Below are 72,089 nucleotides of genomic sequence, written 5' to 3'. Positions count from 1 at the left end.
GGTTTCTGCAGAGGGTCTGAGTCTCGCTCCTGCTGCAAGGAAGGAAAAAGGAAAGGAAAACAGCAGAAACAAGCGTTTGCTGCTCCTACTGCTATGTGAGGGATGGAGAGGGCATGGAGTAGAGCTGTCTGCCTCCTGAGGAGAGGTTCTTGCCACCAGCCCTGCCACTGCATGGGGAGGGAGTGGGGCACAGCTGAAAACTTTCATTCATACATCCCTAAGAGCATCACAAGAATGAGGATTTGTCCCATATTACAAAAAGGGTTAGGGAGGAACCTGAAAGTTTTGGACACAACTTCTTCATCCACATGCACTTGAGTAAAACCGGGAGGCAAAATAGACACACTGCTGCTCAGCCTGCACTCTGTCCTATCTGCCCCAAACCTAGAGCTCAGCCCGCACCCTGTCCTACATGCTCCAAACCTAGAGATCAGCCTGCATCCTGTCCTACCTGCTCTCAAACCTAGGGCTCAGCCCACGCCCCCACTCTTTCAGCTGTCAGTTGCTCTTTACCTGCTCCACGTTGTAAGCACACACTCATCTGCATATACATACCGAACCCAATAGTAGATCAGCCACACAACCACAACACAGTCTGACTCACTTTGAATGACATGAGTGAACTGTCCCAGCCCAGCTCCATGGGGCCAGCAGTGCTTTAGGCATGGTGGCTGCCTCCACTACCCCTGGCCACAGCTGGATATCCCAAAGGCTCTCATCCAGCCACATTTTCCCCCACAGCACTGACACTTTAAAATCTCACCCTACATAAACATAAGGGGAAATTCTAAGTCTGTTTTCACTGTGTCAGCTGCCAGATTGAGAATCTGCAAAAAACCTCCTAAAAACCAGTGAATGAATGTCAGAATTGGAAGCAGGGCTCTTCAGCAACAAGTTCATCTGCTATGGGACATCAGTGCTACTCCTTGGAATCTACAGTCTGCCTTGTCCTACAGAAATAGGTCATTAACTTTCTTTTTCTCAATGCTTGCTCCATCTTTTAGAAGTATACTCTGTTAACTCTGAGACTCTTGAGTTGAGTTCCTTGGTTTTCCCCTCCTCCCTCAAAATCTTCAATTGACAGTAATCCCTAGGACAAACTAAAAGTACAACTCAAAAGGGCCCAAGATAAAGGAAAAAGTGAGGAATAGAATAAAGACTATACTTTCTTGACACTTACTCTGATATCACCTTCGATTTACACAGAAAAATAGTAAGAAATGTAACCATTCCATTCTCAAAAGAAGGCAGCAGCTTGTCTTCAGTTGGTCTGCCACACAGATCTGAACAGCCAAAAAAAGGTCTACAGAGGGACTCTCACAGCATGAAATGCAGACCTGGTTATAGTCCCCAACTCTGTCCTCAGGCATACACTAATGAGCATACTTTCTGTGTAGCCCTTATTGTTTTAACTGTCTCCTTCATAAATTACAAACTGCATTGTCCCACCTACACGATCTTGTCTTATTCTCCCTCTTGAAATGTAATCCTGAAGAACTTTGAGTCTAGGAAACACAGTTCAGTGTTTTCAAGTGGGTTTAACACTGTTCATCAAAATCCCAAAATGTTGCTTAAACAGAATACAAAAAAATGAATATCAGACTTCTCATTCAGCTATATCATTTAATTATGCACAAGAAATAAAGCTCTACAGAAAGCCAAACAAGAAGATAGTGGTGTAAATGTAACATTAGTTCCACTTTTGGGCAAAGGTGTCCTTAAAAATTTGTCCTTTTTACAGGTGTATTCTTATCTGATATTATAGTAATAGCAATTAGATCCAGAAGAAATATTTTGGCTTGTCAGCTTCAATAAAGATGACATCACAGAGACTCTCAAGACAGCACAGACTCAAGCACAGAGTTTTGGGTCAGTGAACCACACCGAGGTCAAGTTTCCATTTGCTTGGCTCTATTAGCCTAAGCAGAACAACCTGTAGCAGCAATGCTTTGTGCTCAGTCTAGGATGTCCCACATAGCCCATGACACACCAAAATCAAAGTAAAACATAGTAAACCCTTCTATTATCAGAAGTGCATCTCTTTAAAAACTTTAGAGGAAGCATTTTAAATTACACAAGGAGAGGAGATAGAATCCAGTGCCAACTAATCTCTGATCAAATGTTGAACAAGACATTAACATCATCCAAATTCCTTTTTATCCCAGGACACATTCTTCAGATTACATCAATACATTACATATACCTATATTTTGGCATGGATTATTGACAAATGACGGCCCTAAAATGCAGGATAGACCTTGTCTGCTTATGCTATAAAAATACTGTGGTACCCATGAGGGTATGGGTCTCTGGGCAGAGACATCCCCTGTCGTCCTGCTGCTATCCAGGTACCCTGCAGTCACTACAGCCTTGGTGAGCAGCTGATTCCAAGACCACCTCAGTTAAAACATGCTTGCATGGACTGTTCAATGCGCTTATGCAAAGCACTGTATGAATGCATGGTTTAATCACCACAGCTACACAGGCGTCAACCCTTTCTCCAAGCCATTTGTGGCACCTACAGCCGAAAACAGAATCATAGAATCATAGAATAGTTAGGGTTGGAAAGGACCTTAAGATCATCTAGTTCCAACCCCCTTGCCATGGGCAGGGACACCTCACACTAAACCATGCCACCCAAGGCCTCATCCAACCTGGCCTTCAACACCGCCATTCACAACCTCTCTGAGCAACCCATTCCAGTGCCTCACCACCCTCACAGTAAAGAATTCCCTCCTTATATCCAATCTAAACTTCCCCTGTTTAAGTTTTAACCCGTTACCCCTTGTCCTGTCACTACAGTCCCTGATGAATAGTCCCTCCCCAGCATCCTTGTAGGGCCCCTTCAGATACTGGAAGGCTGCTACGAGGTCTTCACGCAGCCTTCTCTTCTCCAGGCTGAACAGCCCCAACTTTCTCAGCCTGTCTTCATATGGGAGGTGCTCCAGTCCCCTGATCATCCTCGTGGCCCTCCTCTGGACTTGTTCCAACAGTTCTATGTCCTTTTTATGTTGAGGACACCAGAACTGCACACAATACTCAAGAAAAGCTGTAATGTAAATGGTGCCAATATATGCTGTTCCACAGATGTAGAAACTAAGTGGCAACTTTAAAAATGCCTTTTTCTAGCAGATACTGTTTTATCCAACCAACAGGTTTTATTCCAAATGCTGACTTGTAATCAGTGCTAAAAGCATACATTTTCCCCATTTCTTCACCAAGTCTGAGCTGAGGTACCAGAGCTACAAGAAACACCACCTCTGGTACTACAAAGCCACAGCACAAGTCTCCTCCCAGTGTCCAGTTCTGGGCTCCTCAGTTTAAGAAGGACGTGGAAATGATTGAGCGCGTCCAAAGGAGGGCAACGAGGCTGGTGAGGGGCTTGGACCACAAGCCCTACGAGGAGCGATTGAGAGAGTTGGAGTTGTTTAGCCTGGAGAAAAGGAGACTCAGAGGTGACCTTATCACTCTCTACAACCTCCTGAAAGGAGGCTGTAGACAGGTGGGGGTTGGTCTCTTTCACCAGGCAGCAACTGACAGAACGAGAGGACACAGTCTCAAACTGAGCCAAGGAAGGTACAGGTTGGATATTAGGAAGAAAATTTCCACAGAAAGAATAATAAAATATTGGAACGGTCTGCCCAGGGTGGTGGTGGAGTCACCATCCCTGGATGTGTTAAAAAGAGATTGGATGTGGCACTTGGTGACATGGTTTAATTGAGGTGTAGGGCATGGGTTGGACTCGATGATCTTGAAGGTCCCTTCCAACCTGGTAATTATGATTCTGATTCTGATTCTGACCAGAATCAACTTTATGGATCCCATGAAACAGCTAACTACAAGTGGAAGGGAGGTGTTTTTCTCAGACATTTTAAGAAACGAAAGGAAAGAGAACAATGAAAAAACAGCCCCTCCCCAACAAGTTTGTGAAGTTTATGAAGTTTTTTGGGGTCAGAAAGTCATGTAACGAATGGCACTTTAAAATAAAAAGCCATCTACATGATATTTTGAGTGCCTTGGTAGATTTAATTCCCTTTTCAAGCATCCTTAAAAAGTGAATTAGGAAATGGAGATTAGAGTGCTGTTGGCATAGAAGGAAACAAGAAAACAAAACAAAATCAACCACTCATCTGTTATTGAAACATCTAATCTAAACCTTTTTATGGTTTAAAAATAGAAACTACTTATAAAACAATGTGTGCTTTAATTAGCATGCAAGAAACAAGCCAATAATTAAAAGTTCAAAATAAGGTTTAAACTCATAGTTTTGCAACTGCAGTTATAGCCAGATTACAAAATTCCTTTCACACAATGCACATAGCATCCTTTGAGACTTAATGAAATTCTGCAGCTGGGGTAGTATGAATCTGAGTTCTTTCTGTTCTGAGTTATTTACTTCTGCAAGAAAATTCCCCATGGCAACTGGCCAAAGGCACTTGTCTCCTTAGTGTGTGAAATGTGAGCAGATACAAAGTTGACGCCATATTTCATGCCCTCACCTTCCCTTGCATCTGCATTCCTAACTGTAAATTAAGGGGTGGCACTGACTGTTCCGCAGCGGCAGGAAGCAGCTTATTCAGAAAGATGGGAAGAGGAGGAGGGGAAAAAAAATACTGCAATGCTTCAAGGCAGTTTCTGAAACTAGAGTGGGATTCTTCACACCTATAATCAAGACAAGCTGAGATCAACCAGCAACAGCTGACTCCCTTCTAAAAATGTGCCATTTATTCCTTTTACTGACCTTTTAAACATGCATTTATCATCTAAACAGAAATCAGAGGAAATGTGTCAATATTTGATTACTCATGTCTATACTTGCAGCAGTATCCTTCTTGTTTGCAGTCTCTTTTCAGGAATGCAAGTTGGTTTCTTCCTGTGTGGAGGGTCCATGAAAACACAGAATCCTTCTGTAGCACCGTCTGCCAAAGCCAATTATGAAAGAAGCAATTTGGAACATGGAGCCTCAAGCTGAGCTTCAGAAAACAAGAGGCACCTGGAAAATGACGTGCAACTCGCCGAGACTCTGTCAAAACCAAAGTTCCCCATAGGACCTCAGTCAGCCAGGGGTGAAGCAGTGACCTTGGACAGATATTTACCCTTCTTGGAGCTGATTGGCATAATGCATCTGCTATTTTAGCTAAGGGATACCATCAGTGCACTTGCTTCCTTTTGCACCCTGGTTTTCGCTCCAGTTCCTGAGTGCAGTTGTGTGTGATTGTGACACTGGCAAAACTCACAAGATGTTAAGTTTACAAGGTTCTTTTCCTGAGAAAGCCTGAAAGAGTCTCGAAATATTGCTATCAGCTTCTGAGTCCACTCTGCAACGTGCCATGGTTAGGAGGCTACATCCAGCTATTGCATCCCATACACTATTTACACAAGTTCAGGCTTCAGGTTGTCCTGGGTAGAATTCTGTGATTCCTTCTGGCATATGCTGCAGAGACACCCTTCCAATTTTATTTGTAGACCACAAAAATGTAAATTCCATGGGTGCAATAACATCTGAATTAATTTCACTTAAAATGAGGGGGTCTTACTTGAAGTTTCAAGCAATGAGACTGAAATAAAAATTCAGACAATCCAGCTACAGTTTGCTTCTTGCTATTTTTGATTAAGAAACAAGCTTTTAACAAACAAATTTGGTTTTTAACAAACAAATGCTTTTGCTCAGTCCTGTGTGCGCTCCATGGACTGCAGAGTGAAGAGGACTCTTCCTGTCAGTAGGACCTCACAGCGGTAGCTGTGCTCACACCCTTGCTCCCCTCCGGAGCTGGGGTCTTGTTCAGACTGGTTGCAAGGGGAGAGGCATTCCAGGGGCAGGGGAGCTGAGCTGGGCAAGTACACATCTGTGCACATCCACAGATCCCAACGTGCTAAACACTCCCCAGGCTAGCCCAAGCAGATGGGAACAGATTAGTCTGTACAAAAATCATGCCAGAAAAGTTATCACTGCAACCAGCTTTACTTGGAATGTTTGCAATTCAAATCCTCATTTAAATAGATGGAAAAAAAAGGCTGGAAGTTTTGAAGGGAAACTCAGGAAGCTGTTACAAACAGAAGGAATCAACAGGACAAACTGATGATTCCCCTCTGCCTGTGCTAAGGCCTGGTGCAGAAAACCTCCCTCTAACATCTGGGTGACAGCTACTGGGTCTGTGAGATGTAGCAGTCAGACATGAGTGAGATTAAAGCCTGCTTGGCCAGGCTTTGTGACAGAAACAGAAATGCAAATGTCAAATAGTGAATGGCAAATTATAGCTCCCAGAATTATTTCTGTCATTTCAACAGTTCTCTGGAAAACACAAAAAGAAGTAATGAAAGCATGTTAAGAGGATCAAACTGTAAATTCTTCTGGTATAGCCAGAGAAGATACAGTCCCTTAGGTTTCTAGGAGGATTTTGCTGAAGTGACTGCTCACCAGTGAGAAGGGTTAACTATCAGCTGACAAATGAAAGCAAGAGATTTTAAGACTCTTCAGAGAGGAAGCCTTAGGTCCAATTTCATTGTAGAGAGGAAATGGAGATGAGTGAGGGAGAAGGCTTTTATAGCACCTTCTGAAACAGGTGGGAAGGAGGAAGGAGAGATTATTTTCCCTTCTCTCTGGGAAGCCAAGCAGCAATGCAAAGGGTTGCAAGCATAGAAACAGCACAAACAGGACATTTGGTCCTGGGTATCTGAAGTTCCACCTCACCCCACACAGTAGCGCTGCAGAAGTTGTCACACACAATTTTGGTGTTACCAGTAGTACACTAAGGGTGCGCCACAAGATGTGTTTAATCTGAGGGGAGAGGAAGGACTGCTGCATTTTGTGTAGCCCGGTAGACATGCTATGCAGGGAGATGGTTGCCCATCTTGTCCTTCCTATCCTATTTCATTCAAAAGACCAGATAATTTAAGCAATTCAAATGTTGGTGTGTGCCAGCGCAGCTTATTTTGACTGAAATTGGTAAGTGTGAATAGTATCAAGAGAAGCACAGCTGGCAGCACAGAGTAGTTTGTAGCCTTCAGTATGGCTTAGTCATTACAACTGATGCAGGGTACCGAGGTGTTAAAACTCTTCAGCCACTTCAGTTGCTGCCATGAAAAGATTTGTGGGGCTATTCGGGGGTTATTTTAGCAAACGTCACCCAGCCACACTGACTTCAGAACTGCACATCAGCTGAAGCCAAGCAGAGCACTACATAACTGCTGTTGGCTCTGAAACATTTCAAACCCAGACCCTCCTGCTTCCTTGGCAGGAAAGAGACTGCAGTAGTTACTTCATCACTTTACATCTAAGAAGGCCTTAATTGGGCGGGACCTGATTCTGATCCTTTGCAATAGCAAAAATGTCAGAAGAGAGTAAAAAGAACCCGCTGGGAGGCTGGGGAATAAGAGCAGAGGGTTATGTATGCAAAGGAGTCCTGTGTCAGTGCCTAAGGAGCATCTCTTGAAGGAACAGTTCAGAAAAGGACAGGCTCATAGGAATGTACATGATCTCATAAGCTGTAATAGTGAAAGAACATTTTGAAAGAAAGAAAAAAAAAAAAGATGGAGTTAGGGACAGACAAATTGTTCATCAGTTCTAAACCAAGGATTTGGCAATACTGAGTCATCTGTTTCATGTAATTTCAAAATGGATGGTTCTGATTTACTTTCCTCTTTGCAAAGATTCTGTTTTCCTCTCCCCAAGCGCCATTACCCAGAAGAGATCCAAGAAGCTAACAAAGGCAAAAAAAAAAAAAAAAAAAAAATCACAAAAATCAGCTGAGGATCAAAAGGCAATTACTGTATCAGAAAATTATTTTGGCTTTCTGTTGAGGTACCTGCTTTTACACAAATCCTGAGATGGCACAGCTTGGTACTAATACACTTATGTCAAGAGAGCTACTTTGGCCCACAGTACCTGAAGATCTGTTCCAACTACTCTTAGGCTCAGGCTTTATGGGACCTGTGTCTCTAGCACTGAGATTAATCAGATACATTGTTTTCAGATACTGAGCTTTTGACAACCCTGATCACTAGCCAGCTTTTCCAAAACAGCTTTCCTGTTTTAAAGAGGTCTCTACTTCAGAGAAGGGGTGTGCTGGTTTTGTGTTTGTTTTTTTTAATACAGGGAATATTTTAAGGGAACGGGTAGCATGAGCTTACTGAAAAGCACCACCTGTAGATGCAGAGTCTGAAGAAGGAAGTATCGGGTACCATAGCATATATGCTCAAATTTACTTAATACACAGGTTCATTTTTCTCTCTTTACATTACAAAGGGCTTTGAAAATAACGTGCAGTGACTAGGATTTCACAACTAACTGAAACAACTCAGTGTACTGTGCATGCTTGTCCCAGCGACTTATACACAAATAAGACTTAGCCCTGCCTGAAGTTCACAACAGTGACTTTAGCGGCCCATGTAAAATCCTCCAGGTGCCACTTCCTGTCCCACACTTCACTCCCATTCACCACTTCAGTCCATCCTTTGATTTCTTAACAGCCTGTGTTTCACATTTACTGTAGTACTTAGATACATGATGATGGAGGACAAAGCTGGTAATGGTCTCTAGGACAAGGAAGCCACTGTATTTTTCCAGGCAAGGCAGGAAAATGCCATTCCAGAGTGGTGAAGACTCAAATTTAAAGCAAACTTTTACAACTTCCCATAGGCAGCAGGTGCCTGCAAAGATGTCCCCTCAGAGGCGTCCCTTGGTGGACACATCTTTCCATAACTCCACTCAGGCTCACCACACTTTTGCACTTAGACCCTACCACCTTAGCACGAGCAAAGCCCAACTGGACAAACAGGGACACTGAAGTTCTTATGACCTGCATGACAAACAAAGATAAAAATATCTATCTTCAACAAAGATAAAAAGCTAAAGATCCTTTGAGAAGACTCACCTCCATTCATTAACCACAAAGAACCTACCAAACAATGACCATTTAGGACAATGGTACCTCCCTCCACTGCTCCCCCACCCAGGTAATCCCAAAGATTGTTCTCCCTCACAAACACTTTACTGAAGTTAACAAATTTCTGAGATTTAAGAGAAAATACAGCATAACAATCTCATTCTGGGGATGTTCTTATTCTGAATAAAAGGAGTTTCATGTAGTTAAAGTCTAGCTTAAATTTCCCTTATAAGAGATGATTTCAAATGATTTATCAGAAGTTTTCTTCATTTATCAGAGTAGTAACAATAATGTTACAATCCCAATCCCACAAATAAAAAGTATCAGCTGAACCCATAAACCCAACCTTTCATCTTATTGTTCCAATACGGATTGTTTGACTGCTTCCTGAACTTGGAAGAAGTGAAGAGCTGAAAAACAGCCTGAGCATATGCAATAGACTTCATTTACCGTGTAAATACTGTGCTATGTCAGACCAGCTGGTTACAGAAGTTTAACACTATATTGGTAGACATAGCTGGATCTAGGATTTAGCTCAATGTATAGGAAGATTTTAGCAGGAAAATAAACAGGATGGGGAGATAGGTAGTTTGCAGAAATGCACTGTAAATTTCTCCCAAGTCCACAGCATCTTCTGAGTCAGGTTTTGGTATGAGCCAGTATCCACAGGAAATGGAACACATTATGATTTTTTTCACGTGACAGAGATCAGAAATTGCTGTGTTCATAGAAGCATTCATTGTCCCAATCTTCCAAGATCTCCATGATGTCCAGGAACTGACAAATCTAGGAAAATGCTCAGCCTTCCATTGGGATCCTCCAATAATGCAAATCTATACTTGCAATCTGCAAGGAGTCCACGTCTAAATGCATCAACCCACTGTACTCATGTGAGCACAAGCAACAAGTTTCCTTTGCATACTTGGCTCTTTAAATGCTAGGTTATAAAACTAAAAATCAAGGCCAACACTTGTTTTCTGTTTTCTGATGGAAACTCTTCAATAATTTGCAATCTTAACTAGTACGCAGGAGTATAGTAAAGTATAAGGAAATAAAACCCCCAGCATAACAAAAGCAGGATGTGTAAAATATATAAACAACTTGATTCAGTAAGCATGCAAGTGACTGAGGCCTGTTTGTCACCAGATCTCCCCAGACTTCCCCCCAGAGTGAAACTCAAGAAGCGTGCATGGACGAAAGCATGTCAGGACTCGGTGGGGAAGCCAACACAAGAATAGCTGCAGTAGAAAGAGTGTTCCACATTCATGAAGGTCTTGGGTTACTGAGATAAATGCAGCTATGAGACTCACCCTTGCGCATTCTTAACAGCTTCACTACAGGATGCCTTCATACAGGGCAGCATGAGGGGTGTGGAAAGAGAACACTGGGCTATTTCTTCTGGCTGACAGGATATACATGTTACTACTCAGATTTAATCTTTTCAGAGGTTTAAAAAGTCTTATTTAAGAGGTAATAGGTATGGCTATAAAGTCTTTTGCCATTAAACCATATTGATGTGATGAAGACAGCCTCATTCTCCTCAGATATTAAGGCATAAGACGTGCTCATCCCAGACTCCCCAAATGCAAAATTAAAATAAGTAAACATAAACTAGAAATGCTCAGTTATGCTGCTGAAAGGTCATTGTTGAAGGTTTACACTTCCTTCAGCTAATAAATACTATCATTTGAGATAAGGGGTTTCTTTTCCAGTTTCCAGATGTGAGACTAGCTGCAGTGCTAACAAACAGGCAGCTGTGATTTTCTTACCTTTCTGGATCATAATATTACAAAACTCTTATATCAGGGTTTCCAGTTTTACACTAACTGGAACCTCTAATCTTCCCTTTCCATAACATACTAGTGAAAACAATACTGAGGAAAGAGCATTCCCTCACCAACATGTCTCATTAGAGTTCTTATTTTAAAAAGATACTAAATTAGAACTCCTAATAAACTCTTGACTGTTTAAAAAATAAGTTCAAAAGCTATTAAAGGGTCACATTTCAGCCATGTTTCTATCAAAATGCAACAGAAGCTTTCTCCATTCTTGCTTTGCTGGAATTTTGCTTTGTGATTGCTCGGTGAATGTCAATGCCTCAGCTTCAACATGGGGATACAAGCAGAGTTCTTTCCATGACAAGAGAACTATAGGAATAAAGCCATGAATTTTGGTGTGATGAACACACATTGAAAGGGAACATCTGAGTATCAAGACAATAAAACTCACAGTAAGTACTAAGACTTGTGGTCCACTGAGTAGGCTACAGAATTAAGAGTCAGGTTCCTGCCAGGTAACTTGCAAGGAGAGCATCGAAAGCTCCTCTGTCTGAACTTGTGACTTCTTAATAAAAGGGTGGGTGCTGGTGCATCTTCCTCCTGAACAGCTTCTCTAAGGCTGCAGAGTAAAAAGCCGTGTAAATAAACTGAAAGCAGCACCATGTACATGAGCTGTGAAGACCATCTCAATCCTAGCAGCAGTCAGTCCTTCCTCACTCAGATCCAAGCACTGTGACTGAATCCCAGTCCGAACTCTTCACCTCTCCAGCACGCTTATCCTCTAAATATAAACTGCACTGCTGACATGACTGCAGCTGACATTAATCTTTTCAGATGCTTTCCATGTTGTCCTTCATTTTGTTTACTGTGTTAAATCAGGGAAAATTCTGATTTAAGCAGCAAAGAAATAGCAAAAATATATGTAGATGAAAAGACAAAATAGGTTAAAAAAATCATAGGAACAAATGGGTTGCTGTTAGGAAAGCAGAAGGCATTCATAGGAAGCAAGTGACCTGCTGAGCCTGAAGTAAACCCAGCTAGTAATGCTAATCTGAAACATTAAGTATCCAGCAAGTGTTGGAACCTATTTCATCTGTAATCCTAATAGGAACAAAACTGTACACTGCAAACAAATATCTTTGTACCAAAGGTCTTTGAACTCTATTAAACATTAAGAAACTCTTCAGAGCTGAAGTTCCCTTGGTATTTGAGCACCTAGAGAAAGAACCTGCAGGAGAACACTGTAGACAGCGATTTCTGTAGCTTGTGTCATTCAGTGGACATGTGTGAACTTCCACTCAAGTCTGTGCACACAACTGTGGGACTACATAGAGATTTCAAATCACAAAGTCTTATTAAGAACTCGCAGCAAATTGCAAGGCCAGTATGAGTAAAAGCAGGAAAGTTCTATGTACCGTAACAAAGGGACTTCATCCCATGCTGTTAGATCTCTAGCTTCTTCATGAAAACACAAGTGATAGCAGTAAAAGGCTGCTTCTTTCCCTGTTGCAGCATAGTGAACACTGTGATGGTATTCAGACAATCCAGGTGTGATACAATAATCACAGTCTTGTATGTCACTTCTGATTTTTACAAGTCAAAAAGGTGTGAGGTTTGGAGGTGAGGGTGTGAAGGTGTGAGGTGTGAGGTTTGGAGGTGAGGCAGCAGGAACAGGGTTATGAGGCAAAGACAGGGAAAACAGGGAAAAGCTGCTAAAAATCCTAAACCAAACAAACAAAAAATGTGCAAAAAGATGCCAGATGAGCAGAACAGCAAACAGACCAAGCAGAGATGGAAAATGCCAGAGACTTACTTTCCCAGTGTTATGAGCTGTCAGTAACTGCAATCCTTCAAAGAGAACAAGGGTGTGTACTTGAAAGACAGTTTAGGAGGCAGTGTGCTTGCAGTGACATCCACTGTGTGTCACAGTTCCACTCATACCTGCATGATCAAGCTGGAGGGCAGATGGATGTAAAGGCATAATCAGGTTCCCATTAAACAGCTATAGCCCAAGTACGTACATGCTCTACACGTATTTCTTATGCCCCTTCTCTTAACATTATATGCCGTTTAATTCACCTAAACACTTGCATAAACATACAAGGTTGGTGGATAAGAGGGCTATTTCTGTTCAATGAAGTGTACAGCCTAAAATATTTCAGTGTACAAAAAAACCGCATGTATCCCCGTCAAGCTGTAATAAGCATAAATATATGCATTTGTATGCTCTCATGTATTTGTTGTGTGCTCAAAAGTAACTTTAAAACTTCATCACTATGATGCCTTCTGTTTCTCTTTGATCAGATGGACATTCATCTCAAGGACTAGCTATATTCACTGGAAAGACTTGGGACAGACGCAGGGACTGTAAGAATGAAGACCCTAGGCCCACTGTAGGAGAGGATCTGGTTCGAGACTATCTTAAAAACCTGAACGTACACAAGTCCATGGGACTTGACAAAATCCATCCGCGGGTCCTGAAGGAGCTCGCGAACGAAGTTGCTAAGCCACTGGCCATCATATTTGAAAAATCATGGCAGAAGCTCCCGATGACTGGAAAAAGGGAAATATAAACCCCATTTTTAAGAAAGGGAAAATGAATGACCCGGGGAATTACAGACCAGTCAGTCTCACCTCTGTGCCTGGCAAAATCTTGGAGCAGATTCTCCTGGAAGGCATGCTAAGGCACATGAAAAACAAGGAGGTGCTTGGTGACAGCCAGCATGGCTTCACTAAGGAGAAATCCTGCCTGACCAATTTGGTGGCCTTCTATGATGGGGCTATGGAACTGATGGACAGGGGCAGAGCAGTTGACATCACTTACACATCATCTACCTGGACTTGTGCAAAATGTTCAACACTGTCTCACACAACATCCTTGTCTCTAAATTGGAGAGACATCAATTTGATGGGTGGACCACTCGGTGGATAAAGAACTGGCTGGATGGCCACACACAAAGAGTTGTGGTCAATGGCTCGATGTCCGGCTGGAGACCAGTAACGAGTGGTGTCCCTCAGTGATCGGTGTTGGGAATGGTCTTGTTCAACATCTTTGTCAGTGACATGGACAGTGGGATTGAGTGCACCTTCAGCAAGTTTGCTGATGACACCAAGCTGTGTGGTTCAGTTGATACGCCAGAGGGAAGGGATGCCATCCAGAGGGACCTTGACACGCTTGTGAGGTGGGTTGATGCCAACCTTATGAAGTTCAACCATGCCAAGTGCAAGGTCCTACACCTGGGTCGGAGCAATCCCAGGCACAGCTACAGGTTGGGCAGAGAAGAGCCCAACTGAGCAGCCCTGCAGAGAAAGACTTGGGGATGTTGGTTGATGAGAAAATGAACATGAGCCGGCAGTGTGTGCTCGCAGCCCTGAAAGCCAACCGTATCCTGGGCTGCATCAAGAGGAGCATGATCAGCAGGTCAAAGGAGGTGATCCTGCCCCTCTACTCTGCTCTTGTGAGACCTCACTTGGAGTATTGTGTGCAGTTTTGGTGTCCTCAACATAAAAAGGACATGGAACTGTTGGAACAAGTCCAGAGGAGGGCCACGAGGATGATCAGGGGACTGGAGCACCTCCCGTATGAAGATAGGCTGAGAAAGTTGGGGATGTTCAGCCTGGAGAAGAGAAGGTGGCGTGGAGACCTCATAGCAGCCTTCCAGTATCTGAAGGGGGCTATAGGGATGCTGGGGATGAACTATTCATCAGGGACTGTAGTGACAGGACAAGGGGTAATGGGTTGAAATTTAAACAGAGGAAGTTTAGATTGGATATAAGGAAGAAATTCTTTACTGTGAGGGTGGTGAGGCACTGGAATGGGTTGCCCAGGGAGGTTGTGAATGCTCAATCCTTGGTGGTGTTGAAGGCTAGGTTGGATGAGGACTTGGGTGGCATGGTTTAGTGTGAGGTGTCCCTGCCCATGGCAGGGGGGTTGGAACTAGATGATCTTAAGGTCCTTTCCAACCCTAACTATGCTATGATTGTATGATTTAGCTGTAAGGACAAGGCAGGAAGAGGGATAACAAAATAATCCTAGCAAAACAAAAGTATTTGGTTGTTACACATTGGAAAACAAGAATAATGTCCATAAATTTCTAAGGGACCTTGTTCCAATGACACATGCTTGTAAACACACACACGCATGTACATTTGGGGTTTCAGATTATGCCAAGAAGAAAAAGGAAGCTTTCATGCGTTTGCTAAAATCTTAATACACAAACCATCAGTCAACCTCTACTTGCCCAAATTACTAAATACGCCTTGCAAAATCACAGCAAACACTCTAACTAATGGCTAACATGGAGATATTACACGACAAATTAACGATAACTCTGCTGCAACATTAACATAGGAAACTTGAGAAAAATGAAAGATAAGATCATCCCAGAGAGCAGACAGCAACATGCACGGCTTTCTTGCACTGTTTGCAATGAAAACCACACAGAATTTGCCTGAGTTCAGATTTCATTGGAAACATGAAACTTAGCTCAAGGGAAAGTTTGTTAATGTTTGCATAACTATTCAGTCAGCTGTGACCCAGCCTCAAGCAGAGCTTTGTGATATAAAGAGTCATGAGAACTGTGTAGTTTCATATCAAAACTAGGTGAAATGGGGAAAAATTTGACAGTTTCATTTTGAATTGTGATGACATTTTAAATGGAACTTCAGAGGCAAATGCAATAACAACACAGATTGCACAAGCACAAGTGAAGGATGAGGATAATATACTGTGCAAAATAATACTAATTAAGAAAAGGTTTAGCCTTGTTCTAACAAGCCCTATCAGAGTAAAATCTTTTCTCACCCTCTCAATACACTTAAGAGATGTCAGGCACACTTAGTTCCATGTTGTAGGTGGGAAATTAAGGCACAGTAGTTACACGTGAGCAATAAAGCTTGACTGCGAGCTCAATTTCCCATCCAAATATCCTTCCTCTCATTCAAGATTTACTTCTGCACGCAAAGCCAGTCACATATTAGTGGTCCATTACCTCCTAAGCCAATCCATGTCCCACCAGTCTCACTTTGCACAGACTCAGAGCGTATCATTCAGTTACCATCCCTGCATCTTCCTATCAATGGCTGATGCCATTTATTTTCATGCAGTACTTCATAAAGCAGTTTGCATCCATGTTTTCTGCTTCTGTGTTATTGAGTCATTCCGGACTTTGAAATCACTGCAGTTGAATCCAGCCTGCCAGGGATCTTCAGTCATGGAAACAGTAATGGGCAATCACACTGGCCTATGAAATAATTGCCAATCCCATAAGTGCCAAAAATTGTATGTTGCTGTACTAAGCATGTCTCTTTATACTGAGCCACTCTTCCACACCCCATACAATCAAAGGCTCTCCGTTACGTAGTAAAATATATATTTTGTTAAGTCAAAATAGGATTTTATATTGTGATAAGTAACAGAGAAGAAACATTGCTTATTTTTATTTCAGTATGCATAATTACAGTCAGACATATAAGCTGTCATCACACTGCTGGGGAGGAGGGGAAGAACAGAAGGGGCCTTTTTTGGCAGAGGGAAAGGATTTTCTGGTTTGCTTTGGTTTTACAGTGAGCTGGTTATGTCTAGAGCAATATGCTTATATAGGGGAATGAAATAAATTCCCCATTTTATGGTGAAAACATAGCTTTTATCCTTTACCATATGAAGGTAATGGTGGAAACATGAACAGTCACTGTCCTTTGAGAGTAATTTATTCCTGGAATAGAATAGGCTCTGCCAGCAAGATTACATTCAAAAGTGAACAACATTAGAAAACCCCAGTGACAAGGACTATTTAGCAAACTGCACAGCTAAGAAATATTTTCTCACTCATTTATGCCCCAAGTTAAAAACATGTTAAAAGATTGAGTTCCCCAGACAGAAAGATCACTTGGCCCAGATTACAAAAATACTCCAGAGCTGCTCCTGATGGTGTTGTAAGGTCTAAACCACATAGGAAAAGAAATACTATTTTTCAAAAGCATTTTAAAAGAAACAGGGTAATAGCCACTCTGCAGCTCAGAATGTCTGACATAGCACCAGCTCAGACAGGGACTTCTGCACAGCCCAGCTGCACAGACAATTACACCTCAGAACCAGTAGAACTGCATTCGTACAGTGATTTAGCAGGTCCTGTGTGATCCACTACAGCATCACCAACCCAGCTATGTATTTTCCACCCCCAAAACCACCTCTGCTAACTGAGGCATCTTTTCACTGCCTTCTTTTACATGGTGTAGACCTGTGCTTTGCACTCAGAAGTATAAATCAGATCCAAAAGCAGACAGACTCCGGAGTCACTTGGACCTAGCAACTTGGATGCCTAAATTTCATTTAAAACTCAAGCCAGGATCACCACCTGTCCTGATTCACTTCTCTATTGTATCAACCTAACAACAGCTGGTAGATGTGCTCTGAGCAGCTTGTCTCTTGGCATCTAGTGGGTAACTTTCCTTGTACAAAGACTTGTTCATTCTTCCCTCTTTATTCTGTGCAGGGTATTAGGTGAGCCTTGCAGATATCACCTAAACTGACAGGGATGTTGTTAATATCTACAGAACAGAGAACCTGGTTCTGAAATGAGACAAAGTTCCAGTGACCTACTGTAATCCCATTTAGATCCCACCCTGAATCAAAGCCACATGATGTTGTCAATTGTGGTATGAAATACAGAGACACTGTCACCAGCCATGCTTTTCTAAACAGTTTCAATAGATCTGCAGAGTGTTTCCTTAAACTTTTAAGCATCTCAAAACCCCTGCTCCATTCCACACTCACAGTATGTCATAGACACAATTAAAATAACTAACTCTTCCTTGAGATGACCGACACTTGGCAATACCACCTAGAGTTTGTCAAAGCATGTTCAAGAGCAGACAGGCTGAGCAGACTGTTTGAGAGTCATAAGATAGAGATAAAAGTGAAGTGTCCAAAGGGAGCCAAAGCCCTGACATACAGAGTGTATCCAAATTTCAATGAACTAGTTCAATCAGCAAACCCTGAAGATTCAGGATTCACCCAATAAACCCAGATTCCATCCCCCAGGTGGGCACTCGCTTACCAGACATTTCAAAAAAAATTTAGTAAAGTCTTCTGGGGGGAACCTGGCCATCATTTTATCCTCTGTTTTATTTTGGTTTTTTTTGTAGGGAATAAGTAAATCAAAACCACTGTTGTCCAGAGTCCCATATGTCTTATATACATAAATGATCGTAAGAAACAAAACACAGAAGGCTTTGTATTTTGCATTGCTGCAATTGCAACTGATAAACTCCAAAAGAAGAGGATATATGACACATAAGATAAATGTGCAAGCTTAAACAATGCACTTGGCGTGACCATCATAACATGTGCTCTCTTGCTCTTGGTCTTGCTGACAGCTACAGCCATCAGCCAAGATCTACATAATTCTTCTAGCAACATACAGGTAAGAATAGAAAACTCATCAAAACCCATCGTCTCTTTAAGGAATGCCTTCAAGGTACTTTGGAAATGGCTCTAAGTCACCTGACTGCCATAGCCAAGTCACCTCTCAGCCCTGACTACTGCTTCCATAATACAAAGTATCTAGAATGAGCATCCCTTTTCTATAATGTTGAGCAGGCATGTCCCTAACTTCACCTTGTAAAAGGTCCTCTCTTCACCCTGTCACTCCTTCCTTACCACAATACCAAGTAATTCTATTTTTAACACAGAGGGAAGTGTCAAAAGACATTGCCAAAGGTAGTGTACCACAAAGCTGACCTACCACAATATTACATACATTTAATAAAACAATTATCCTCCAGGCTCTTTGTTTTCTCAAAATAGAAGACTACAGCCAGCAAGAGATCATTAATAAGAAACAGTGCAATGGATAAAGTGAGAGAAACGCAGTTACTGGTGAGAAAGCAGATAGTGTGTTTGCTGCTGCCAAGAGGCGGGGAGGGGAAAATGCTGAAAAGTTGAGGGGTTTCTTTCTGTTATTATTTCTATAACATCTAAGTGAGAAATCCCTGTTTGCTTTATTTTAAATGGCCTGCTGGCAGCATTTCAAAGCTGCTGGTAAATGGTTCAAACCCCATTTGAATAAAGCAATGCAGATTTAAATTTAGCCTTTTGTTGTTTCCATCCTGCCAATCTTTCTGTTGTAAATACCTCTCCAGGATCGCCCAGGTCTGCATCTGTGACCTTCCCCATTTATCTTGCTTTCAAATAAAGGAAAATCCAGTTTTGGAGAATGGGCAACCAAGATCCCCGATCTTGTAAAGAATGACACAGGCAACGCCACTGAAACAAACTGCATTAATCATGTCCATTAGTAAAATGCACAGGGACAGACTGTGACCTCACATTCAAGAACTGAATTGAAGTACAAGCAGGGTCTTACCAAAGCAAATCATCTCCACACTGCCGTAAGAGGACAAGGGCCTATATTACAGAAAGCCTCATAACCTTTTCCAGCTGTAATCCCTATTGTCAAGGTTCCCAGAAGAAAGCACAAGAACTGGGCTGAGTCCTTGGTATCCCTGGATAGGGTCATTCAGCCACCTATCATTGATGGACTTCTGTAGGCATCTTGGTGACAGCAAGTTTAAATGAACAAGTTCCACAAAAACATCTTTACTACCTTGATCTTGCTCAGGTTTTCTGAGCACATGAAATTGAGAAATACTCCATAGAGTGTTTTCACATGGATAATTCAGAGGTTCTGGGTAAAAAGCAAACTGTTTCTTCAAGAGCACAATAGTTTTCATGTTTGCCAGAGGCACAGAGGGGAAATTTATCCCCAAGCTCCCCATGTTTTGGTCTTCAATATCCATAGTTGTGCCTTCACTGTTCCAAAAGCTCTCCTGCTCCTACTTCGCACTGCACCCTCAGTGTACAGGTATTGGAGAAGAGGAAATCAGATGTAGGACTCATTTTCAACTGCTGCTGAAGAGTTGAGATTCAAGAGAGATGCACAAACCCCATATTACTATATTTTATATTAGGTAAGAGCAAACAGAGCCCATGCTTGACTGGAGCAGCAGACAGAGTAGCTGCAGTCACACCACATGGCAAAGGCTTACACCACCACCTCCAGCTGTAACACAAGAAGTTGACAGAAACCTGGTAAATTCACACCTTCACAGAGAAGTAATTACAGAGATTTACCAAAATGATTTTCATATTGTAATGTTAGCAACATACACCATGGCATGGCATGCCTCCTGCAACCTGAGAGTGGCTGAATACCATCATTATGACACTTCAGGATCTTTCAAAGACAGGGTAGGAAAGGCAGGCTTCCCACTCCAGCGAAACATTGGAACTGAAGCAGCTATGTTGTTTCTTAGTTTGGCTGTGGGCAACATTTGAAAATGAAAGGATCAGAATTATAAATCTGGATGTCACAACAAAGTGTTGACCTGTAAACAGCAACCTGACAAATCTGACAGGCTAGTCTGGTAACTGCAGCAAAGTGAGAAATGAAATCTCCATGCAGACTATTTGCAGAACTGGCTGCATGAAGCTTATCTCAGTGGTGTCTGTGTTTATGTGCACATGCATACATCACCATAGATATGAAATCATTAACCTACAAGTTTATCAACTTTATTCTCAGCCGCAAGAATCCAGTGAGTGGTGATGCATTTCGAATAAACCACTGTCAGTGCAGAGGGAAGTCACTTAAGTTTAAATAAAGTGAAGATGTTGCTGACTTTTCATTATGCTTCTCCAAATTTGGAGATAATTATTCCCAGCAAAAGCAGGATTTCTTTTTTACACTCTCCTTTTAATAAACAGAAAACCTGGATGACACTTGGCATTGAATTATCTTTATATATACTGAAATCTTTATTTTCCATGCTCTAAACCTACAGTCTGTGAACTGTGCAACCTCAGAGTTATTCCAGCTTGCTGAATTCTCAGGTGCAAGTGGTGATGCTGGTGTACTGAAGCTGCGCTGCCCTATCCTAGAGAGATAGCAGGGATAGCTTTAGTAGTAGCTGTGTCCTGCATTACATCATAGCAACATCCACTCATGACTATTGCTATTATTGAAATGTAAAAGCTTGAAGCAGTCAAAGCCCTCCCCACTGCAGACACAGCCATAGGTGCTTCAGTCTTGAACATTTACTGATTTATTCGTGAGGCTTTAGATAAAAGTCCAATTCCTCACTTTGCCAGAAAAGCCACATACAGAATAAAGCAAGCTCACCAACTCTAATCTGCAGCGTTTTAAAACCACAGTTTTCATAAGCTATTTGCAATATAGTCAGGTAGATCTCAAAATCTGCTAATCTCCATTTAGATTTCAAAAGTGCTTTATGTCAAGTACCTACTGAACAAGTTGCAAAACTGTTCTTCTCTTTTCCAATTCAATATTCAAAGTTCCTATCAGCTATGCACTACGACCATTAGAAATATGTTCCCACTTTATTTCCCCATATCACAATAGGGTACACAAACTTGCAAGAGTTTCTGGTGCATCTGCCAAGGGCTCAGAACACCACAGATCTATAAAGCAGAAAACATGTACTGTGTATTTAAAATCTTGCTCAGGTATATTTATCATTGTTAGCTTCCACCCTCTTTGTGTGTTTCATTATGTGAAGAAGGTACCCACATAAGTCTAATCATGCAGTCTATCAAGTAAGCAAAATTCAGAGGAAGGCAATAAAGGCTGATATTCATAGAACCATAGACTCATAGAACGGTTTGGATTGGAAAGGGACTTAAGATCATCCAGTTTCAACCCCCTGCCATGCTCAGAGACACCTCCTACTAGACCAGGTCGTTCCAAGTCCCGTCCAACCTAGCCTTGAACACTGCCAGGGACGGAGCATTTACCACTTCTTTGGACATGATTTGCTCTTAGTGAAGCCATGTTAGCTTTCACCAGCCACCTTCTTGTTTTTATGTGCCCTAGCATGCTTTCCAGGAAAATCTGCTTCTGCCAGATCCTGCCAGGCACAGAGGTGAGACTGACTGGTTTGTAGCTCCCTGGGTCTTCCATTTCCCTTTCTTGAAAATGGGGCTTATATTTTTCCAGTCATTGGGAACTTCACCCGACTGTCATGAGTTTTCAAATATGATGAACAGTGGTTCCTTCAGGACCTGCAGATGGATTTCATCAGATCTTGTGAACTTGTGCACATTCAGGTTCTTAAGATGATCTCAAGCCTCATCCTCTCCTATAGCAGGCAATATTAGATAATGACAACAGCATAAGAACCACAGGGAACTTCCCCCTGAATTTCACGCCCTTTTGTCAAGTGTGCTAGGACTGAAGATAAAAACAAACTGGTTCATAAAGCTTTGAAGACCAGACTTCCAAACCCTTACTCAGCTCAACAGTCATAAGCTCTAACACTCATTTCAGGAGTATCTAAAAAACACTCTCTGTTTGCAGAGATGTGTCCAAGTCTCACCCACATGCATGAGAAGGAAAAATGTAAGAATGAAGTCAATTAGTGAAGAAAGAACAGAAATGATGGAAAGATCTGTGGATCTGAGGCTGGTGGAAAAGGCTGCTCCCCCCTTCAGGCTTCCAGCAGATCATGAAAGAGGCAGCCGCAGCCTGTGGATTCCAAGCAGGAGCTCTGTGTAGGGGCAACACCTTTCTGATGCAGAAGCAGTGGTACAACCTCAGTTCCCAGCTCTCGGGAATCCAGAGTCACCGTTCCTCCAGCCATGCTGAGCTCAGTACACCTGACTCCAGTACACCTGGAACCCGGTACATGCGAGCTCACTCTGTAGAAGCTTTGTGCCCTGCTGTCTCCCACTTTTCAAGTGTTCCTGGTTCCCTGATAATGGTCTTGTTTCTTTCACCATATAGGAAATAGGCAGCTCGCAGGGTCAGGCAGATGGGTTACTCCTGAGGCAGAGCCTCTTACTGTTCTCTGTTCTCCAGGGGAGTTTTGTTCAACTCCAAGTTTTATGATATCGATTCCAGAAAAAGTTGCCTTAATCACAAGGCCTGATTCTTCTGGTTAAAGCTTTACAGTTGTTTATGATGGTGAAGGGTGTTGTCCTTTAAACCATTTGTATGGCCATTTCTGTCTTCTAGAATAAAGTCATCAGATCTAATGGCTTTGGAGGGGAGGATGGTGTAGTACAAGTTTGTGACTATCAGAAAATATCATTTCTCACCACCAGCATTACACACCATATGCCTTAACTCAGTGCAAGGCAGGAGACAGCACATAGCTTCAGATTGCACTGAGTGCACAGCCTGTTTTGCGGCACTTCTAGCACTAGTGCACTCTAAACTATAGTTTCCTGCTACAAAACACTTCTTTTTCCTAACTTGCAACAGATGGGAGCAAACAGACTCCAACACAGGGGTCAGGAGACTGTCTGAAGAAACAAGAAAAGCCTCACCATGGTTTCCTGCAGCTGTCATTGCAAGAAAAGACTCGCCTAGAACAGGCAGCATGGTAACTATCTGTTTCTTTTGAGGTCTAGGGATAGCAGTTTCTCATGTAACATTTTTGGACTCTTGCACCAGGCATATCAGGCATCTTTGCTATTTCAACAGCATCAGCACAAGCAATTTCCTATGCAGTCCTGTTCTGCTAGCTCTAAAAGATGATTTGTTTGCTCATTAAGACTCATTAAACTATCTACATGTTGGCATTGCCTTAGAAAACACCGTATAATTATTAGCCAGCCACAAAATAAATTATCATTAGGTTTGCATAAATCTGCCTGTATTCTGAAAAAGACATTGTGGTTTCCAGAGTAAGGCCAGGGGGACCTAGTGAAATGCGGCTTGCAATCTGAAGATACATACTAGGCTATGATCAGTCTATACAGTTTTGTTTTTCCTCTAAGCGTAAGGACCTAAGTCAAAGGGGAGAAAAGACATAGCGCATCTGAAAAGATTAAAACATCCTTCATTCTTCCCATAAATCTGCAGATATTTAAAAGAGATCAAGAGACGAGAAGTTTGGTGTACCTAAAACCAGTATGGGAGAGGCCATGAAGAAGCAGCTGTATTCTAGCATCTCAATATCTCTTTTGTAGTGAGGGGCTGAGAACTGAACACAGGATTTAAGGTGCAGCCTTGCCAGTGCAAAGTAAAGAGGGGCGATCACTGCTCTGGTCCTGCTGTTGATACAGACTAGGATGCTGCTGGCCTTCGTGGCCACCTGGGCACAAGTTGGCTCATATTCATAATCCCTTAAAAGTCCATTTTAGTTCTTCTACCCAGCTGATACGTACCTGCATCCAAAACTTAAATCCAGGAGGGTAATACGAGATCAAGGGGTCATTTTATGCAGCTTGCAAAGCTCTGTGACCTTTTACACCCTTCTATAGCACCTTCATTTTCCTTCTTGCAATTGCACTACACTCTTGGCTCTGGTTCAGCTACTTAACCATGAGAGCACCAGACTCTCGTCCACCAAACACCTACTTAGATTATTCCCTGTCCTTCGTCTGTACTGCTGCCTGTTCAAATCATCCCTCTACTGAACTTGCTCCTACTAAACTACATCCCATTCCTTCAGTTTTTTCAGTTTCTTTTCAAATTGTAGTAATTCCTCAGGAGGTTTAGTTTGGGCGTTAACTATAGACTTAAAATGCACTGTCCAGACTGTGTAAATTTTCATCAAAACAAAACACAAGAGAGACCTCCACAGAGCCCCACTCAGGGGTACTTATGACAAAGGATCACTAATAATGTCCTCCCAGCTACTCTCTGTCTGGAGGAATCTTATCCATTTCCCTCACTTTCTTATGTGGGTCTCATGCAAACCAGAATCATAAATCCAGCAAATTTGAAATATTTTAAGTTATACAGTAACTTTTAGCAGTTTTTAGCCTTCCTTCCCATAGCCACCAAACTAGGAGAACCAGAGCTTCTGAAACTGGACTTGCAACCAGAAGCAGCAGGAACTTGAGCTTGTGGTTGCATAAAAGTGCAACAATACTGCACAAGTCATCTTCAACCACCTCTGCTCTTGGCCACTCATTCACACCTTCATACTGCTTACAGCCAACTGTGCGCATCACACTTGTGTGTGACAAACAGTTATCTGAAAGCCTAACCACCTAAATGCCTGTGCAAGCACAGGGAAGAGGCAATATTATGGTTATTGCTGGGGGGAAGGAAGGGTTAAAAAAAAAAAAAAAAGAGTTTCTTAAATTCCACCAGTATTTTCATACCAACCTTAAAATCAAACCTAAACGTCTGAGACTGAATCTGTAGTGATCTAGCTCAGATACAGATTTCAAGGAGAAATCCAGAACTGTTTATGCTGTCACTTGCCACTGAATTAAATGGTAGATCTTTAAATATGCTGTTGCATCTAACAGCAGTGACAGAGACACTCGTTTGTCTTCTGCTACTTCGGACATAGAATCATAGAATAGTTAGGGTTGGAAAGGACCTTAAGATCATCTAGTTCCAACCCCCCTGCCATGGGCAGGGACACCTCACACTAAACCATGAAACCCAAGGCTCTGTCCAACCTGGCCTTCAACACCGCCAAGGACGGAGCATTCACAACCTCCCTGGGCAACCCATTCCAGTGCCTCACCACCCTCACAGTAAAGAACTCCTTCTGAAGTAAAGAACTCTTTACTTCTTTCTGAAGTAAAGAACTCCTGGACTTGTGGTCCACCCATCAAATTGATGTCTCTCCAATTTAGAGACAAGGATGTTGTGTGGGACAGAGTCGAATGCTTTGCACAAGTCCAGGTAGGTGACGTCAACTGCTCTGCCTCTGTCCATCAGTGCCTTAGCATGCCTTCCAAGAGAATCTGCTCCAAGATTTTGCCAGGCAGAGGTGAGACTGACTGGTCTGTAATTCCCCGGGTCATCCATTTTCCCCTTCTTGAAAATGGGGGTTATATTTCCCTTTTTCCAGTCCTAGGGAACTTCACCTGACTGCCATGATTTTTCAAATGTGATGGCCAGTGGCTTAGCAACTTCATTCACCCGCTCCTTCAGGACCCACGGATGGATTTTGTCAGGTCCCATGGACTTGTGTATGTTTAGGTTTTTAAGATTTTATAATAAAGTTTCCATTCATAATTGGGCTTCTGACATGTGAGTTCAATATTATCTATTTGATTATTTGAATGGTCCCTTCTATAAGCCAGCCAAGGCTACTATTACTTTTATTTCTCTGTGTGAAAAGGCAAAGACTTATGAAATAGCTTACATTCCTAGAGCCTGTTGTCTCTGGACAGGAGTGCTCTGGATCATCAACACTGGCAACAAGAGACTACTGTAAAAATAGCATGTACATATGCAGCACAACAGACTGGCTAGCCATCTTAGGACAAGAGAAATGCAGCTCACTCTTATGACCCCAGTAATAGTTGCCTGTGACAGTTTAAATCTCCAGTAGAGAAATTGAATGAATGTTAATAACTGCCCAAATAGATTCTACCTTCAGTATTGAGATGAATTCTTATTACTATTGGTTCTGCTTACAGTAAAGATGGAAGCTCTTTTTAGTAACATATGGAAAAACATTATAGCCACTGTCCAAAAGTAACTGCCAGTGGACAGTGTGCTGTTGACTCCTTTCAGATTGCTGCTTCATCACTTCACCTATAACCTGAAGGAATAATTTCTCTTTCCACAACACAGCAGCAGTTTAGTTTCCATGCTCAATATGTCTGGTGCCTCTTACAATTATAGTTCTCAGAAAATCTAAAAGCCATAAAACATCTTAATGTATGTGAAATTCTATGTCTACCATGACCACATGGTACTGAGTTCTCAGTTTATGTTAGATTTGCTAAATGAAATGATACAATACGTTTGGCTTTTGGAAACAAATTTGGAAAATGGGATAGTCCATTTGTCAGGAAAAAGCCCAGAGAGAAAATCATACTGTATTGGCAGAGAAAGACATAGACAATATGATTAGAAAAACCAATACACATAGTTCAACTTCACAAAAGATGATCATGATTGCACCCTCCATAAACTGGAACCAGCTTCAAAGTACACCTCCTGTGAAATATCAAATTGTAGGACATCTGAACCTGTGGGCTCAACTCAAAGCCACACTCTGAACTATTAAATCTTTCACACATGCAGCTTTTAAGATTTTACCAGGTATCAGTTAGACACAGAAGGGGACGAGGCTTAGACCTGGCCATCACCAGCCAGGCTGTTCCCCTCCTGCCTGTAGCATTCCCCAGACAGTGCTGAATGGGATGAGCAATTTCAATTTTAGAAGCTGGACCAAAATCTGGAAGATCAAGTTTTGTAAAAACCTGTGTCTGACAGATTTTATTTAGCGCTCTCCACTTGGGGAATAGCAATAAGCAGCTATCAGCAGCAGATCTGGGCAGTCAACATACACCCTTCTGAATTAACATGGTGCAGCAGTCCCTTGATCACTTGGGGTATCTAAGGAGAGGGGAAGAGCAAAAGGTGTTGAAAGGTTACCTATCCATAGCAAATGCTGTTCCTTTTAACTCTATTGTTTAGGAATCCAATTTGTTAGTGAGGCTATTATTTTAAAAGGTGGACAATCAGAGCCACCTTCAAGCACTATGGATTGGATGACTCTCAGAAACTCAACAAATCAAAACAACTTTTTTGATTTTCAATAAAGGAAATCTCTACTTAAAATCAAGACTAGAAGATTTCTGCCTCTATTGTTTTTGAAAGACTTCCTCTAGTTCCAGACAGGAATAATTAAAGGAAGTCTTATGTAAGAGACCTGATTAGGTGATCCCAGCAGTCCTCTCTGTCTTCAAATCTGCTTCCAGACACAGCATAGAAATTAAGAAACTAAGCAACATAAAACTGATATTGAGGATTCTTATAACAAATTAAAATGGGTTTACATGTTTCTAGTCAAAGGACATGCAGAAAAATGGTCGCTGTCAAACAACAGAGAAATTTTAATTAAAAGAAAATAAAAATTAGGGATAAGGAGACAAATTTAGGAGACTAGGGATAAACTTAGGAGATAAGTTCACATTCTGAAAGGACTGATGTATTGGTTTCCGGCACTTTCCAAATAATCTTGGTTACCTTTACTTCAAATCAGGCTACTGCACTCCCTTGTGCCAGCATACCCCCACTTGTACCTGTGAATTTAATATTCACTTACAGCCTAATCTCTGGTGCAGGTACTAAGAGGGTCCCCTGTGATCTGTATGCCAGTGTTCACACAGCATCTGTTATTTCAAAAGAGGAATAAATACTTTCTTCCCATTTAAATTCTCAATTCTGACCAGAACCTGTAGTTACAGCAGCCATTTTTATTGAGAGGTGTAAGGTCAGAAATAGTATGCCTTGAAACTCCAGACAATGATGCAATGATTCAGTATAGCCATACACTGTTGTGTTACATGGAAGGAAAATACGTTGTGAATGAGTATGGATGTTACTAATGCATGGAAAAACATGAGACAGGGATAAAGCTTGTCCTTAGTATGCCTACTTGAGGAAAAAACAAAAGGTACTGTAAACATAAAGCTGAAGACACCATTACAGCTGAAGGTTTAAGAATTTTTCTTGGCAGTAATTTCACATAACCCTGATATAGATGCAAGTTGTTTTTCTAATTGTTTTTCTTTGAAATTCTTCCTTGTCATGCCATTTGACCTGTTTAGAACAGGAAAAAGGCTTAAATAGCACAAGATAATTTTAGCGTTCCTGAAGAAGCTTCTTTCAAATGTTCATGCTACATGAAATCATCTCTCTGGACACTCTCCAGAACCCGGAACAGAGAGAACTTCAGCCACAGCCCACCACAGAGAAATGCTGCATTCCCTGCTCTAGCATAATGCATTCAATTCAAATTGATTTGTTCCTCAGCCAAGAAGCACAGTGACACAATTTACTATTTCCCTTTTGAATATCCAATACAGAATAAACCTGGTCTGCTAGGAGGTATTTTGACAGTCTAGCCTGAAAGCATATCAACTGTTTCCCAGAGCTTCCTTCCAAAGATTCAGCAGTTAATTTTACACTATTGAACCCATGAAGTCTTCAGAAAAGTCAGGTGGGAGGGAAGGAATTAAATGTTTTCCAAAACATGCATTAAAAAAAACCAAAAAAGTTCTGAAAATTGAGCCAAAAATTTATATTTATTACTTTTTTGTTGCAAAACACCAGCAATGTTTCACCCCAAAAGGTAAGAATGCTGCTAATTTGAAAATACCATTCTAATATTTCTTTTTTTCTTTTTATAACACCACATTCTAATCTCTCACAGCGCTTTTTGATTTTCAAACTAAATCTCCACTTGTTAGTGGAAAGAAATGCACACTGAAGAGTAATGGCTAGCATTAACACAACCCATCTTTCTCCAGCATCCTTTCTGTTTGTTTCAGGGAGGCAGTTTTTCTGTCTAGCCAATATTCTACAGGCACTGTTATGTGATGAACTGTACACAAGAGAACATAACATTTAGGTTTATATTGCCTACCTGTGGTCTTCCTCAACTCCTCCGAGACAGCTGTATGTACATTACACATACTGACATCACTTGAAAAAGCAAGAGTTTAAGTTTTCAAATGCTGCATGTAATGCATATCTGGCTAGTTCACCCCAGTGAATGCTTTTTACCATTAATAATAATTTCTTAGGGACAGACACCTATAGGGTGGGACATGTCCCTCCAGAATTAATGGCAAGGCGAACGAACTATGGCATTTGTGGGATATACAGGCAACATAGGGAGTTTCTAACTCTGAAGCCTATTCCTCTCCTCTTTCTTTGGATCCCTCTGTGACAGCCACAGGTCCCCAAGACCCATGACTGTGCAAAGGGACAGGAAAATGACAGAACTCACTTACTACTGCGCTCAGCCTTTCAAGATATTTCATGTGTAGGATGATGACAATTCATCATTCAGTGATGCTGCTTCTCCAGTCCACATTAGGGCTCTGATCCCCAGTGAAATTTATGTAAGAAGTTGGACATTTAATACCTTTTAGGATCTGCAACTAAGCTTTTAGACTACTTGTAGACTAAAGACAAGTGACTAACGACAAAAGAGTGTGATTTACAGAAAGGGATGAGTTTTCAACACAATTAAATGGGCCTAGATAGGAATCGTAGTACAAAGAAGAAAAGTTCTCACATGGGTAATGAAAACAGCCGTGATGAGGGCACTGTAACAATGGCAGGTCAACTGCACTTCGCTTTTATTCAGCATGACTCAGATACTCACGTCTGACATTCACAGCAGAGAGGTCTCATGTAACTAAGATTTAGACAGGAAAAAAAAACAACAAAAGCAAATGTTTTAATCAGAGTCATAGTAAAGATTTTGTCAGAAAACTGTATTTCACTGTTTTTCTCCTTTGAGGGAAAGGAGGAGAAAATCAAGAGAGAATTATAATACTTAACTAGCATATACCCCAGGAGGAGGGTGCAGTACACAACAAATCCCTTCATTCACTATGGACCTTCTCAGCCATCCATTTTATCTATCTTTAATATTATTCCACTTCCATTGTCATTTATCCTTCATGTTATCTGCAACTTTCTGTTTCTTCCTCAGTTCTTTTCTATAATTCCCTATTCTTCTTCTATTTGTTTTAGTTTTCACATTTTAACAGGGATGAGAAAATGGACTTAGCTTAAAAAGTCTCTCACGTCTTACGTTTTCAGTACATCCCTACATATTTGATGACAAATAAAGGAACAAGAAAGCCTGGTACAAATATTGCCATCTGCCTACAAAAATCACCTGAAGATGCAATAAATGTCAAGGAATTGACTTTTGCTCCTTTTCTGTCTTATTGTATTGCTTCTTTCAGTTGTTTTTACTTGTGGAATGTAGGAGTGTGCCCCATGTGTGTTACACTCAGCATAACACCATCATTTTGTTATTCGTAATCAAATTCTGAATGTGCACCCATAGGTAGAAAAAAAAAAAAAAAAAGAAGCCTTTCTCAATCAAGTTAGTAGACCCTTTTTGAAACTCTCCATAATCCATACTTCACATGCCTGTCCACTGTCAAATCCTGTAAGTGGTGGTAAAGCTAACACCTACTAAATGGTCTCTCTCTGCACTCCCACTGCTTGAATAAAGTAAACAGCAGTGGCAAAAGGACTTTTCAAGCACCACCTCCTAATTGAAGTTTAACCAGCACAGGTCCGGGATATTTTTATTGTTGCTTTTGTTGTTGGCAGAGTTTGCAAGCATGTAAAACTCAGTAAAACTATGGAAGAAATAGTCACGAAACGTAAACCCAGCTTAGCCCCAGAATAGAGTTAAATAGAGTTACTGTTGAGTAATTTATCATCCTGAAGCTGGGTAAGGGCTTTTTGGGTTCTTTTTGAGTAGACATGAGTTTTGCCAGTTCAAGTACATACATAGTGGAAACTACTTTTAGTCCAGTGATGGCATAATTCTCCAGGCTGCCTGACTTAAAAGTGAGTGAGCTCATCCTCAACCACGTGCTTAAAAATCCATTGGTGTCTAGTGAAACCCCAAATCCTAGAGTACATCAGAAGAAACTAGAGTCAACGATGGTGATTCAGACAAAAAGTGTGAGGCAAGAAAGCACCCAAGTTATCCAAGAGGAAACACTGAAAGGTGCTGAGCAAGATGATGATCTGTAAAGAGGTGTCACAGTACTGAAACACCTCTAGCCAGTAGGAAACTACATCTGCCTTTTGTCACAAACTACAGCTGATCCCACCATTACCACAACACAACAGAGACTGAGCTTTCTTCCTCCCTACCACAAAGGGTTAACAGTGCATGCTTAAATCTGTTAAAATACATGAAGGGAGAAGGAATTGCAGCCAGAACACCTTAAAAGTATTTGGACAGGATTAATTCTATCCAGTGCAGACTGAGTTCTCTTTAGAAAGCTTCAGCAATTTCAAATTTCTCCAAAAGCTCAAAAGATAAAGACTGCAAAGCCTGAAGGTGAGAAAATGTGGGAGAAGATCCAGGAAGCAGAAAACTAACAGTGCTGGAGGACACCACAAGCTATGACCTTTTAGTGTCTGCGTATCAAACAGGTGATGAAGCAGCTTGTAAGCAGATTTACAAGAGCCATTTCCCAAATTCTGAAAAGGCCACCAAGAATCCTCAAAGTAATATAATTGCACATGTCAAACCATTTCAGAAAGTTTCATTTTCTCAGGCAGGAGGCTAACTGTGGACTGCTCCGAAACTGTTGTGGAGCAACCAGCAGGAGCCACGTGCTTGAAAAGCACAATGGGGTAAGAAACATTGGCACAGTTTTACCAAGAAGAAATGAAGTAACATTAATCTAATTTCTTCCGTTGACTGAGTAATGTGATATATATCTACCCACTGTAGGGGAGGATCAGGTCTGAGGTCATCTAAGGAACCTGAGCGTGCACTTTGTACATCTGACGCCTCCAAGCTGAGTGTAAAGGTGGTGAGGTTCTATGCTTGGGCATTTGCAAGAAGCACAAATGAGAAGCACTCCAAGTCCTGCACAAATGCCTCTATGCTGAGCCTTTGGCCATTAGGTCCTCCTGGTCCAGGGGCTGAAGCATCCTTTTTTTTGTGGTTTTGTTGGGGTCTTTTGTAAATCCTGCTTAAATGTTCATTGGATTCATGACTACATGATTTGTGCTTTCAAATGCCTGGGACATTGCTTGTAATGGGATCAAAGCTTTGTTTTAGGAATAGATACTTGGTGATGACCCTGAAGCAGTTTCTGCAACAACTTAGGACCAACCAGTTTTATGGTGATGAAAATATCCTGCAATCAGGTACTCTTTTTACTTTATTTCAAAGAACCACAGAAAGTTTACACAGTTATTTCCAAATTAACATTTTATATCATGCTCTGGTGCTCCATGGCCTCAAAATTCTGTGTATAGGAAATAAAAAAAAAGCAGAAAATGTATTGTACTAAGAGTTATATTTAAACTTCTGCTATCCTAAGTAAAGCTACAGATTATACTTGATTGCTATGCAGTACTGTGTATGTTATTATGGCAACTCATGAGCTATGGATACAGCGTTGTTATCTATCAGCTGTCAGAGCTTCTGCAGATCCTTCTAAAATCCAGGAGTGCCTTCAGCTCCCTAGCTTTGTAAAAGAGAGCACATGCATCTGGCGTTGTATGCACTGCACAGACGAAGTTCACGGCCAAGCCCAGCATTCTTTAAACAGGAAATTCCTAGAGGCCAAATCTCAAAGCTTTGTTCAGCCCCATACTGTGCCAAGAGCCTTTTTTATTCCAGCACAGTCCTACAAACCAAAACAAGAGTTGTGTCTCACAAAATTCAGGGTTCAGCTCAATGGCTTAAGATTACTTTAAATGAGGGCTGCTGCAGGATTTCCCCCTTTACAACTAAGACAAAGATGCTTAGCTGCTTGAGGCTAATATACTGAATGAACAAGAAAGTAAGTTAAACGTGATCTTTGTCTTTCACTGTTCCACCATAAGTCTGAAGCAAACTGGTAAGCACAGACTAGTGAGAACAAAGCACAAAGCAAAGCAGAGAACTACGCTAGGAAGAAAATAGTATATATGTCTAAGATTGTATCTTGAGGAAAAATCTTTTAACCCTACTATGCCATGAAGCTGACAATCAGCTCAAACATACATTGACCAGTGACTCTTTGTGTTCACCACTGTTCAGTGTGCTATGTCTCATACCTCCTCTATTATAGGTATTCTTTCTCTATAACTATTGGACAGGTTACTCACCAAGCTGGATGTCCAAGGGAAGAGAGTTCTGATTTCAGAATAAACTTTTATCTAGAGGTAGATGAAAACTTTCCAAGAAAATTAAAAATCTTCCATTTTACAACAGATCTATTGTACTTGGAGCTGACAGACTCTTCAAAAGCACTGACAGCAATCCAAGAGATATTACAATAGGAAAGACAACATACTAATAACAGAACCAAACTTGTACTGAAGGGACATGAAACATGAATTATGATTTTCAAATCACGGAAAATGTTTCACAGACTTCAGAAAGAACCACTTCAGAAAGAACCTGTGTCAATGCTACAAAACAAATTCTGAATCAATCTTGCAGATTCTTTGCATATCCAGAAAAAAAAAAAAAAAAGGCAATTTAATGAGTCACTCATCCTTTTATTTATTAGGCTTAGAAAACAAGGGGCAGTGCCATTTCTCAAGTAGTTACAGAGAAGCTCCTAGACAGTAAAATTACAAAGCCAATATCTATTCCGATATACACTTCATAAAATTCCCTACAGATTCACAGGCCTGCATGGGGTATAGAGTGGCAAAGACATGAGCAGCCACTGAAAACCTAAAATGAGCTGTAACAAAGTAGTTGTCAAAGATTGATCATAAAGTTTATAAAAGAAATAATTCAGAAATGCTATTACTGACTCAAGAATTAGATAATGATTTTTATTCCTTCTGTCTTCTAGAATAATATTATATAGAATTTAGAGAGCATTTATTGGTGTACAAGCATGAGTAGTTTTGTATTTAGCCACTAATCTCTGAAGAACTCCAGCAAAGTGCTAAGAAACTAGGTATTAGCAGGTGTATTCAGTGCAGCAAACCTGTTCACTGCTTGTTTCAGATACCTGAAGTGACACCCAGGGTAAAACATGCACAGAGAGCAGGGTGGCAGTACGAGTAACTTTATTCCCTCTGCCTATTCCACCTTCACTTCCCCCATCCCCTTCCCAAAAAAAGAGAAATTGGGAAATCCAGTAACACACACAGAGGGGAATTTAGACCCTTTGAATGAATACAATGGACCAAGGAGATGTGGCTCAGCTGTTTGCTACATGCACATTCTCATACACCCCTTATCATAGAATCATCGAATAGTTAGGGTTGAAAAGGACCTTAAGATCATCCAGTTCCAACCCTGCAGCCATGGGCAGGGATGCCTTCCACTAGAGCAGGTTGCTCCAAGCCCCATCCAACCTGGCCTTGAACACTGCCAAGGATGCAGCAGCCACAGCTTCTCCGGGCACCCTGTGCCAGTGCCTTACCACCATCACAGGAAGGAACTTCTGCCTTATATCCAACCTGAACTTCCCTTGTCTTAGTTTGAACCCAGCTACTTCCTTTTGCAGGAAGGAGGAGCACAAATAACCTGAGGTGTATAGAAAGCACAGTAAGAGGGGAGCAAACAGATAGAAGAAGAAAATAAGAAGGCTCCAACATCCTTCCCTCAGGAAAGAGATAAGAGACAGACTGCTTGTTGGCTGAACCCAGGACACTACCTCTGCAGTTTTGATTTTCCAGTTTCAGGGTCCCTCTTCTCTGGGCCTCTTCTGCTCCACCCTGGCTTTATTCCACTCTGTTCCCTCCACCATTGTGTTTCTAAGTGAAAGGCAAACAATTTCTATTCTTTTTGTTTTCTTGCCCTGCATTCCTCTAGCAGAGAATGCTCACCTCAGTTCTTGACAGAGCTCTGATTTATTGGAGAAACAGCTGTTCTTTACTGCTTATATTAAACAGAAAACACTAAAGACTCCACTTCAAAGCACAGGGTTCAAAGAATCTATTTTTGAGTCTAATATACAAATTTTATGTATGAGGGTCTATGCTACAAATTTAACTGTACTTCTGTGCAGTTATTTCTCTTGCTATAGTCTCAAAATCCCTTTCAAATATCCCCATACAAATATAGCAGTAATAAAATCAGTTCTCATTAGAAAGGCACTTAACTGCTGGTACGCTACAGTATCCATGAATATACTTCAGTACAAACATCATTTTAGTTCCCATTTAACCAAACCTATCTAGATCTAGACCACTTTTAGATTTTATACTGAAGACAACTTCCAACTCAGAGGTCTAAATTCAAATACGTGATGTTGGTCTGCCTGACACAAAGCTATAGCCTAACAAAATGTAACAAAGTTAATTGGATTTCCAACAAGAAAGCTTTCTTATAGATGTACAGAAACATATAAAGACTCCAGCTTTTTGCTTTCTGTCAGTTCCTCTAAACTCTGCTACAATATCATCCTTGTAGTGAAATTTTTTGTGTTTCCTTATCTATAGGCTCAAATCTCAGAAAATCTCGTATGTCATAATCATAACGTTATTTCTTTTGGGAAAAGTTTTTCTTGAAGTGTAGTATAAGATTTTAATCACTGTTTTACATGCAGTTCTTGGACTTTGCAGCACATGTTAAGGGAGAGGCTTGAAGCAACATTGCATTTCGTTGCCAGGCAGATTAGAAGTGGCAGGAAGGTTTTCAATGACATGTTTGCAGAAAGAATAAGCGCCCTTAACTTAGGAAGTTCCAGTGTGCATATGTTCTAACAAAGTGTTTTATTAGTTGGCAGCATCATATTAGAAGCTACAAAGTAAGTTTTTATATTGAATTTACATTTATATTGAATTGCAGGGACAGCCAATTCATCTCAGTTTGAGTTTGTCAGACTCCTGCCTATTCAAGGACCTAATATCTTCATAGAAAAGAAACAAATCCAATAGACCCTGACACTCAAAAGGGACCTGACCCAAAAGCTGGCAGACTTAGACCCGAACATGTCTACAAAAAACCATAAACCAGATCCCTAAAAATGTAATGCTGCTCAAAGAATGTACCCTGCCTATATCCCTTCTTTTACTGTGGTTACTCTGCTGTGCTTCAGAGAAAGAACAGAGAACCTAAACAACACACATCAGATTAGAACTTATCATGGGGAATTTTTTCTTTCATGACCTCATAGATGACAAGTGAAATCCCCAGAGCATGGAATTCCTAACCAAGCATACTTTTCTCTTTTTTTTCTTCTTTAATAAGCACCATCAGGAGACATCTTTGCATTGGATGTGATAGAAAGTTGAGGTTCAAAGTCAGACCACTTTTCCATAGTGGAAAGCTATGCATGATGACTGAGATTTTCAAAGGGAGCCAAATGATTGTTGGATGTCCTTCCATGATTAATTGTAACACTGGAGTCATCATTAGTAATGCTACAAGTCAAGACTCCCAATTGTACAAGCTTGAATTCAAACTGTCTTTGTTCCAGGAACTCCACTACAAGAAACCTCATGAAACTCTGAAGAGGGTAGATTTCTGAGGTGGAAAGCAGTTGTCACCAAGTTGCAGTTTGATAAGTAAGGGTAACAAGTCATCCTCATTTCTAATAATGTCTCTTCCAAAATAGCCTGAAAGAATTGATTTTCAAATCAATTTTAACCAAGGTAAAATAGGATTTTAACAACTGTTATTGTTTGGAAATCTGTTCTCCAGACAAGATCTGATCTCTAAACAACTGTTTGGAGATCCCATATGCAAAAGACTAGTGAACAGTGACAACAACTGCAATTAAGAATTGTTTACTAAATTACCTAATGTATAACACGCTTATCTGTAGAGCCTCAAATTCATCCCATATTCAAAGAGTGGATGCAACGTTTTGGAATAAGTCTTTATAAATAAGAGTTGAATCCCTACATGAAGTACAGAATTGAAATCAGTGCTAAGCAGAGATCTGAGATCAGCTCTCAATAACATAGAGCTGCAGATTGGGGTTATCCTCATGTCTTCCAGAGTATTTTTGCAGATGCTTCATTGCATAAAACTGGAAAATCTGATTTTTTAACTGTATTTTCAATCACAGAGAATGTTCTGGAGACAAAGTAATTTCTTGCTATAATTTTACAATAACAATATAGCAGCTCAAAAACTGTCATTTCCTGCGTGTCAAACATTAGTAATTACGTGGACAAATCATATTAGCCAGACATGCAGATCTCCAGCACTCTCAAGGCTCCTGCACAACTTAATTAGCTCAAAAGACACTTAAATGTGTACTAAAGCTGACAATGCTTCAAACACTTCCTTAGCAGAAGGCAGTGTAAGTTCAGCTCTGTGAGGCCACAGCAGCTGCCTGGCACAGCAGCCCAGCAAGAAAAAGGAGACATAGAGAGACCCTCTGTCAGGAGCAGGGAGCCTGAGCTGCATCAGGGGCAGGATAACCTGGCAGCTTCAGTGACAGACTGGGGTAGAAAACAGGCAGAAAGACAGATTGAAAACCAAACCATCCCACTGAGCACTCCTGCAACACGCTCAGCCAAATGCCTTTTCACCAGGCAGGTTAACCCTGTGACTGTTGCATTAGTGGCCAGAAGCCTTAAATTGTTACCAAAAACACCCAATACCTTTAATGGGAAAAGGAACTATTTTCCCCCCTGCCATGTAGATGCACACCCCTCTTAAAGCAGAGAACCATCTGAAGAAAGAGACTAGATGCCTTACCCTCTTTTGCTGTATAGAAAACAGGTCAGAAATCAGAATTTATTTTGCAAGGGGAGGAGGGAAAGAAAGAAAAGGATAGTTTTAAGGCATAGGCTGAAGTTTTTAAGCTTTCTGGAAAGATCTGAATGAAATTAATTCATAGCCACAATAATCATAGAATCATAGAATCATAGAATAGTTAGAGTTGGAAAGGACCTTGAGATCATCTAGTTCCAACCCCCCTGCCATGGGCAGGGACACCCCACACTAAACCATGCCACCCAAGGCCTCATCCAACCTGGCCTTGAACACCGCCAAGGATAATGTTACCAGTATTAAACATTTGCATTGTACATTACAACAGTAAGGTGTTAAAAATATTCCTAGCATTTTAAATATAATGTCTGAATTAAGACATTTCAAAGGATGGAAAAGAACAAGTTTTCTCCAGTAAAAAAAAAAAAAAAAATTCTTATGACCTTTATGTTCTTACGAAATACCACAAATTCAACAAAACTGCAATTCTGAAAAAAAAAATTCTTCAAAGGAATCATCTTTGTCATCACTAGCTGCAATAATCCCTTACACAGTAACATTTCAGAAGTCCAGATGAAGGTCCTTTGCAAAGATCATTGTACAACAAAAACAGTGCTGCTCCTGAAAATACACTCTCAAGTTTCCACCTGAGTTTTGCCAAAACCCTCTGATAATCTTACATTTTACACACACAGCTACTTGAGCAGGAACATCTTCCTAGCTACAGTATTCATGTCTTATAACAAACAATATACAGTAAATGGCAACCTGCATCATTCAACTTAAACTGACCTTGGCCAAACAAGATGAGCCTGAGGCACTCAAGTGGGTGTTTGTGCTTCTATCACCCCTTTCTCCTTTGCTTTTCTGAAACAAGGAGCTTGAACATGCTGATCATGTAGCTGTTTGTGACAATAAAACTACCCTGTCCTACTGCTATACTTTGGCACAAATTATTCTTCAACTCCTGCAGCTGTAACAGGAATTATGTACCTGTAGGTTTGTGTTCATTTGATCAGAGGCCTTACTGCATCTGTTCATACAGATGCTATTTAAAACAGTCTCAGCTGAAGGACAAGGTGAGGCCCAAGCATTATGTACAAAGAATCTTGCTTGTCTTTGGCATCTGAACTAACCTGTTACTGGATTTGTTTAATTTTTGTGTTCAGTTCTATCTGCCGTCTCTATATAAGGCTCTCCAAGTCATTCAGCAGTGTTACATAGACCAAAGAATCAGTGCAGTGGCTGTCTGCACTACCATTCTCCTGGAGCACAGCCTGAGCTGGTAAAAGCATCCAAAAGGCAATAGGGACCACCTTCCTGCTCAGAAAGCTTTCATTTTAACACTATTTAAGGGTACTGGTAGTAAAGCAAAGAGGTCACTGCAGAAACAAAGAAGTTCATCATCAAATTCAAGCTTTTAAAATAGATGGATTCAAGCCCTATCACGTAAATAGTGACTCAAGCTTTTACAAAATTAAGGAGACAGATTCTGTAATGGGTTGTTTTGGGTTTTTCTCCTCATTAAAGCAAGGAGGCTAGCCAAATTTTCAGCAAGCAGAGACAAAGTAGTTTCAGTGTGGTTCTTTAATGAGAATCTCAGTTTGACACCATTTTACTGTTTCCAGTGAAATCATACCTGTGCAAGACATGGACCAAGAGAGAACCAAGCTCTGGCATTTTGCTTTGGGACATTTTAGATCTAAGAGTGAACTGCAAAGCTCAAATCCAAGAGTCATGTTTGATCAACACTCATTTTGGTTTTCTTTTATTACTTCTCAAAGCTATTAAGAAGAAAAAGGGGGCTCTAATGTGTCATAAGCAAACAAGTCACAAGCCAGACTAATTATATCACTCTTGCCCTTTGCTTAGTGCAGTTTTAACTCATCTCTAAATTCCAGTCATCTGTTTCTAATTCGAGTACACTTCAATTTCCTCACTCAATATGAGGAGCAGCCACACCAGTGCGCACCAAGGGTCCTTGCCAAGTGCAAGTAAGAGTCAGGAAAAATCCTGGTGCTCTGCAAAGCAAGCTGGCCTGGCAGTGCCCAGCATGGGCTTTCAGTCAGGACACTTGGATCCAGCACCCAGCTTTCCAAGTACAGGGCCAGTAGCCCACATAGGTACTGTTGCTAATAAATGTAGTTTTAACACTTCAGTATCAGCTACTATCTTTATCAAGAGATTGTCTTCTCAAAAGAAAATGAGCATTTAGTGCTTTATGCAGGGGGAAAAAAAGTTTTTCCCTCTCTGTTGCCACTTCCTAAAGGAAGCACAGGAATTGATAGACAGAGAATCTCTATCAGTTGTTGCCTCTCTCTGATACACCTTTACTAGTAGAAAATTATTCTGAATCTGCTAAACACGGGATGTTATGGAACTAGGGGTGGGAAGAGAAGCAGAGCTGTGTAACTATCAATTTACATTACTATAATTTACATTGCACAACAGTTCCTTTTGTTTCAGGATAATAGAATAAAATGCAATGAAATTGAAAGGGGTTTATGGGCTGGTTGGTTTGGGGTTTTTTTCGTTTTTTTTTTTTTTTCCTCCTTGGTAGGAAAAGACAAAACAAAATAAAAAAGTAAAAATCTGTATTTGTATTGGTTCTTTACAAAATAAAGCAGTGATGAACAATATTTCCCACTTCAAGAGTATGTTACTTACAACAGACCTTTGAATTTGTTTCAAGAAGAATCGATTCACAAACAAAAAACATGATGCAGGTGAGGGAAAACTAATGTTTCTCAGACTTCCTCTGCTACGGAGTTGAAAAAAGACTGTCACATATATGAGCCTGGGATGGGCTTTCCTGATAAGCTATGTAGCTGCAAGAACAAAAAGGATAATGTTCTCATTACAGTGGGAAACACTGGACAGTAGGAGATAAGGAAAGCTACTGATCTAGTTCAAATAATACTCTTTTTTATGTAAATATGGTTATTAAAAATTTCACTATTTCAAACAAATAACACCCAATTGTGATATTTTAATAAAGTTTGTCAGGAGAAGCTTTGGTTGATTTTGCTTTTACTCTCAGAACTCTCTGATTTGCTATATTGTATTCCACTGGAAATCATGAACCAATTTCCTGATTTGGGGTCCCTCTCAGATTTCTTTAATGCGATTTCTCAGAACACTTCAGAATAGAAGCATCTGCAGCAAGAAAGGCAGGGAGGAAGCAGCAGAGGAGGCAGCATTTTCTGCATACTTCATCAGCTCTGTGATTCCCTAATCACCTGCAGGAAGCGGTCACAACTTTGGCAATGAAAATCTGAAATTTAAACCAACATTTTGTTAAAACATTGCTGCAGAGTTCTAACAAGGAAAACTTGGGCAAAAATGAGCAAAGTCCAGTGCTCACATTTATTAATATCCTATAGTGTATCTAGCCAATCTCTCAATCCACTGTAAACAGCTAAATCTCAGGCATTATTATTAACCACATTTCTCACAGAGATATTGAAATCCTAAATTGATATCCATGCATTTTTTTGGTAGATTAGCAGACATTTTATGGCACGTACTTAAAATCAACTTCACACAAAATCAGAGCCACATGCAAAACCTGCCTAGCACAGAATTCTCAGCTTCACAAGTGAACAAAATTAGAGCTTTAACAGAGGAAAAAAATATTAAGACAGGGAAGAGCCTCAAAGAGAAAGAACATGCACTCTTGGACGGCAAGAGGAAAAGTGCAGCTGTGAGTAGCCAGAAAACAAGCAAGGCAAGGATCCAAGAACAAAGAGCAGTTAAAATTAGTGCAGAACAGAGAAACACCTTTGACACTTATGGAATTTGTTAATGTCCCACTATTGGGAGTGAAGCCAGAGGAATTGAACAATGCTGCTTCGTTTTGTGTCCCTCACACTGACAGCCAGCACTCACAGGTCGGGTTCACAGATCAGTCAATAGCACATGTACTGCAGACTCAGCTTGTGCTAAGTATGACTTTAACAAAGTAGTTTGGAACAATCTCAACTGCTTCAATTTCATCTCATCCTTGCACTTGAATAACTTCAGAAATGTCAGTTGCATAACTTGGAAAATTGAGAAACCCTGACAACACCTCCATTTCAGCTGGTCCAGTTAAAACAACTCGCTGCCTTGGGAAATCAGCCTGGCCTTTTGTGTCAACTAGTATTGCCACTGGCCTCCAGCTCTCCATTAGCTCCTCTCATGCATTCCAAGATTTAATCTGTTATTCTCAGTGCAGTTTGTTTCACAGTCTGTGATCACACCAGTGCTCTCACTCATATGCACACAAGCCTGGAAAGGTCAGAAGTCACAGATGTTTTGCAAAAAAAAAAAATAGAACCCATGACTTGCATGAGATCTGTCTTACTCAGAATGCAGAGAGAAGCATATACATCCTGCGTATGGAATGCATCACGTTTAACTCATTGAAAACATGATTCATATTTTTTCATTTTTGCAGAGCTCATCCCAGCTATATAGTGGCTGCTACGACACTGCTGACATCCAGCAAGCAGCACATCGCTACATCATGCTGTTCCAGATAGATGAAACCTTGAAGGCATGACCAATGAAGAATGTACTATTTCAGCATAGGAAAGACAGAACAATGCAGAACACTCATTTAGTGCTTGTATCATACATATAGCAGGTGTGCCTAGAGCTCATTTATGGCTGCCAGCCATATTGATGTTTATATAGTACAGAGTCAAAAAAAGAACTGCTGCGTCAGAAGATTTGCAGCTTAATTCTCCTATGAATCCTTAGATCAATTCAGCTATACCAAGTAACAATGACATATTCTGAAAGCAGAAATGGGCTTCTGTAAAGTAAAGCCATAAGAGAGTTTTAAAATATACACTGGTAGCCCCCACCCCAAAAAAAAAAAAAAATCTACCAATTCTGAGGAAGTCTGACCACAGATTCTGAGGAAGTCTGGCTTACTCAGCTTCTGCAAAAAGGGTGGTTTCCTATCCATGGGTTGTTTACACTGCCATCTATAGAGACAAGACACAGAGACAGTCTAGGACAGCAACAGTCTACAGAAACACCACCACAACTACCAAAATCACAACAGCTCTCAATAGCGTTTTGGTTTTTTTCTCCCTCCTGGGTGAGGATTTAGATGGAATGGGATAAGTTAGATGGAGAGGGGTGGAAACAGCCACCAAAGAGTAAAACAAACTAGGCGGAGATGAAGAGAAAGTCTTTGGGACTTAGTGAGGTGGCTGTCTTTAGACATACCATATGCCGCTTACTCAGCCACTGAGGGTGTGACCCACACCACCTTTTCTGCTCCCTACAGCTAAGTACTGTGGCCTGACTGGACAGATAATAGGGAATAGTAAGTTGCAGCTGTAGTTTCTTCCTTCTTCTGCAAGCAGCATATATAAAAAGCCCAGGAATCCATCAGGCACAACATAAGGCTATGGACCTGAGCTGCAGGAAATATGGCAGCAGAAAGGCAGAGGAAACATGCAGTTTGAAGCTAACTTCCTCCTCCCTATACAGAAGATAGCATGCAAAAGGTGATATGCAGCATCTGCAGCACACAAACTTTCCTGCTGCCCAGCATAATGCCCTCTCCATGCATCAGGCCTGCAGTGATAGCCACACTTGGGCTTCATTTTGAGGGCAAGGACACTTGAGTGATGTCCAGTGATAGGACAAGGGGTAATGGGTGTAAACTGGAGCATAGGAGGTTCCATGTGAACATCAGGAAAAACTTCTTTACTGTGAGAGTGACAGAGCACTGGAACAGGTTGCCCAGGGGGATTGTGGAGTCTCCTACGTTGGAGATATTCAAGGCCTGGCTGGACAAGTTCCTGTGTGATGTACTCTAGGTTACCCTGCTCTTGCAGGGGGGTTGGACTAGATGATCTTTTGAGGTCCCTTCCAACCCTTAGGATTCTGTGATTCTGTGTGTACTTTGCCACTGAAGTGGAGAAATCAGGAAGGAAGTAATTCAGAAAGACTCAAACACTGGACGCTGGAGGACAAGGGGGAAAGAAGGCATGGCAGACCTAAAGATAACTGGTGAGGGGTGGTAAGAGACACATGCTATAAGACTTTCAAGACCCTTACTATCTGAAGGCTAAGAAGAGCACATGGTTGGTATTTCCTTTGGTATGAGGGAGAGTGGTGTAGCTGCATCTGTAAGGAATCAGGCTACAAAATTTGCTCTCCAGGTACAATTAGCTGAAGTTTAGTTAAATTTCAGGTATGTTGCAAGAGAGATCCCAAAGACAGCTCAGTGCAGAAACTCAAGTTGTTGCCTCTATAGTGAGGTATTTGGCTGTCCCAGTAGCTGTAGCAGACATGCAAACTAGTAGTCATAGCTCAGAATTATTTCTGATATACTCCTTAATCTTAAAAAACTCATTAGAATAAGGAAATAAGAAGAACTTTACTAGGAACAGAAAAAAGAAAGGTCTGAAAACTGCATGAAGAAGGCCTCTATTAGGACAAATCTGAGATTAACAATGCACTCTTGCAAAAACATGTGCAGTATTTATATACGGGCTTTCACAGCAGTCCTGGGAACAACACAGCAAACTGAAGAGGAGAAAAAAAAAAACGTGTACCGAGTAATAGGAAACGTTTTTTTGCTTGTTAGATTCATGACTCTACAGGATGGTCTGAAATCAAGTGTGCTGAGACACTTTTAAACTGTGCCGAGACACTTTTAAACTGTGCCAGATGAACAAGTGGGGAAAAGACCGTAGAAATTCATGCCTAAAGGATGACTTCTGTAAGTCTTCCACTGCTGGATGTGAGGACAAAAGGGAGGATTCTCACAAAAGCAAGAAAAATCTGGCTTTCCCCCCCAACCCCCACTTCTGTTCAATGACCAAGAAAACCAGGAAGAAAGTCAGGGAATGCCCATGCATGTGTCTTGCAGAGACCATGCATGCCAGACGCATCACCATAACACACATGGTCTGCTTGAGCCATTTTTTTTTTCCAATTCCGGTTCCCCTAAGTTTCATAAGGCTGTGCATATTTTATAGCAAATACATCCCTAAATCAACCAGAGCAAAGACTAGAACAGCTTGTTAAGACTCATTAACCATGCTAAATGCAAGGTCCTACACCTGGGTCGGAGCAATCCCAGGCACACCTTCAGGTTGGGCAGAGAAGAGATTCAGAGCAGCCCTGCAGAGAAGGACTTGGGGGTGTTGGTCAATGAGAAAGTTAACATGAGACAGCAGCGCATGCTCGCAGCCCTGAAAGCCAACCATATCCTGGGCTGCATCAAGAGGAGCATGACCAGCAGGTCGAAGGAGGTGATACAGTCCCTCTACTCTGCTCTTGTGAGACCTCACTTGGAGTATTGTGTGCAGTTCTGGTGTCCTCAACATAAAAAGGACATGGAACTGTTGGAACAAGTCCAGAGGAGGGCCACGAGGATGATCACGGGACTGGAGCACCTCCCATATGAAGACAGGCTGAGAAAGTTGGGGCTGTTCAGCCTGGAGAAGAGAAGGTGGCGTGGAGACCTCATAGCAGCCTTCCAGTATCTGAAGGGGCCCTACAAGGATGCTGGGGAGGGACTATTCATTAGGGACTGTAGCAATAGGACAAGGGGTAATGGGTTAAAACTTAAACAGGGGAAGTTTAGACTGGATATAAGGAAGGAGTTCTTTACTGTGAGGGTGGTGAGGCACTGGAACGGGTTGCCCAGGGAGGTTGTGATTGCTCCATCCCTGGTGGTGTTGAAGGCCAGGTTGGACAGAGCCGTTGGTGACATGGTTTGGTGTGAGGTGTCCCTGCCCATGGCAGGGGGGTTGGAACTGGATGATCTTAAGGTCCTTTCCAACCCTAACTATTCTATGATTCTACGATTCAGTCAAACTCTAATTAAAAAGAAAAGAGAACTTTGCAAACAGCATGTCTCCAAGAGGTGAAAGGTCCCTGTGCTGCTTGGTGAGGAAACACCAGGGCCAACCTTAAACTCTGGAGTTTTATGAGTGTCTTTGTCAGCAGCGGGTATCTGTGAGTCATGTTTTAATCAAGGCTCTGAGCTTGTCTGTGACAGACTCAAAACAGGAAATTAACACCCTGCAGTGTGGTGGCAAAGCCTCAGAGGAAGCAGCAGTGGGGTACGTGAGGCCGAGGATGAACAAAGACCCAAAACATAATGTCACCCATAAAAGTCACACTTAAAGGCACAGGAAGGATGCTGAACAAACTTGGCTGCGTTACACGCTTGCAGTAAAAAAACAGAAAGCCTCAGGTTGAGAGTCAGAAGCTTCACAAGGCAGTTATTTAGTTATTTTTCTGACTACTTGCTACCCTTTCATATTTTGAGCAATGTCATTTAGAGCTAGGCATAGGAAATACCCAACAAGCTCTCACATGTTACATTTCCACTTGACACGTGGCTCAGGGCTAAGATACTGCTTTTTATCTACCTCCCTGTTTATTTATTTCCTATTCATAAGGGTTTCAACTTTTCTGCAGGCAGCTGGATGGATTTCTACTGTTACCATGGTATTGCTGACCCTTAACATGGGGCTGTTAATGTGACCTTTGCTTCTTTCTGTTTCTACAAGGATGTTTCAGTGTAAATAGTCTGGAAGCCAAACAGCACCAGGAGATTCCTCCTCTCAGAGATGGGAATGTAGCTAGTTCAGCAAGGAGAGGAACCCGGTAAAGAGCTGCAAGCTGGTAGCCAACAGCTAATAGCAATATAACATTGAAGAAGTATCTAGAACAGAGCTCTTTTCTGCAGCCGAGAGATATCTGGCAACTGACTTGTATAATATTTGACACTACCTGTGAGCTGTCCTATACTGAAAGGAAAGGATAGGGGAGACCACACACAGTTAGAAGGGCCCAAGGTCAGACTGTAGGGCAGAAGATCTGCCAGTTGTTCGAGTGGAGTAACAGAGCCTTAGAATGAAGAAATAGTGGCAACATTGCCTAAGACAGCTCTTGTAACTCCTAGGGTTTTGAAAGCCTGAAATGTTGTCACAAACAGGGAAGATGGTCACTTTTATGGAAAGCATACATTTTACAACATGGAAATTACAACAACAGAAACAACCTAATTTACCATTAAAATAAATAAATAAAGGCTACAAAAGTGGGTGTTCCTCTATCTAATATATTCTTCACCTCAAGCAACTGTTAATATAGTTATATAAATTCACAATATATTAACTTAAATGAAAGGCAAGTCCAGACTTCCATGGAGTAATAGGAATTGCTACTGCAGATCAGACCAGTGTGCAGCCTACTGAACTGAGAGGAACTTTAAAAGGTTTCTGCCAGACTCCTCAGGCATGAAGTGATCTTTTGAACATGGTAACAGCGGCTAGAAGCTACAGGAAAAGGTGTGCATTGGAGGAAAGGTTTTGTTCACAGTGGGAGTTTCCTCTAATCCTGCACAGATTTAGAATTAATTTTTCAAGGGAGACTGAATAATACCCTAAACTCCATTAAAATTTGATAGGATTTATGTTCCTAACATCCTAAGTCCTGCTGAAAATCTAAACACTAAGCTTTTATATTGGTCTTATGCTACAGAGCAATGAGAGGGAGGTATTTCTTACACAAAGTGAGGGAGGTATTTCTTACACAACTCGAAGAGTTCAAATTATGCACAAGTAATACAAACCACCTGTGGATCACTGCAGTCAACAATCTGTGGGTTTCCCCCTGCTTCTTTGTTTAAAGTGGGCTTTCTAATACATTTCAGCTTCGGACACAAGACAAAAAGCACAACATTGCGTGAACATCAGAACAGCCACAAAGCAACCTCAGCTCTCAAGCCTGGTGGTTGGTCCCGACAGGCTCACTATGAGCAGCTGCAGCTTGGTGCTCATAGGCAAAGACAGCTACACAGAAAGAACACCAGCTGCAGACTCCCTTGCACCTGGGGAATCCCCAGCCAGTGAAATCAGTCACCTATGAGCTCTCAGAGCAACACAGAGACGCTAGATCAGCTTTGGGTATGTTGAGATGCCCCAGACTTTCCACCCATTCTTAATGCAAAACACACTACAGAAGTAGAAAAACTGCACTGATTTTGTGCGTGTTATCTAGAAGCGATTTGAGATGATAAAAAAAGGTAAAGTCAAATTACTAATGTAAAGCAACAACATTTTCAGAGTGTACTCCTTGTGGAGTTTTACATCTGTTTTAAAAAAAGCACATAGCATTAAAACATCAGAGGTGGGGCTACTCAAAACATCATCTGGACTCCGGCAGCTTGACCATGTGGCTCCTCACATGCAGGTTTTAGAGAATACTCTGCTCTGACCAATACTAATGCAAAAAGTCAGTAAGAGGAAGACACCAAAACAAAAAAGCCTTCCACTACCAAACAGGAAGGAAAGCAGCACCAAGAAGCTATGCTGCTCACCAGGGATCTGTTCAGATCAGATGTTATTGGAGAGATTCAACCCAGCTAGGGTGCTGTGAAGTTTAAAAACCTATCACAGGCTCAAATGGAACCTAAAATTAGTACAGTGTTTTGTCTCTTCACTTTATATTCTTGTCCTACATAATGAGATCATATTGCTGTTAGAGTCAAATGCTCTCTCTCACTGCTGTTGCTGTGAGAGGCTAACAGAAGCTGCCAAGACCTCTAGCAAGGCTTTTAAATGAAAATCTTTATACATTTTATTCCCTGGCCTTTCTATCACCACACAATGTTGTACAGTGTTAACATTCTGATATGGAAATTACTTCTCTAACAAAGAATAAAGCTATGCTTGGTTTCACAACGTACAGCAACATATAGGCACATATAATGTTAGAAATACTTTGTTGACTAGAAAACCTGTGGTGGGAGTTGGCTGCTGGGGGCTTTTGAGTGGCTTATATAAAAATTGAAATTGGAATAGACTCAAAGGCTTCACTTGTCTCATTTTAACAAGTGACAATCCAAATGAAGCCCCAGATGCCAAAGGTAAAATCTAGTGTGCCAGAAGGCCAATGAAGTAACCTTCAGAAGTTCATTTTAACAGGAGCAGTAAGTTCAGAAAAAGCCATTTGCAGCAAAACAAGGCAGTTGTATGATCTGTTGCTTCAAACCCAGTAACAACAATCCTTGGATGAATGTTCCATAAATATGTTCACACAAGTAAAAAAACCCTAAACAAATTTTGATGAGAATTTACTGTGAAAATGGTATTTTTAACCAGCTGGAACTTGTCAATAGGCAGCTCAACTGTCAGAGCTCAGGCACTCTTATTCCTTAGGTATGCACAGAGACCGGAGTACGAATACAGCCACTCTGAGTGCTTACACAATTGCCACTGGCATACATTACTGTTCCTTTAGTTTCTCAGGCCGTTGTTTCTACAATGCTGTTGCTCAGATAATCCGGAATTACAGTACAGGATCTGGTGATCCAATCTATCTCCAATAAGGAGGCAGAACACAAGGTAACTGGGCACAGGCAAAGGAGGCAAGCTTAGCTGAGATCAAGGGTATAATGCAATAGAACTAGACTGCTTTTTTGGCTCAGATTATTATTGCTGGCCCTAACAAACCTAGTGATCCTGCTTCAGAGTTTTTGAGATCTTTTTAATTACTTCTCTGGACACACTGATATATACCCAGTATATACTGTAGAAATCTCAGGACAACTTTCCTTCTTCAGAGAAAAGTTGTAGCAATGCCAAGGACAATTCCTAGGCTTCATCTCAGCTTTCTAATTCTTCTGCTGATATAGTTGATTGAAAAAAAAATGAGAGGGGACAAAAGAAAAAGTAAATGGAGTTCAGATAGATATAGACTAAAATGTGTAAATCTGTGGGGAGTGAAGGCGATAAGACTTGCATGAAGAACAGTTTGGGAATGAGCTCTGAGGCCTTGGTGCTTTGACAAGCCCTGGGGCGATGAGTTGGGGCACGTAAGGCCAGAGGATGTGAGGATTATGAGAGGGTCTGCAACATTGTGATTGGACTATTTACCTGGAGAGTTTTACAGGGGCCAATGAGATTGAACATTGATGTATGTGCAGGTTGGGAAAGTACCCAAAAGGGGGATAAAAAGGGCTTGGTTGCAATAAAGTTGGATATGAGTCTGCATCAACTTGAGCCCGTGTTGTGAAATGCCACATAAATCTAGTGTTTTTTCACTTAGTTCGCAACTTTTTCTTAAAACCATTCTACTCCCTTTGGTACATCTTAATCTCAAAGACAAGACCAACAATTATAAGATAGCTAAAAGATAGGAAAGGGGAAGAGTTAAAGCTTTTTCACCCAAGATCAAAGGCACTTTCTGTCAAAGCTGCAACTATAACTCAGATCTCTACAGTCCTGGCTTTGCAGTTACATTTCTGGGACACACAGTATTCCAAATGAGCCTTTTTGACTTTCTATGAACTACAACCAGAATAGCCTTTTCCATCTACAAGGGAACCTGATCTCTTATGTCATAAAGAAAAATCAGGGTTACATTTACTGAAATCAGAGGGACACACAATTTGGAGCAGATGTTGGGAGAACCAGGTATAGTGTTAGTTTTCCCTATTGAGGAGTAATTCTGCAAGATGACAGTCTTCTCAGATTTACTCCTGAGGGTTATTTTTAATCTATTAGAGACAAAACTCATTTGGATTAATATAAAATGAACAGTAGGGGTTATTTTCTAGATTGTCTACTGAAATAGAGTAGTACCTGGGATCAGTAACTCATAAATTTAACTTAAGCATCCATGCTTGCGTAGCATGAGGCTTCATAAATTGTTTAAACAGACTTACTCCTAGATCTAGAGAAGACATTTAAGGAAAAGTTTCTCATGAATGGATTACATAACACTTTATAAACCTTTTTCTTACCTAGCACCTTTGCCAAATAGCGCATCATTGAAGTTCTTCAACTTCACATCAAAAATATGAAGAACATGTCTGGCCACAAACAGCATTCATATAAGGGGATTTTCATCTTTTTATATATAAGTGTCCTCTAAGAGGTCTAAACCACAAACTTTTACTGCAATATAAAAAGGGACTGTGCAGAACTTCCTAAAAACATTTGTGCAGAAATATGAAAAGCCACCTTGGGGAAACCCCCCCATATTAACAGAAGTTATTGCCTATGCTGTGCAAAGGCGCTAAGGGAGTCATTACAAATATTCTTGTAACTTATTCCACTTGAGTGTAGTAGCTTTCAGAAAGACACCTCAATAAGGAAGAAAGCCAAAAAGCAAGCAGATAAAAACAGCAGCAGTGTTTACTAGTACACTGGCAGTAACGACTGTCCCCCACCAACACACATGTTCCTGCCCAAGGGGCCATCAGCATTCTACTCTGTATTCCATGAGATCAAATTGCCCCCTTTTCCCTTAGGATTTGTAACTGAAGCAAGATCACTTCTCATTTTCATGGACTGTAATTAGCAAAGTATCAGCTCAGACGTTAAGGATATCTGAAAAAAATAGATTTAGGGTAAAGAGAGAAAAAAATGCAATCATCAGTGTAAACCTATGGATTCTGGTGTCATTTCTCAACTGTGATCAATTACAGCAGACTGCAACAGAAATCTTGTACTCCCCAAAGGCTTCAGCTATATTGTCTTCTCTTGCTTCCAAAGGCTTCAGTGGTAACATCTTTTCTTGTCCTATTAGTTGCTCAAAAATAAGAGAAAGGGATCATGAATGAATGACAGTCTCTTTTATGATCTGTCTCTGAAGCACCAGGTCTGAGAAGGGCAGTTTAACAGTAAGAAATACTTCAATGAGCTGTTATTTATGCTTGTGTAAAGTTACTGTTGTTACCAAATTTCCTCCTGTGTTTCCTGAACACACACTCTCAGCTTTCTAGAAATTTGGCTAAAGTTTATCAGCACCAGCAAAGGAAGCAGCGTGAGAAAGAGAAAACCTCAGAGTTTATTAAATATACTCTATTCTGTTTCATTTTTGGGAGAGCCATTCACAATCAAACTTAATGCTGAAGGCAAATTTTGTGCCATTAAATCTCTCAACAGTAGGGCCTTTTCCAGTTGTCAGGACTTCCCACATACAGCATGGGCTGCCTGAGAAAGAGAGGTCCAACTAGTTTTGACACTTCAGTTGCAGTTTATTGATGCTATCTTGCTATCTGCTTAAATCTCACACAGAACTGGGGGGGGGGGGAACCCAAACAAAGAAAGAGTGACCGGCCAAGAAGCCTCTGCTTTTTTTAATCTTGCAGTTGTTCAAAACAATAACTTCTAAAGCCACTAGGTGCTTGCTGGGTATATAAATTGCTTATGTATATAAGTATATATACATATACAAATGCCTCTCTATCCATCAAATCAGCAACCAAAAGCAAGAAACTGGGATGCAACAAGCTTTGTTTGATTTTCTTTCTTTCTAGTTTTACTTACCTTGGATGATCAGAAGAGATACAACAGTAGAGAATACAGTCCTACCTTTATTTATATCCAGGGACTTCTCTTTATAATGGATTGAAAAGAAATGTCTGATTTTGTAAGACTAACGAGGCTGAAGCTTCTTCATGTCACATGTTTGACTAAACCAAATTTGGAGGGAGAAAAAAGGGAAGAAGAAATTCAGTCAACAGCTCATCTATTTCTAAGAATGAAGAGCATCAAAAGTAACTTAGTTTTTGCAAAGCTCAAATTCTATCAAACCTGTCTTTGAGCATCCCTCAGATTTCTGGACCTTGGTGTATGAATATTACATTTTACAGCAGAAATTTTTCCGTCAAGGATGGGCCTTTGTTATTCCTGGGTACATTTACCTCAATTCTGCCACACTCTGAGCTAGCAAATGAAAAACAAAAGAAAGTTCCCACTTGTACTTAGAGATGTTCTAGTAGTTAACATTTTCTAGCCTCTCTTCATTTAGCCAGCTGCCATTTCTCATCAGTTCAAGCTCTATATACAATTCAAACCAGGAAATTTTAACATGCTCCATACATTTACAACTTCTGCCTGCAATTGCCACAGAATATCTAAATTCATTCCAGCTTGAGAAGAAACAGATGAATATAGATTTATTTTTTCAGTTTTTAATGTGCTATCTCTTTTCTTCTTTTGCTTGGGAAACTGACGGCAGGGACCTTGCCTGTTCTTGGCAAACCAATGAGTCCCTGAAAGGTTTTAATACATCTAAAAACTATTCCTTTGAACTGAAAAAGGAGGGTGCTTGGCAGAAAGACAGAGGATGACCAAAGAAGGAGGATGTTCTAATCTGGAGAAAAGATGCCTTTTGAGTTTTAGTGTAGCAGAGGAGTCCAGTGGTGAAGAGTGGGAGCGTCTGAGCACAAGCTAAAGAACAAGGAGTTGCTGCAAGGACTGACACATGAGTTTAAACTAGATTTTTCTTATCTTGCTACTGAAAAGAAATCTTGTTCATAAATAGTACAGAAGAGTTTGGGCTCCCTGAATGAAGACTACTCTTCTCCAAAGCCTGAAATAGGACTCCTGGTACCCACATTCCTCCTTGTTTCCATATTCATCAATATTGGTGGAGCTGACTAACAAGGTTTAAATTGCATTCCATACTTCTACTTGGTCAGAGTAACAACTTACATGACTATCATTTAGTCCAAGGTAGCTCCTAAGTCATGCTGGTGATTTATCCAAGCTGTCTGCACTAAAAGGGTGTTACCATTATGAGGTAAAAGTTAAGAAATGCAGGAAAAACTCTATCCACTGTGGATCTGGTGTATGGTATGAAATGGAACTCCCCTTTCAGTTTACACCATTGTTATCCTACATTGGTGGCTATACTGCAATATAGCAGATTCTTGTAGGGAAGCTCTGCATCAGCCTGCCTTTAGAGCAGGGACTGAATATCGTATGTAAAATAACAATGCTTTGAGCTTTAAGAACTATCTCATGTAGCATGGATATAATTCATCCTATGTGCATTCTCTCATTTACCAGGAACTGCATGCTTCCCCATGCAATTATGAGTGCCCCTGGGTTTATTTTATTTTGGCGAGTTTATATTAACTTATATTAATACATATATATATTAATATACGGCATCTGAATACAATCAACCTCCAGTTTCCCACTGCCTGGAAGTAGGTGACAGTTACACAAGAAACAAAACCAAAGAAACCTATGCTCACTTGGGCTGATGTCCTACATAAACTGAGAAGAATTAACCCAGCAAGTGCTGCAAGTCCTAAACATGGGACTAAACTAAGTATATTTTATATACTTAATGATTTATATTAAGGCATCCAGCATGGAGGTCAAGATCTCAACTGATGGCCAAACCCCTACATCATTATATAAGAGTTTTTTACACCGATTTTGCACTTGGTATTTTAATATGAACTCATCCAACTTGTTTTTTCTTACCAAAGTTCACCAATACTAATGAGCACAAAGCCAGAGATGGTGAAAACTACTATAGGTGAAATATGTACCATGCATTTTTGAAGCATTTAATTTCCTATTAACAAATAGTTCCAAATGAATGGTTTCTGTGTGACACAACAGACTTCTGGTGAGCACCACAAGCTTGATTCTACTTACGCAGCATGAAGGTTTTTTGGAGGAGACTTTCTGCTTTGTTTCTTTATTGCTTGGATATTGAGGTTGAGTGCTTAAGAAGATTTAAAACCCAACATATTCATCTTACAGTGTTAGAGCAGGATAATAAATTATAAATGCTTTAAATATTCATTAGAATAGAAAATGTAAATCCTTTTATTTGAACAAAACTCCTACTTGAGCTCAGTCCATTTTGCTCAGCAAAGAGTTCAAGGCTGGTCTACAGGTTTCAAGGGTGGAAACCCTTTTTACAGAGTTGCTCAAAGGAAAAAGTCTCACTTCTCTGCTGATAGTTGAATGGAGAAAGTTGCCACAGAAATACATGCTAAACAAAAGGAACAAAAGCAAAGGTCTGTTTAGACTCTAAGCTCAAGTCAGAAAACAGTAGAAAAACAGGAAGGCACATTCTGAGCCTGGTACCCATTTGGTCTCCGTATGTGGTTTCACACTTGTGAGGTAATGGACTATTGAATTACGTTCAATGGCTGTTGCACCTTGTTGCTCACGGCACAGTAGCACTTGAGAGCTGTGGAGCATGCTGTAGATGCACAGAGCAGTTTTGCACAGTCTCTACCAGAACAGTGATAAAACTTAGAACTGTTCCAGTTGGTGGCAACCATTTGATATGGATGGGGAAATATAGCAAAGGTAAAGTTCTCACTTAAATATTCACACACAGATGACAGGAAAAGAAACCAGAAGTGGTGAAAAGAGTATATATATACAATATATGAACATGATGAGAAGCTAGAAGTTGCATGTTTTTTGCTGTGCCTTAGCAGTCAAATGTACTGTAGTTCATCCAGTGCTGCTGCAAGTATCGCTTTGTCAAAAAGCTACCAGTTGCTCCAGGCTTTTAAGTATTTCTACCCCTCAAAACCCCAGAAAATCAGGCAGGTGGAGGAGGGTGACTGCTTTCCTCCAACTTATCCACTTGTCAAATGAGTGTCAAATGAGTTCTGAGCTGCCCAGGGTATCATCTGCTTTCTTGGCATTTTTACATGCACACAGCACACCAAAATCTCATCCTCTTGGGAATTTCCAGAAGTAGGTGACAAAAAATTCAGATCATTAAAACAAGGATATAATTAAGACTAATATAGTCCATTAACCAAAACAAACTTTCCATCAGCCACAGTGGAAACAGGGACAGTTCTATTAGATGAAAACAGGCTGAAGACAACACCAGGGTGCGTGGTCTCATTTTTTACTTCCTGTTCCCATTTCTCTTCAGCTGAGCTTTTGAAACATCCTAACTTTGTCTAAAAGAGTGAGAGATCATGAACTTGCAGCTGGGTGCTTATAGACAGCAAAGCAGCTGCCAGCAAGCCTAGTTATTGTTTGTATAAAAAAGGATGACAACAGCAGACTCCTTTGTCCTTCAGCACTGCCTCCCAAGGGACTCTGTCAACCCTCTCCTAAACAAGCCGAAGGGTGCTTTCCACAAGTCCAAGGCAGAAGTTCTGTTGAACCCTCTCCTTATTTCTCTGAGAATCAAAAACTCTCATTTTGTGATGGCTATGCCCAGTATGGCCTCCAGCAATCACATCACCCACACGTTCTTTTCTGTCCACAGAGAAGGTCCATGCAGGGTGCCTTCTCTAGCTGGCTCACTCACCAGCTGTGTTAGGAAGTTATCTTCCACATAATCTAGGAACCCCCCAGACAATTTCCTCTCTGCTGTGTTGTATTTCCAGCAGATACCTGGTAAGTTGGATTTACCAGTGAGAGCAAGGGCTAGTGATATAGATAACAGATGAAAACTCTAGACACAACAGTACATGTTGTACTTGCAGTCAGTTATGCCAAAAGGACATTTCTTTGTCCACAAATGTTAAGCTAGTATTATAATAAAAGATTACTAAAGAACTTCACCTTTGCTTCTAAGAGCAACAGAAACCTAGGCTTTTCCTCTGTTGTTTAGAACACCTACAGCAGGTTTCATGCATTTCCCCTTCAAACACACAACCTACAAATCTGTGGAATAAAATTGTCTCAGCACCATTTTCCTGCTCAAAATCATACATGGAGAACCAACATAGCTCACTACTTTTCTGATCCAGCTGAAGCAACTCTTTGAAACAGTGTGGGTTAAAACCCACGCTCATATGTATCCTGTGACATAAGCTTCTATAGAAAAGCTTTAGCATCATTGCCTAAGCCTGTTTGATATCTTTATTACCCAAATCACTAGGAAGACTATTTTTTTTCCAGTGTATTAATTCTACTGGAGCTGCACTTTTGGGCAACTCACCGTCAGGAACTCAACAAGAAAGAGCACACATTATTTGTGTGTGTTAGCAGTCCTGTCATGAGTACAAATAGTGATTTTATGGGTATCAAGGGACCATAAACCAAAAAAAAAAAAAAAAAAAAAAAAAACAACCAAAACATACCATGTAACCTAACACACGTAACCCTACATTAACCAAATCTTGCAGCAAAATGTTCTGTTCCAAAGTGGTTGCCTTAGTGTAAGTATAATTTAAAATACTGTAAGACAGATAAAGCAAAGCAGCATTTAAGCATCATACTGACTTGTTTTACTTCATTTCTGAGCAGAGCATTCTAACTAAAATATCATCATAGTAAGATAAGAAAAAGCACACTGTATTCAACATAACACTGTCATTCCAGAGGGGTATTAAGGCCTCGTAAGAGTTGAGAGGGAACCTCAGAGTGCACTTAGCACTCTTTTATCTTAAAATCAGGTCAATGCTTTGAAACACCAACTTGCAGAACGTGGACAAAAGCTGGCATATATTTGGGAGTTCAGTGCCCAGTAACACAAGAGAAAGCATTTAGATTTATGCAGCTTTAGTCTCAATAAGTGGCAACTGAGGACAGTAAAAAGCTCAAAGAACTATATCATTTCTCAATGGTTATCACTATGATCAATTCATTATCATCTCAGTCTCGGATCAGAGTCCTGAAGAAGGACAGTAGTACCCAACCCGTAGATTTCCTCACGTTTCCTTTCATCCTGCAAAGCAGAAGAGCTGTACATATTTTCCCTGCTGCACCATCTTCTACAGCACCAGCTCCTAAACGTGTAACCTACAACCAACACATTAAGCTCCTTTACCTACCTCTGTCTCAAGCCCTCTTTACAAATAGTCTCTCCACTTCTTTCAAGGGTGAGAGTGAGGTGATACTAGCAGAATAACATCCTGCTCTCAAAGCATATCTTTTCCTTCCATCAACTTAGCCTTCCTTGCAACATGGCCAGCAGGTCAAAGGAACTGATTCTCCCCCTCTGCTCCAGTCTCACAAGACCTATCTGTGTTCAGCTCTAGGGATCCCAGCACAAGAGGAACAAGGAACTGCATGAGTGAGTCTGGAGGAGGTCATGAAATTGAGCCAAGGGCTGCAGCACCTCTGCTATAAAGACAAGACTAAGAGAGCTGGGCTTGTTCAGCCTGGAGAAGAGAAGGCTTTGGGGAGACTTTAAAACAGCTCTCAGTACCTAAAGGGGCTACAGGAAATCTGGAGAGGGGCTTTGGACAAGGCCCAGTAGGGACAGGATGAAGAGTAATGACTTTAAGGGAGATTTAGACAAAATCTTAAGAAGAATTTTGTATTTAAGGTGGGCAGACCAGACGTCACCAAGATAACCTGTTCAGCACAACAGTTTTAAACGTAGATCCTTAAAAACCAGATAAGAACCTAGAGAGCCTACCTATTGAGGATAGTCACCCGATGAGATACTAAACTGCATCATTACATATTAAAACCTGTAACAAGTCTGCTTGGAAAAGCAGACAGGAAAAGGAGGCTAATCAAACTTTTCTAAATCCCATGGGTGCTGTGGAAATGTATTAATAGTTATAGCAAGTGCTTTGAACATGTCTTGTAAAGCCACTATTTAAGTTCTAATTAATCAGCAGGTCTAAGTTTGCTCAAAAGTTCTTGAGCTCTTGAACAACCTGATCTGAGTTTCATCTCTAAGAAAACTTGAAACCAGTTGAGATTTGCCTGGTCTCACATTTCCCTGAGCAGTTAGCATAACTGATAATGGTCCTTTCTGATATAAGTTCCATTTCCTTGAGTCTTTTGGTTTATTATCTAATTCTGACCAACATAAATGCGACACATGATTTGTAAGAGAAGTGTGCTCTGAGCAAGTTGCTCTCAGTATCTATCAGTATAAACACATTCATGTGTTTCATGCACTGAAAGCCCAGCTAACTCAGACAATTTTGGTACTTAAAATACAGCTTCATTAGGAGGCCACTGCGCTGAGCAAAAATGCCTACATAAATATATACCCTGTTGTCTGAAACAGTCATAAAATGAATTGAGTTCAGTTATGCTACAAGTGCAAATCCTTTCACATCCTCATTTCATCTGTCTTCCATAAAGGACTTTCATCCCTGAAGAGTCTTGGAGAATGTGGGGAAACTTTCCACAGCTCATAGAATTCAACCCAGCTCTGGAGACCCAAAGCCAGCAGCATATTCCTATTGAGTCACTGCTTTAGACTTTGTCACTCACCTGACTGCAAACAACTACACACCCACAGCATTCCAGATCTGTTCCTGACTGTTCTATTACAGCTAGGATGCACATTTTGTAACCTGCTTTCCTCCATCTAAATCTAGCTCTGTTTAGAAGAGACATTCAGCCAGACACTCACAGTATCTAAGTAATCTCCAAAGCACAGAATGGGAACTTACATCTTAAAAGACCAAAGCAAAAATACACATTTTTCCTTAGCAATAACAGCATCCAACCTAATCCTAGAAACCTTGTCATATCCAAAATGCCTGAGGGCTGGAAAAATCAGTGAGGATCTCTTTTTATATTATCCCTTAAGGTAAATTTGCAGCTTTCAGTTTCAGTTCAGCATGTCACATCCACATCCAGTATCTTATAGAACCAGTGTATGAGGAACTTAATATCCAAATAAACTCTAAACATCATATAATTTTGAAGAAATATCAAGTACAAACACATGGCAGGATTTTTATTCCATCTACACAGCAATGTTAACATTTTTCTTATTATTATAAATATCCAATGTGAGGCAATCCAAAAAAGACACAATATTTTGCACAGTAACACACAGGTATCTTTGACACCTCTTTTTCTCTGCAGGATGCCAATCCTCAAGCTAGGCTTCCTTAGCCAAGCCTTCTCCTGCTAGAAGTTATCTTCCAGAGAGACATAAAATCTCAACTCACAGCAAACTTTGTGTCAAATATCTCTCTCTTCCTCCAAAACCTAATTCCCATTATCATTTTCATAGCAGGTACTGTCCCTTCTTCATCAGGTTAAATTCTCCTTACAAGTCCCCATACAATAGCACCTTCTTGAAAACTTCACCCATGTGATGATGATTCCTTCTTCTCCTTATATGAGCTCCCCCCTGAATGTTTGCATTCCCTACAGCTGTGTTCCTTCCTGCAGCCTATTCTCTGTCTTCTACCTTCTCCTTGGCTGTGTGTTGGCTTTTTAACCCTCCCCCAATCAAGACAATTTGCCTGTCCACAGAATTTATTCTTTTCCCTCTGATATTTATTTGTTCGTGTGATTTATTTCTCCTCTAACATCACCAAAGCCCTGAAGACATTAATAAAGTGCTGTTGAAAAAGTTAATAGGAATGACCTGATTTGTACTTCTCCTAAAGCCAGGTTGATGTAAACTGGTTGTTGTCATCTGCCATCAAATAGACAGAAAAGTCACTGCCCCTGAAGCAGCTGAACAGAATGAGGAAATACTAAGGATTATTAATTAGAACTAGCTGTGAACTGCTGCATCTTTAGCCATTTTGTTGCAGTGCATCAGCCTTTCCTGAAATGCTCAGTTTCTGAAGGGATGGGCAGACATAAAGAATAAATGATCTTCATGAACCAGGGCCTTTTGCTTCTAGTCCTCTATTAGAACTAGGGGCTTAACTTGAGACATCTGGAAGTTGCCCAATTCTCCTCTGAGTTCACTCATTCACCTCTAACAAAGTCGCTGCCCTTATTGGTGTGACAGTTTGGGGTACCTGAAATAGGAAAATAAAACATGGTGGTCACTTTCAAATCTTTCTCCTATAATCAGTCACCTGAGATGAGAAATGACCATTTCAGGTCCTAATCCCACAGCCTCTGAAAAACTCAAGTTTTGACTTTGTGGTCCCTAATAACCACAGCAGCTGTAGCTGAGATGATTCATAGATTTTCCAACTGTTTAGATAATGCAGTCTGTTTGGGTAACACAACACTGAAGATTTTACATGGTATTTTATGCAGCACAATAGATCATAAACCATGCTATAATTTTACTATTTCTAGAACAAAAACTAATTAAGTGACTAAAACTGAAGGAAATAAATGGTAGTTGTAAGGTGCACACACATAGAATTGTCTTTAAAAAGCATGTCCCTTGGCAATGGCTGAATTCCAGCATAGAAGTTCCTTAAAGATTATTTTTAAAAGTCATCTGACTCTGAATTATCATCTTTTCCTAACGTCAGATTGAAGCCTGCAGTCATGCTGGGGAAGGACAAACAGTTCAAGTTTATGCTGTCTTCGGAGCATATATATTACATATCGCAGACTGCACCTGGTCTGTACAAGTCCTGTTACAGGAGAAAGAGTATTCAAGCAGGAGAGGAAGAATGCAGAGCTTTCAGCAGAGGGAGATATTGAGACGGCATATAACTCTAGAGGAGGGTATCCGAGATGGACTGTTTTGGTGCTTGGCTGCAGTTAGAGGCATAGGATATATCCCTCCGTCTCCTGCAGGTTTCGGTTGGTTTGTTTGCTTGTTTGCTCGCTTTAAGAACGAGAATAGCCTGACACAGTTTTGCTGGTGTTGTTTTCCTGTGTGCAGATGTTGAGTTGCATTTTATTATCATTGGAAAAAAACCCAAAGGCGGGGGGGGGGGGGGGGGGGGGCGGGTGCGTGGGGGTGGGGGGGGATGGAAATAGAGACATAGGTTTAAATAAAGAAGCCTTTGGTCACCAAAACTAGCCGGGGCAGATAGTGTAACCGAAACCCGCCTGTGCCTATGCTGTCAGCACAGCACACAGGGCAAACTTACATAATATTTTCCACATCCATTTCAAGCGAGGCAGCCTGCCAGCTCAATAGATTTCTAGAGAGGGTGGGAGAGAGAGTGCAGTTTGATTCACAGACTGCTGTATTTACAGCTCACCCCACTGCCTTCCCCTGTCTGGGCGGTTACCTCTGCAGTTTGCCAGGCAGCAGTGAGAGCATAGCCCTGATAAGTCACGCTTCAGTGTGTCTGAAGCACTGCCGCTGTACAAATTCACTTTGGCTTTCTGTTGTTGAGGGTGCTGACATGCACTGATTTGTTGAAAGTTGTCCAAGTCCAGAAATCAGTGGTAGGAAAAGCATCTTGACAAGAAGATGGGAGAAGAACTTCAGCTTCTGATCTTCACTGCCCTCCAAAAATGGAGTCCTTAGAAAGAAAAGGTTCCTGCAAAACTGTGGAAGCAAAACTTAACCCATGATGGGTTCAGGTTAGAAGTGGGTCTGAACCTCCAGAACAGACCTGAACTTTCTCAAAAGGCACGGTTGCTCCGATCCAGTTCCTGGATGAAACTATTATCTCGTTTCCTGTGAAGAATTGCGAGGAAAGGTATAATTGTATGAAAAACTACTCATTAGAACAGTCACACAAATAACTGGATAAACAGTTCTGTGTGATGTGTGGCAGGACAATCCATAAAACAAAGCACTGGCCTGCATATTTCCTGCATTTATTCTATATTTTCTTTACATCTGGCAAGTTCTGCATTGGGACTTCTCAAATACCTCATTAAGATTTTGCTATTGCTGGCAAGCAATGACTCTGCAGTTTCCCGTCAAAGAGAGACAGGGAAAAATTACAAACAAAAAAGTTTGTTTCCTGTGACCAACTTGAGTGAAGGAAAAAAGGAGATGAAAGGAAGGGAAAAAGTAGAACACTGATATCATTGTAAAAACCCCAGTATGTTGTCCATAAACCAGACTACAGAAAACAAAGATTAAGACTATCCTTCCCTCTCCCATCTATAGTGTATGCACAGGGCAATATATGACCCTGTATGGATATTTGAACGGGATGGCATATTAAAATGAGCTGGGCCAATTCTCCCCAAACTGAAATGTACCTACACAGCATCAAAGTTGCTAATACATTTATGTAGAGCATTAGTGCCAGTATCATTAAATCAAACTATTCCTCCAAAGCAAGTTGCTCTCACCATGCTTTTTAAATGAAGAAAACAAAAGGATGCCAGTGAAATGCCAACATGTTCATCAGTTTAACCTGCAAAGAAGAGCTGTTCCAAGACCAGCACACAGATAAAGCACAGTTCATGAAACAATGCAATGATGTCAAGCGAGGTGTAATATTCCCCCAAAAATGTAGGGCATTCTTATGATCATGCTTAAAAGGAAACCCTCAATTTCTTTTCTATCTTGGATGGCATTTTATCATTTCCACATTTTTTTCCAGTCCAGATTTGGAGAGTCTACATATTGGCAAAATCTATATATTTACCCAGAGAGAACTCAGTATCCTCTTCTTTCCCCCTGAAAAGGAGCCTAATTTTAATAACTGAAAATCAACAGTATTTGAACTTACAGGATCAATTGTGAGCTAAAAAAAATAAAGACATCCTTATATTGGGGAAAGGGTAACCTAGTCCGAAACTGATAAACCAGAATAAATTGTCGTTAACATAATAAACAATGAGGTTATGTAGCATCATCCAACTGTTAACAGCTTTTTTCCACAATGTTATATTGCCATTCATTGAGTTTTCTGCAAATTTAAAGATTGAATAATGAAGAATGGCAAGAAGAGGAAATAGAAGCGGAGGCAGAAGTTTGCTGGTGGGGAAGAACACAAAATCAGAAAAAAATGGAAAAGTGGAAATGGAGATGTTTGAGCAAGCTGTATGATTTAGTTGGAGCCTCAACAAGCTAGTGGTGAAAGGGAACAAAAACCTTCCACCTCAGGGAAGGACTAGTTACGACTATGAGGCACAAAGTGTGTGTATGATGACTGTGCTATGGGGTATATCAGGGACACTTGGCTCCAATCGATAGTTCAGGGACAAGATATGCACAGTTCTGCACCAGTCAGCATGATCTCCTCAACATCAGTGTTACCACCCCAACACAAAATTATTACCAGACAAAAATCTGTACTGCAATTTCAGCACAAAGTTTGGGGTCACTATGTGATAGTTTTTTAAATACTCACAGTAAGGTTTGCCAAAGCTCAGGTTTTGTAATTCTGCTGCAGAACCACACTAAATCATGTTTCTTTTTCTGGGACTTGAGCTAGTATATCTGCTCTGTGATATACTCTGCCATGTAAAAGTAAAGCTACAGTATGAACCATTCACTCAAAGGAATTTAAAAGTAGAATATACACTGTATTATCTCGCAAAGTGAGAAGAATTTATCACCCATTTCCTCAGGCACTAGTAAATATGTTGCATGTTATAAATGCACCTTTTTTTTTGCTTTTGGCAGCAACTAAACAAAAATTATCTAAAATGTAATTTCCCTTCTGCTATTCCAGCCCTTTAGAGTTCATATTCTTCAGTCTTCAGACAAGGAAATTCCAGAGCCTAGCTATACAGGAGGGCACAGGAGGGCACCACAGTTCCCAGGGGAGGGCATGTTCCTTCACCACATCCTGACCAGGTCCTTAGGAAGGACCAGCCTGCATACCACTTTTCTCAGCCATCATATGCTGCTACCTGGCTGTCCTCAGAAGGGAGATGTATGGCGAGAGCCCTGATGTTGTTGAACAGCCCCTGCATTGGACCTAGGCAATCAGCACCAGCTGAGGTGCAGCCAGTGTGCTTCACTGCTGCCCCTTTCATTGCCAGTCTCAGTTCTGGGACATTGCGTATAACACTGGATTTGACACGGCTGGATAATGTCAACTGCATTTACTATTATTATTAATGTTTTATTTTATTTTTCTTTCTATTTTAACTACAGAAGTACTACTAGGCCAAAAAGTGATTACAAACTTAAATTCTAAACTTGGGAAACTGTAAAAGTTTGCAGCTTTGCACCTTCCCACTAAGCATACCCAGTTACCCTCCCTTCTTCTGGCACAAGCTGAAGGATTTCATACATGTGTATCAAATGACTTTTTCACCTATAATCAATTTTCTTTTTCTCTTTGACAGTCACCACATTCCATCTGGAGAAACCTTTTTAACAATCTGCTTAAATATAAATCACTTCTTTACATTGTTTTGAAAATATTATCTCTAATTAATTGTCATTTGTTTGCATTGTGCAACAATGTGTAGATCTAAATTCTGCTACTGCATTGTGAAATCTGAAGGAAAACAAAGAACTTCTTATGCAAATAAACATTCTTAAAAGATATCTTAATTATAGTAACACCTACATCTGAGTATTTAGGATATAAACTGGGTCTAACTTGGAGACCAGAACTGGAGATTCTGCAGAAATGTGGCTAGATCAGAAAGTTGCACTTAGTTCTTTTTACTCAGCTGTTCTATTATACATTTGAGATTTAAAAGGCACACATTGCCACAAAGGTACAAGAGGCATGAACTAAATACAGATTCTCTTATTACTTACAGTTTGCAAATTAATTCAACCTCACAAGGAAAAGAGCTTTGTAACAAACCAATGTAACCACTAAAACTGAAAGGAGACTGAAACCAACAACATCCAGAGGATGTTACTGCCAGCATTAGAAGGTACCAGAAGTACTGAAGAAATAGGTCCCCCTTTCTGCAACCTGAGTGCCCACTCCCTAGACTAAAACAGCCTCATGCAGCTGAGGAGGTTTTCTGACTACACAGTTCAGGTTCAGTGGGCAGCAATAACAGCAGGAGCAGCAAGTCCTATGTACCATCCTGAAGGAAATGAAAGTAGAGATTCCAACCAGACTCTTATTCCTCTTCTTGGTCCTGCATAATTGAGATACAAGCCTGTAGGCCACTTTTGTTGTTCTTCCCACTTTGAGACTCTCAGATTCCTTGGGAACATAAAAGCAAAACCCAGCAAATGCAGCAGCAGGTAAGTAGGACAGATCTGATCAAAACACATTTGCAATACAGTTTTCACCACCTCAACATCCTAAACTATCTCTGCCTGGACTCAGTGGCAGATGACCCTTTTCCAGACTGCTCTGTCTACAGAAAGCTGTCACAAAAGGTTCCCCTGGATTTATGTGTAAAATGAGTTCTGTGATCTTCTGCCTTCAGGGATGCTGTGAAGTGAGTGCTACCCCACAGCCTCACGTACCCTGAGGCCAAACTATAACATCACGTTTCTTAAAACTGTTCATTCTAATTTGTCAAAGATTTACATTTCACAGATGAGGAACCCGAAGCAAAACCAGACCTTTAGATACAGTCCTTTCATTCCTTGTGGCAGCTGAGTTCCATTCCTAAAACAAAACACATTCCCAGGGTGATGCATTCACTCCAGAGAACATCTTGCTATAAGTGCTAAAATAGCTGGGGTAGGCACATCCACAATCCCTGAGATAATACTGCTCACACCTCCTCTGGTAGAAAACCCACAAAAGGGACAGAAACATCCATCCCTCTTCTGATTCCATGCAGTACAAGACATATTTCCTATTGTCTGTTCATTGAGGTTGTCATTTCTAAACAGTTCAGAGAAAAAATATAGCTTGGCAAAGTATTTAAATGCCCGTCATTTGTAATCATTGCATATGGTGGGGAGTGAAATCCTGCAGAGAGCACAACTTGTGAATGCAAACAGGAAAGAAAAGAAGTAAACATACATCTGCTAGAGAATCATCATTGCCTGCACTAGGATGTCTGAGAACTATTTCCTGGTTCAGTGGATCATACCTGCAAGGAAATGCTCATTACTTAGTGGAAATCTGAACAAAATAAATGCACTTTGAGTTGCATGCATCAAACTCAGAGTAGCAACGAAGCAAAGAGTGGGGCTCACTGTGTAGCGTGCAGCATCTGTGCCACAGAAATCAAGCCTCAGGTGCTAATGGTACATGTTGTGCTCTTTAGCCTCACATCACCTGCTGCTATTGGCTGACTCTAGGTATCAAATGGAAATATCATACCGCAGCTCACCCAAAACTTTACCCATTCCTTCATGGCAACAGACATTTCTGACTTGCAGTTTGCGTCATCTGTACCCCTAACAACTAGAGCCTGCAAATCTGCCTGCATTTGCAAAGTAACCAAACTGCCCCATCTCAAAGTGCATGCTTTGTTATGGCTCTTTCAATAAAATCTGTGTTCTGGCATCATTTTGCATTTCATGTCAATGATAATATTCTTTCAGAGAGGGACCTCTTACAAGCGTATATAGTGACAGGACAAAGGGGAATGGTTTTAAATTGAAAGAGAGTAGATTTAGATTAGACATTAGCCAGGAACTCTTCCCTGTGAGGGTGGTGAGGCACTGGCACAGGGTGCCCAGAGAAGCTGTGTCTGCCCCATCCCTGGCAGTGTTCAAGGCCAGGTTGTACAGGGCTTGGAGCAACCTGGTCTAGTGTGACATGTCCCTGCCCATGGCAGAGCGGGGGGTGAAATTAGATGATCTTTAAGGGCCCTTCCAAACTATGACTCTATGAGATGCCATTTTGTTCATAAAATTCTGCTTTAAAAAAATCTTACTGCTAAAAGAACTGGCAGCAGTAGCATAGTGTTATCCTAGATGGCAATTCAATGAGCTGAGATAATTTAGACTGTTTGTTTTGGCAATAGTTAGTAACATACTGGAAAAATAACATCAGAAATCTGTAATTTCACTGTAAATCTGGACATCTTTAGGCCCTACATTGCACAGGTTTTTCTGAACTTTTTCTTCAAAAGGTTTTGCCTCTTTGCTCTCATATTTGCTTTTCCAACAGACATTGGTTCAAAATTTTCCTCCACCTGAGAGGAAATGGAGTCTTTCTCTTCTGGGACAAATTACACTTTACAAGCATATTTTGTAAAGCCTGGCTTCATAGAAACACCATAATTTAGGTAACTGTTATGCAATATTAGTTAAGAGGAAGTTACCAGATGAATGATTCTATGAATGAAGTGGCAGAAGCAGTATGCAGAAATCACCACCAAAATAGTTTCAGGGTCACTTTTACATCACATTCACTTGGGAGGATGCTCCTGAGAAGCGAAGCCATGCGATGATTTTGTCTTTAGACACCAGATTTTCACAGTTACATGGGAAGCTACTACTGAAAATGTCATATTTACTATCAGAACTACTGAGATCCAGCCTTTTTGAAAATCTGCCTAGAGTGACAGGGGATCTTATTACCTAAAGAACACTCATAAATTTTTCTTGATGCCTACACTTTCATGTGAAATAAAGGAAGATACCTGACTATGGGGGATAGATCTGAGCTGAATCAGCTTGTTTCAGAAGCTATGTCATTCAGTTGGTAACTGGCTTTCATACAGCATCTTTGCATATCCTCTGCATGCATCAAATAAGTAAGGATCATAAAGTGCTAGAAATGTTTAGAGTTCTAAAAAATTAAATATTAAAGCTATACAGAACTAATTGCTATTATTAGAACAGAACTAATTATTATTATATTATTATTATATCTGTTATTATTACAGAACTAATCTGCTATTAAACAAAATTTATTTCCAATGGAAAGTAATATATGTTTCAAGATCTTCATTATTTCTCTTATAACAGGTTTACACACAAAACAGAATTTTGAGTATGCTTGATTTACTGAAATATTTGTGTCACAGTTCTCATTAGCAATTACTGCAGTCTTCCTTTTCCCTGATAAAATGTGCTATCTTTCCTAATCCTTCAGATTTGCAAGATAGTCTTAATCCTACTAGTAGTCCAGATTTTTCTCTAGGCACTGGAATTCAGTAAAGCAGATGGATTCAGAAAAAAGTGGCTGCAGACCAAGGCTATATTAAGTTTACAATGTTAAAAGAGCCCAAGGGACACTATTGTGAACAGTGTGCAGTACAGGCATTCAAAGGCACAAAATATGTCATCATACCACTGGATGGCAGAGGCAGGATATATGCACTGACACCCAAACCATTCTGGATGTAAGCTATTTACAGTACCAGTGGGAGTTGCAGACAGCAATCTCTCTGGCTGGTGGAGAACCAGTGAGGTTTGTGCATGTTGTGCCGCAGAGCACCAGCAGATAAGAGGCCCCACCACCTTCTGGAAAGCTTTGACATTGACCGACTGGCTCCCACAGTCCTGGCTCAGCCTTTGTCCTGCCATTGCCCCCCACTGCTCTGTGGAAAGGTCTTTGGCTCCTCAGCAACTCAGAGAAAGCCAGCCCAGCAGTGACACTCAATCATTCCCAAATTCAGATGACTTCCCCACCTCGCCTTGGGCAAGAATGGAAAACCAAGCATGTTCTTTGCACCTTTGGCTCTCCAGCCATTGGCCTCACACACTGCAGACCATGCTCATGTGTTTTGTGGAATGATCCATTCATTCACAGTACAGACTAGAGCTATAAGTACATGATGCCATAGAAGGTTTGTGTGTAGGCCTTTCTCCTGGAAAGAATATGTATTTTAAAGATGATATGGCTGGTAAAAGTTTGGCAGTTTATTCTGTTACTCTAAGCAAACCACTGCGTGCTGAACCTGCAGAACAGCAAGGTGGAAGACCTTTGGAAGATATCAAGAATTACCCTTGATAAATGAGGAACAGAAAGCAGACTCAATTTAAAACATCTTTGTACCCAAGGCATAAGTACGTATACAAACTAACAGTCTAGAAGTATCCAATAGACTTAAGGCTGTGATCTGAAGTGAACAAGGCCTTGCAAAACTTTATAGCTTGCTTCCAGGCTTTCTGAAAGCACCTTGTATCAGGAGGATACATTTATGTATCCCTATCTAACAGCTTTGTGTAACAGCCTTCACACAACAGCTTTCTCCAGCTGGTATGGTGATGGTGTGAATGACTAATAGAGTAAGTTTAATATTTTGATATTATGCCATCCTCCTTGTAAATCCATTCCTTAATTCACCTTTGTGCCTGGAAACTGAAATTCTAGCATTCAAATAGCTTTGTGAGGTGCTGAATATCTCCAGTGAAATGTCTGTGGCAGGCATGACTTGTGTTCAGTAATTATCATGACCCAACTTCTCCCTACTCTCACTCATGCAGATCCATATTTAAGGTAATGGGTGACTAACTACAGGGATTTGTTTTTGGTCTACAGCTACTTTTTTTATTCTTTTAACACAGGTATTTAAAGTATTAGTCTTCTACCATGCAATGAATGTCTGCCAGCAGCTCACTAGGAAATCTGAGTAACATATAATTTCTGTTCTTTCCCCTTAAGTAAAAAGGTGTGTGTGTTAGAATACCCTGCCTGGAGGTCTGGAATAATATCTCCCACTCCATACCTGCTGCTGGAAGACAGCTTGCTGGGCAGTTAGGGAAGTCAAAGCAGAAGCAGACTGTCTTCCACTGATACTGGAAGTCAGTTTGCTCTGTCACAACAACCAGTCCCATGGATGTCTGGTCAGGAGCTTTGGAGTGACCTCCAGGAAAGCTCTGTCTCACCCTCCACAAAGTAAAACTCAGAGTATCTGAGAGGTTGAGCAGCAACTGCTATTGTCACCCCAGAACTTCAGACAATCTTCCAGGTACTGGGCTCTGGCCATTGTAGAGAAGCTGCAGACAGGCAGGCAGACCCTTAACTGCTTTGCTGGAATCTTTTGCCGAGCAGTGTATAAGCTACATCTTCTTCAGTGTGTCTCAAACACAAACTACATGGGGAATTTGCATTTCTTTCCCTTTCTCTCATGCTGCAGCAAAAGTTGCCAAATGCTGAGGATTTACGTGCAAATAGCCTTGGTTGTTCTCTGGTTGCAGAGGAGAAGCAATGGGAGAAAGGGATGCATAACTGGAGCTCATTGCCCCTTTTACCAGCCACAGTTCACGCATGATGATGGTTAGATACACATCAGACTTTCAAACTGTGGTTTATATAGCTGTTAAAACACACTAAACCAGCACACAGAGATTTCTTTCTTTCCTCTCTACCCAAGAGCCCCTAACCAGAATCTGTTAATCCTAGGGTGCAAGATGGTTTTTGTCCATCCTTGAGACAGTTTACACTGCAGTCCAGCACTGTGTAAGCTTCACAGAACTCTTATGTAACATATCTCTTTCCCAGTGTGGTGTGCATTTCACTTAGGCTTGCAGTGTGCACTGAAAACCCTGTCAGGCCGGGACCCACTGAAGATACTGAAGCAGAAAATATGGAATAGGGAAAATAACAAAACATATGTCAGGCAAGAGGACTTTCTCCATGAGGAGACAGAAGATGGCATGTTCCATATTTCCATACACACCTCTGCAACACCACCAGCATCTACTTCTTATAATAGAAAACAGTCCATACATATTTATTTCCTCTGGAGCCAATGACTGCTAGAGAGCCTCTAATGCAGATACTCTGCCTTTTATCTCAATCCAAAACACAGTATAGAATCAGAGCTGATCAAGTTACAAAATCTAGAATGTGGAAAGATTTAGTTCTATAGATATGCCCAGAGTTACTGCCACAGGAAATAAGGCTCTAGACCAAGTATGTATAAGGATAAGTGTATATGAAAATCCATTTGTTTTCTTGCTACTGTAGTTCACTTTCTTTTTCTAGCAGTCTGGAGACAGATCATACTTATCACCTAAACACGATTCCTTCCTATCCTTGTGATATTGCACAGAGGTGACCATTGGTAACAGCCTTGGAAAAGAAAATCCTACAGCAGAAAACCACTCAGGATCATTATTAGAGCTCATGCAAATGTATCGGTGGTGTACTGCTAAATTAGGAGTAGTTATATACACTTGTACCAACAGCATACATGGGAGGAGGAAATGGGGAGACTGCAGAGCAGCTGAGTTTGGACACAGTAGTGAATACGGAGCATTCAGTGCTGACTCACTTTTTCCATTTTTTAAATAAAAACATTAGCAGAGATATTTTTAAGTGGTTACTGCGCTTTTCTGCTGCAAGCAAAGTCTTTTCATAAGTTTTAACTCTCCTCACCCCCCTCAGCAGTAACATACTTTAGTTATCACTCGTATTTTATTAAATCCGTTTAGCCATAAAGCCCAAGATAGTTTTAAATGGAGCAGTCCTTAGTTCATAACTTATTGGTTTCTAAGGGAAAACTATTGTCTCAAGAAAGCACAGGAGCCTGGGAGCCAGGATCTCTTGGCTCTACCCTTCATATTTCTGCCGACACGCTGTATTATGGAAAAATGAAACAGTCCTGGTTGCAAAATTAGGGCCTGAGCTGTACAAGCAGATTTCTGTGCTCAGTGAAATTGACAGAGGCCCAGAAGTTCAGCCATACAGATCAAGATCCTTCAAACATAGCGGGTTTATTTATGGTACATACCCTGCTCTGCAGCATCAGAACAGCAGTGGTTGCAAAAACCCTGAGTCGAATCACATTTTAAAGGAAAAAGAAAATAAATAGCCCAAGCCTTCCAGAATAAGGGCAAGCACATGACAGGGTAACATCATCAGACTCAGGCTGCTGAGCTACAGCTCAACTAAGAGGATTCCAGCAGCAGTACTCAGAAACTCACAGGTCAAGCCCTTGGGAGCACAGCAAACCTGCAGATGAAGCAGCAATGAACCGTATCAGTGATGTACAGCCTCAGGAGAAATGGAACCTGGACAGTGTGACAGAAATTGAGTGACATCTTTATTGACATGTGGGGCAGAGTTTTTCACATGCTCACAAGTGGTGCCTCATTAGGCAGCTAAAGACAGCTCAGGCTTTTGAAGGCATCCAGTACCCAAGAGCTTGCAGCCAGAGACCTGGGGATCCATCTGTTGTAAAAGGTGCACTAAAAGATG

Source organism: Psittacula echo (genome assembly GCF_963264785.1).
Source record: "Psittacula echo genome assembly, chromosome: 4".
NCBI classification, from domain to species: domain Eukaryota; kingdom Metazoa; phylum Chordata; class Aves; order Psittaciformes; family Psittacidae; genus Psittacula; species Psittacula echo.
Note: the sequence above shows the minus strand (reverse complement) of the source record.